Here is a 72,089-nt window from a genome sequence, read left to right on the forward strand (position 1 = left end):
ATGGTGGTGAATGGTGATCATTGAAAGAAGGTGATGACAGGTTGTGACAGTGGTACCTTTGGGGAGATGAAAAAAGATGAAGAAATCTGAAGATATATTTTGGCAATCTAGGATTATAATTTTATGTATTTTTTAGATTAATGACGTGTCATGCTTTTATCGATGCGTAACGTATATTTACTAGGAAAAACGGTTAAATACCGAAGAGGTGTACAAATGCTGCTTTTTGAACAATAATGAGATGTGTCAAAGAAATTTTGGTACAATGTTAGACCATACATGTATTCAAGCTTACTAATATTACCTTGCCTCCCAACTCCCACTAATTACCTCCCTCACATAAAAAATAGCAGCACGTAGGAAAAGGAGTCTCACATCTTGAATATTATCCCATCATAGAATGCTGTGAGCTACAATGCGCAAAAGTAATTGACACCATGCTCAATAATAAGGTAATAAATCTCAAAAGTTGGTCATGAGGACTTTTGTCTTGAGTTGAGTGTGATAGGTTAGTATCAAAAGCCAACAATACCCTCAAAAGTGAAGGAAGCAAGCAGCCACGTTCACAAACCACAGTTACAGACGCACCCTAACCCCACCAATGTGGCCACTTTAAATTTTGCAATTTCTTTCTCCTGTATGAAAACCAAAAAAATTAATTCCCCCAAGGGCGTTGGAAATCGAGTTAGTGGAGTTTTTTCATCTTCCCCACAAACATGCCCTTACCTCCTTCTTAGACCATGACTACTAGTACTCTACACTACTTTTCTCAAATAGTAGTAGACTGCTAGTAAATGGGAGCAGTATGTTAAAATAATTAAATTATGAATACTGAGAGTGTAATTTATTTTAATACTGTGTGGATTTTAATTATGATAGAAGTAATAAACTAATTACATTATTTTTATTAGGGAGTAGTGATGTTTAATTATCAAGTGATTTATCTAAAATTACCTAATAAGGGATCTGATTGTGAAAATATTTTACTTCCGCTGTCTCAATTTGTGTCACACTTTTTCTTTATTAGTCAGTCAAAAAAAAAAAAAAAAAAAAAAAAAGATATCCCTATATATATTTTAGTAACTATTTAACTTTAAAAAACCTGTTTACCCCAGCCACAAAAATGTCTATAATTTATTTTTACTTTATTTCTTAAACTTGGTTTATAATTTATTTTTACTTTATTTCTTAAACTTGGTTAAACATCAACACATAAATTGATAACTCATAATAATATTCCAATAATAATATTCCAATAAACTAAAAGCTACAATCTCGCCTTTATATACGACCCATTATGCCTCTCTTCCTCTTCATACTCTCACTTCCCTTTCTACTACTTTCACTTTCTTCTTGGCTTAGCATAAAGCTTATCCAAGATTATTGTCCACATATATTTATTTTCTTTCTTCATCATCTTCATACTCTTCTAACTTACTAGCATGATTGGTGGATGCTTATGGACTTTTGGTCACTCTGAAGGTGGCCATGGAGGAACAAGTTTGTCGTGGAAGCGGCGGAGGAGGAAGTTATGTATAATAACTGGACAAAGTTGATGAAACAAGAAAAACAAAATAATGCAATTTCGATCTCTTAAGTTTCTAGCTATATATTTTAGTGGAATTGAGAGATCGACACTATGCATTGTGGGGAATTGAGGGTAATGGTCCGAGTTTACCTAAGTTTATTTAAACTAGCCTAATTTTAGGTCTTTATTTTTTCTTTGACTCTTCATCTTCGTCCCGGTGAAATTCATCACTATCTTCTAAGGGCGTTCAGATCATAGCATGTTACAACAAAGCGTACTGCTTTCATTGTATTATGGTTTGTTTTGGGTATTTATGGTTTTTGCTAATTAATCTCAGAGTATAGCATAGTATAAGATGAGATGTAAGAGATGCATACGAGGCAGCTAGCTAGGAATTGGGGAATTTTTACAATTCCTATAAGTAGTTGGGGTTTGTTTGTAAGGTTTATTAATGCTACCAGGCATGCATCACTTACACCTCTACTATATTTGTATTATTTACTTTTTCATGTGTTAAGAGATAAAAGAACAGTTGGTTTCTGCCTTATTTTACTTTTCTATCTTTTGCTTGAATGATTGATTTGCTTTTCGCAGAAAAGTGTAAACGATTGGATGTTACTGTTTCCCTTTCACTTTTTTCCTTAGGGAAACTATTGAAAGTAGTTTTAGCTAGCAATTATTTTATTCGTCCTTTTCTTATCTTTGCATTAACTAAAAAATAAATATGTCAATTGTGAAAGTTGATCGAACTAGATGATTTTTTTTTCTCGCTCCGTTCAAGGTAATGTCACAACATTAATTTCATTTCCAGTCGTTCCAAAAAGAAGACAGGTTTTTAGTAGGCGATTGGCCATAGAAATCAAATATTTTTTACTTTATTTGGAATTTTTGAAGTTTGAGCTGAAGATGAAGCTGTTTGATTATAGTTTTGTAAAGAATATTTGATTGTTTGAATTTACTGAAAGTAAAAAAAATAAGAAAGTAAAAACAAGATTTCAGGTGTTTTCAAGATTTCAGGTGTTTTCAAAATTTCAAATATAACTTCAAATTGTATTTGATATTTCATGGTCAAACGCTAATTTATCAAATAAAGTGAAATAATTTTCTGAAAAAATATGAATAATCCTCATGGTCAAACGGGTTCTTTGAAAATAATTGAACGTAAGCTTTCTATTTTATCATAATGAACCTTTTTAGCTATACATAAAGGTATGAAATATTTAAGATCACAAGTTTAAAAGTTTACATTTACACAAATATTATGATATTTTTTTTAATAAAATCATTGCATTTTTGAAATTCAGTGCCCATATTTGCCACGTAAAATGAAACAGGCGGAGTGTCATTTTTTCATAATCAGAGTCGAAAGAATGTGTTGTAAATATTAGCAAATTTCACTTTATCACATTATGTACTGATTGCAACTTTAGTAGTTCGTATTTGATTGTTTTTTGTCATGTCAAAATAATTTTAACCATGCAAGTATACCAGGTTAGGCCCACATCAAGGTTGGGACTAGCAATTTGCAAATAATGAAGGATAAGAAAAATCATTGGTCGTGAGCTTCTTTGACCTCATCCTGGTGCTTATATAAAAAAACTAGACAGCGTATGCCCGTGCTGCGCAAAGGTTCAACACTTTGGATTATAGTGTATTATGTGTATATAGTTGTATTTGGGTAATAATAGTATATATATTTTATATTGCTAATAAACATACATAATATATACTATGGTCAAAACACGATTAATATAACATTATAATTTGTACTCTGTATCCAAAACTTTATTATATTAGTGTTTGCTACGAATACAAAGTTAGAAAAAATTTATTAATACTTTTTAAAAGAAAAGACTTGTTTAAAAGGAAACTATTTTCCTCTCTTTTTGATAAAACAATAAGAATATTTAAGATCGCCGATACTTTAAATTTTAATTCGATTAATTTAAAGGTATAAAATATTCTATTGTTAATGTATGTAGATTGGACCTGAACAATACTTATTATTTTTTTATCAAATTTTGATTTGGATAATTCTAATTCAAATTATTAAATTAATTTTATATGTTTAAAACGAAACAAAATAGAAATTTGATTTTCTATTTAAACGAACAACTACTATTTTTTAGTTTTTGGTAAATATGCTTGGTTTAGCTCATTTTACTTGTCATGTTATCTTTTGCATGGTTTTTTTTAGGAAACGTCAATTAAAATTATAATTTGACTAATTTACTTTATTAATTATTTGATCTCTATTTAATTTTTTTTTTTACGACATTAATCTCTTTTCACATTTATTAGAGTAAGGAAAAAAATGAAAAAGTAATTAAATTCTATCTTATTTTAAAATATAAATATTTTAAGTATATTTATTTTAGTAAACATAAGAATGACATGGCGGAATGACAAATACAACAGTTAAATATCTCGATTAGATCTCAAGCTAATATAAAATAAAAAAAAATAAAAAAAAAGAAATTGTATGGTTTGACTACCTAAACTTTTGAAGAAAAGCAATAATATGGGGTCCATATTTTTTGCTGTACAATTATTTATTTACTTTCACTAATGGGTTGATACGCATGTGACAATGAATCCACCATTATTGACTTAATGGGGATACTTTGAGAATTACATGAATATTGTTTGATTTTTTAATATGGGGTGCACGTTTTTTTTTTTTCAACATTGCTTGTTTTTTTAATATGGGGTTTATTTTATTTTTTTATTTTTTTATATTGCTTGATTTTTGTAATATGGGATCCACTTTTTTTTTTTTTTTTTTTTTTTTTTACATGAGTTTGGAGATGGTGGGGTCCATTTTTTTTTTTTATATTGCTTGGTGTTTTTAGTATGAGGCCCACCTTATTATTTTTTTGACCATTTATATTTCATCTTCTTGATGTTATTCCTCATTATTGGTGTGAGATGTATGTGTCTAAACTTATACCCAAAGGTATAAGTTTTAAATATTTTGGTTTTATGACTTTTTTGTGTTCAATTTAAATCGTTATTTCTTTTTTTCCGAACTTCTCTTTTTTACATTTTCTCTAAGCGTACCTTTACCATTTTCTGAACTTATTATCATTATTTAAATATCCTATTTTTTTCTGTTGCAATTGTCTCCTACTTCTTCACGTGGACCCCACCTTAATTTTTTTCCTAGCAATTGTCTCCTACTTCTTCACGTGGATCCGACTTTTTATTTTTATATTTTTGCAATTGTCTCCTAATTCTCCACGCAGACCTCACCTTAATTTTTTTAATCTCTGCTATTATAGAAGAGTGGGCCCCACTTTAAAATTTGTTTTTTTTTTCATTCCTGCTATTATAGAAGATTGGGTCCCACTTTTTTTATTTTATTTTTTATAATTTTTCTACTATCAAAGAAGGTTGGGGCCCACCTTATTTTTTTTAATTTTTTGGTGACTGACGACAAAAAAGTGAGCCAACCGGCTCTTCTATATAGTTAAAAAATGTTATTTTTTTTTCTTTATCCGGTGTTCAGTATAGGTTTGGAATTTTTTAGCTTGGATTCGCAGTAGGAAATTTTTTACTTTTTGGAGGGTAACACATTCCGTGCAAGAACGATACTATTTAAAATGCTCGAATGTCAAACCCTAGTTAAAGATGGAAGGGTATTTGTCATCTCCTTACAACTTTTAATAATTATAATCTTCAATTCAGCTCTACGACAACACAAATCTGTAATTACCTAATTGGTAAAATTCACAATATAGTTGATCAAACAATACCAATTTGCTGGTGTTGTGGTAACAATTTACGACTACTTCCTATATCAAATTTGCAGACGTCCTTTTCAATTCTTTAATTCTCGCAATTGCAAATTAAGGAAAATGCCAGATCAATTTTAGCTGAATAAGTTAAAAAGCCTATCAAAAACCATCTTAATATGAAAACAAAATCCACTTGCGTTATAATGTTGTCACTTCAAACAAGCAGAAGCACTAATTAGCATACCCCATACAGATGCAGGGCTGATTTAATTCTTTCCTTTCTCTCATCCGATCAATGGCTCATAAGTGAGCATACAACATTCGCTTATCTTATTTATAGTTTTCTTAGCAGGTAATTTATGTATGGTCCTTTTCGGGTCGCCTGGTTTGGGTGATTACACTCTTCAATGGCTTATCAGGGGGCCAGTGACTCTCTAAAGCTTCGATTGTACTAGTACCTGCTGCCATGAAACATGCATACGGAGTTTAAAGAAAAGAAAAGGAAGTTTTCTTAAAACTTGTAATTTTATATGTGTGATAAAATTGTGTGGTTATAAGACTTTTGAAACTTATAATCTTAAACAAGTCGTTACATTTGTGTTGGTATAAAAAAAATTCTCACTAAAAGTAGAATAAGAATATTAGGTTAAAGTATATAATTGCAAATTTAGAAAGAAATTATTCTTTTTGAGACTAAAAAAAAAATAAAAAAATAAAGTCACATAAATTAAAATAGACCAAGTATGATTTTCTTTTGGGGGAGCTTGATTTGTCCTATTCACATAAGAAAACCCTACTTCAAAAGGTAGAAAGGGGATTCAGTTTTCATGACTCAATCCCAATACACATGATTAAGGATGCAAGCTAACGTACTCTTACCATCCTACTACAATTTTTGCTGGTGAACAAATTCAGTTCGTTACACTGGCTAATACTCTAGGAGTGAATTACTACATATTGAATGAACTGGCTCTTTCTGCCATTTGGAAATTAAAATTGGGGTCTAGTTTTAGACTATTTGCGGCTGGAAACAGTTAGCTAGGCTGGATTAATGCTGTTAATTCTCTTATATTTTGGGTAGAAGTGCATGCAGCACTGGGTACTACTTGAAGTAGTTGTTGCATTGATATTTAGTGATGTGACTATAAGTTCTGATAGATCAGCCAATAGGTAACTGCACCTTCCTGGATTTTTGTATAGCCTTTTCCTACAACGGCAGACAGTCATGTTTAATTTCTGCTGGTTAACTGCACTCTAATTTAGTTAGAGCAACAAATCTGTAAGGTTGAATATATTGATAACCTTTTAAATTTGCCAGTATCTTTTATTTAGATAGTCGAATTAGGGTTTGTTTCGATTAAGCATTTGAACATATGATCAAATGTTCCTATTAGACACTCCCGACTCAACTTTTGGAAAAGCTTATGTGCGTATTCTCAAACGCCCATTATGTAGATAAGTTAACCACTTAAAAAATATTACCTCCTTTAACTATATGCATTAGCCTCAATAAGCCATAAAATTTCAGGCATGTTCTAATTGATGTCGATGTGTGTACTTAGAGGGGAAAACATATGTTATGTAATTAACTTATTTATGTAATAAACGCTTGAGAAATACATACAAAAACTTTTCTAAAATACGAACTAGAAATGTTTAATAGGAACATTTTCATCATACATTCAAGCACTCAATAGGACTGACTCTCGAGTACTTAAATAAAATTTACGGACTAATTTAAAGGATTGTCAATATATTTTATCAACTATTAATGATTGTAAAATTCATGATGGAGTTTGCCCTGTTCAATTAATTAGATTGAAAATGTAAACGCGGTTGAGTTTAAATGGATCTGGCTCAGCTGCGAAAAGGTATGAAAACTAAAATCATTAATAACAAATGGCTCAAATGAACTAAATCATTTGATAATTGTGTTTAAACTAAATAACTTGAGTCAAACGTGAAGTTCTAAATAAATTTTCTTAAAGAGCAGCTTTATTGCAATATTTGACACATCACAAATTTCCAAGTAACAAATCTTGGTTAAATCAAAGAAATGGATTATCTTTTCAGTAATTGTTTGTCATGTGTCGGCAAAATTGGCGTTAATGTGTCCCCAAATCTGAGACATAATTAAGCAGCTCTTGAACTTGATTACCAACATTCTCTCAGAGACTTTACTTGATTGGATTTTGTGTTTCAAAAATATTACTCATTCAATAATAATCCCATTATTTGTCGTCATAGTATCTATAGCACCTAGCTATCTGCAAATCTGCAATTATTTATGATTGAATCTAAGATAGAGATATATAGTATCTTTGCTTGATCTAGGGGTAAAATGGATTGACTTAGTTAATGATGTCACGACCCAACCGGAGGGTCATGATGGGTATCCGGAACCAGCCTATCGAGCACCACCTAGCATGCTTCTTCTAATTTATCTCGGTTGACCATATATCGAACTCTCAATTGACACATCCGGAATGAATATAATTCTCAAGGCAAAACTCATTATAAGACAACGTTCAACTCCACCTCATATATATATATATATATATATATATATATATACACACACACACACACACACGAGCCCATAAGGCTACAAAAATGATATACAAAATATGTACTAGTGAGGTCATGAAACATCTACTACCCACACACTTCTACAAGCCTCTATCTGGAGTACTGGGAATCACAAAGGACGGGACAGGACCTCGCCATGCCCAATATATACACAAAAGAAGTATAACAATTGACTGCGACTCCGAAGTAGTGGAGTGCTCCTGAATCTCCGCTGACAAAGCTCCTAGGGATCAGGTTCGTCTCCCTGTCTACCTGCGGGCATGAACGCAGCGTCCACAAAAGAAAGGATGTCAGTGTGAACAATGTACTGAGTATGTAAGGCATGAACAATAATTATAATCCAATAAAGCACTAAGGAAATATGAGAGAAAGAGATAACATGTATATCAAACTGCCTCGTAATGCGAATACCATGCATGCTTAGCCTTTTAAGAAAACATTTTTCATACATACATAACATAATATCATCACTAGCCCGCGTCTGGGGTAATCATCTCAAGCCGCCCACTAGTGGTGACTGCCCGACCAACTAGGCACGGTGTAACTATCATCATCCGTGAGCCGCCCACCGAAGTGGTGTCTGCCCGGCCAACTAGGCCCGGTATAATCATACATAAAAATAAGCATGCATGAGAGTCCAATTAAAAGCTACAACTCTATCGGAATGATATAAGGTTGGTAACCTCCGATTTATGCTATGGAACAGTCATCGTCGCTACATCTCACCTTGAAGGAACAATTATCATAAAGTGAGATCATCAATAATGAATAAAATTGGTAATCATGTGACAAGCTCAATAATGCCATGAAAACATTGAGAACTTTAAGCTTTGGCCTTTATAGAAGGCCAAAGTCATAGATGGACCCCTGAATTTGTCCTGATTTTTCATTTAGGCCCCTTAACTGAAACGTTGACCATCTGGACCCTCGAACATAAGATAAAATGTGCCGTTTTAACCCCTCGTGCCAGCTGGGCACACGCGTGCAGTGCACTGCTTGAAACAGAGCGTGAGAGACCAAGTTTTTTCTTTTTTAAAAATTTTTAATCATTAAAAATTAATTTTAACAAAAACTCTATTTCAAAATCTATTTAAATAATTAAAAAAATTGAAAAACCCAACCCATCCTCTCCGATAGCCCACTTTGCCGCCGCCATCGCTCCGCCGTCGCACGCCTTTTCCGCATTGCCCGTTGCTCCACTAAAATCTATTTAAACAAATCTCCGATAAAAAATGGCACCATTTTTTTAATTATTTAAATAGATTTTGAAGCGGCAGCACGACGATGGCGGGGCAGTGAGCTGTGACAAGGCGGTAGTGGGCTATCAGAGAGGATGGGTTGGGTTTTTCAGATTTTTTTAAATTATTTAAATAGATTTTAAAATTAATTTTTCTTAAAATTAATTTTTTTTTGTTGACATGGCTTATTTTTATTGGTCTATTTTTCCATTCACTGCAAATGTACTGCATGCGTGTGCCCAGCTGGCACGACGGGTTCAAATGGCACATTTTATCTTATGTTCAAGGGTCCAGATGGTCAACGTTTCAGTTAAGGGGTCTAAATGAAAAATCAAGATAAGTTCAGGGGTCCATCTATGACTTTGACTTTTACAGAATGAAAATCATCATCATAATCATCATCAATATCTTGTCTCACTTTGAGGGAATAACAACATAAGATGAGACCAACTATCATGAATGTAATCAAGAATTATATAGTAAGCTCAATCATATCATGAGAACATCTAGAACTTTAGGCTTTGGTACCACTAAACATGGAGTCATAATAAGAGTCTTGAGAATTAAGGACCTCTAGCGTTTCTAGGAGTAAGGTAACATGAATGGCATATATAGGATCATAACATAGGAATCATGCCTTTTGAAAGGAAAGGGGTGGAATTACATACCTTGTCTCCTTAGTTTACGGATCCCACGAGTCCTCGTACACTCTACGAATGATTATCTACAGCATACGAAGTATCCGTATCAATGATGGATTCATAATTTATAAGAGAACTCATTTAGACATTTTGTCGAACATTTCATGTGCATGAGATTCATGTAGCTTGTTTCCTCAATCCTATACTAGTGCCCTTCCATCTTCACAACTCACTTAACAATCCAACAACTTCATATTACAACTTTAATTATACCAACCAGGCTAACAACATCACAACCATAGCAAGTCTAGAACAATTCATACTCAAGCATAGCTAGAAACAAGTTCTAGCACAACTTAAACCTTACTTCCACAATTTCTCCTTCCCATAAGTTATGTAAACGCCAAATAATACTATAAACATGAAGATGGAGTGATAATCTTACCTTCAATCACAAGGATCACTCTAAGTTCGAAATTCCTTCACCTCCAAGAAGTCTCAAAATTCAACACCACAAGAGGAAGATCAATCTAATGATGATCATGGAATTCTTCATGTTAGAATCACTTGGTTTGCCCTTGATTTTGGTCTTAGATCATAAGAAGACTGGTTGGGAGAGTTTTTAGAAGTTTCTAGGTCCAAAAATGGTGAAATAATGATTTAGGGTCCAATTTGGTCTATTTATAGTAGTCCAGAAAATTCTGGACCGACACAACATGCTACGAAGTTGTGGGGTCGCAAAGCGCGCTTTGCGAGCCACATGTTGTGTCGCAGACCTCGTAACATCACAAAAAATTCACTGTCACACTTTGTTGCGCAACTGCGTCTCCGCAAAGTGTGCTTTGTTGCTCGCATGTTGCGCTCTGAGAGCCACATATTGCGACATAATATGACACTTTGTCAAATTTTCGTTAAAACTTAACTCCCATCATCCAATAAGTCTTAAACCTTCCCGAGGCTTACTAAACATGGTTTAACTCTCTTATATACCCAAGATGGACATATCTATTCTCATGACCTCGAAAAATTTGTCCTACTTCCCAAGACTAGGACAACTAGCACTCGGCGAAACTCAACGTACAACAATGCGAGGTGTAACAAATGAACGGATCACTAATCCACCGAAAGGTTATTTGGGTTAAAATTGGTTAGGTCAAAATAGGCTAAATAATGGGTCATAGACCAACTTGTTCAATTCTTACAAAGTTTTAGTGTTTTTTGATTGTTTTCTTATAATTTGTTTAAGTACCTAATAATTTTGTTTTATTATGGTTATATATATAATATATCAAACAACAAAAAAAATCTTTTAAAAATATTTTGACAAGGTTTCTCATGGCTTAATTTGGGCTACATACCAACTTTTAAATGAGTTGAATTGAGTGGTCAATAAAAGTTGAGTTAATAAATAATCAAGTTGCTTTAGCCATGTTTTCATGGCTAATTTTGACACCCTTAGCTCTATCCTTGTGTTCCTTGCACAAGAAATGTGTTTTGAATAATAAAAGAAGGCTTTAGTACGATGGTTGCACTTTCAAACATTACTCAAGAGTCGAGACATTTAGCTACGGCCTACGGATAGTGTAATTATCTTGTCAAAATAGCTAATACTGGAAAAAAGAAATTAAGAATGTAAATAAAATAGCTAATTCTCTTTTCAGAAATCAAACCCATTTTAGTTTGATCACTCCTTCCATTCCACAATATATTCCCAAATTTCAGTTTCAGAAGGCCAAATTGGGCATTGTCAAAACCACTTTTAGGACTACATTTATTATACAATTAACATTACTAGAACTATTTTATTGGTTCTAACGAGTCCAAGTTTCAATCAGTTAACATTTCCACGATGACTTAACACCTTCATGATAGCAAATATTTTCTGATTCAGGTGCAAATATTGTCGACTACAATTGTTTCTTGCAAAAGATATTCCTAATGAAGACTCTAGTTGTGAGCCAAAATCATGATTAAAACTCAATTTTTTGCAGTCATACCAATAATGTCAAATTTTATGTTGAAAATATCCTGAAGCTAAGACTACTTATTTCCTTTGGATTTCCAGTTGAGCAACAATATATCACTCAATTACACATTCGTGTAAGTGATCTGCTAGCTAAGTATTGTGAAACAGATTAAATACGTGCATGGCTTGATAATAGGGTCCCAAAACGGATAAAATAAATGCCATTAAAACCTCTGCTAGAGGGTGTTAACAAGGCAATAATAAGCATAACACTGTTCAAGATCTGGTTGCAGAAGTCTTTCATAAGGCATACCAGCTATAGTATATAGTTGACTCTTGTGTAATTCAAGATGTTCCTCTTAGTTACTTATCTTATAATGTGGCTTTCGGACATCACAGTGGAGATTAAGGTCATTAAGACAGTTGAGCAAACCCAGTGGAAAATAACGAGAATTGCTTCCCATACTCTTGTGTCGCCTCAATTGGGTAATATTACTAGGTCCGGTGAAGAACCGGTGGGTTTTGAGGATGTTAGGAAAACTATAAGAGGTTAAATAGTTGGTGGCACAGCCGAGCTAGATGTTGTTACCAATGCTGGAATGCCTGGATTAGACAAAACGACTTTAGCCCGAAGTTTTCACAAGGATGATCTGTCAATGTCTCGTCATTTGGATTTCCTAGCAGAGTGTTGTGTGTTTGTCAGGTATACACAAGCAGAGATTTGCTATTTTCCATTTTTAAGGAACATGAGGATGATTTAGTTGAGAGAATATGAAAAACTTTATTGGCAAGAAGATATTTTTTAATCATCGACGATGCGTGGGAAGCAAATGCATGGAATGGTTTATGTTTTCCTGATGCTAGAGACAGTAGTAGAATCAATCTAACTGCCAGACTTCAGGAAGTTGCTGACTACGCTAAACATGTTATTGATCCCCATGAGCTACGTTCGTTTATTTATTAAGAAAGTAGGTTGTTAGTTACAGAAAAAAGGTATTCAGGAAAGAAATCTGCCCTGCTAAGGCAAGTTGGTCAAGAAATAACACAAAAGTGTAAAGGGATACACTTTCCATTGTTTTGGTTGCTGGTACTCTTGGCGGGATAGAGAAGAAAGAACAATGCTGGAAACAAACGGAAGTTTAGTTGCACAAATCCATGGTGGCACAAAGGATATAGTACAACTAAGTTGTAGCAACGTGGCCGGTAAGCTTAAAGCATGCCTTTTTTATACTAGTTTGGAGCATTTCTAGAGTGCAGAGAGAATTTAGTCTCAAAGTTAACCAGGTTATGGATAGCCTGGGGATTCATAAAAATGGTAATAAGAAGGCTTTAGAGGATACTTCTGAAGACTACTTGAAGAACCTTATTGGAAGAAACCTAGTCCTGGACACTAAAAAACAGATCCACTGGGGAGATTAAAGCATGTCGTGTACACCACCTATTGCTTGAAACAGACGAATTGGAAGTGAGATGCGGAGTTTTCTCAACTCAAATTCTTAAAACTAGAAGATCTCAGACTCGCAGAATGGAGAGCATCCAATGAAGCCCTTCCTTACTTAGAGCAATTATTTTTGTGACCGCACATAATTAATACCTAAATTGATATGAGGTGCGTAAGTGTGCAATTTGATTGGATTGTCTAGACTTTCAATACATTCAAACAAAAAAACCTCTCTTCTCTCTCCTCCTATTTTCATACAGAACCCTAATACGTAGATCCTATCCTATCAACCATGGCCCTGACGGCTGTTGGTCAGCCCATCGAAAGGACTAGCCAGCATCTGATTTCTACACAGCAACAGGTAGGAGAGACTATTGAACCACCTTCTAACAAAATCCAATATGCATCATTGTTCAAACCTGAAACCATGAACCAACAAAAGCAACCTAATATGATAGAGCCAATTGCTATTAAATAGATTACCATGTTACAAGGAAAACTATATGTGAAGTGGACTGAGAATGAAGTGGCAAGAATGGAGGTTATTGAAGAATTACAACTCGCAGTTGTGGGCAAATTTTCGTATGGGTGGCCAGATTTGGAGCAACTTCGAATAATGATCCCTAAACAGTGTGGAATTAAGGGGGATTACAGAGTGGGATTCTTTAGAAACAGACATGTGCTGATTAGATTGGGCTTGAATGAAGATTTTATAAATCTAAACCAAAGATATTGGTTGACTGACAAGGAGGGGTATCCCTACCAAATGAGACCTTTCATATATAACTCAAAATTCAAGGTTGATAAGGAGACACCAAAAGCTATGGCATGGATATCTTTCCCAAATTTGTTACCTACTTATTTTGTGAAAGAAGCACACTTTACACTTGCCTCAGTTGTTGGTAAACCACTACATTTAGACCTGGCCACAATCAATAAAACTAGACCTAGTTGTGCTAGGGTTAAGGTTTTAGTTGATTTACTTTCAAATTTACCAAAGGAGGTAAGGATGGACATTGAGAATGAACAAACACAAGGCATTAGAACTATTGATGTGAAGATACATTATGATCACTTACCAAAGTATTGTAAGGAGTGTAGGCTGCAGGGTCATAATGAAGAAGAATGTAGGATCATTCATCCTGAACTTGCTTATAGAGAAGAGGAGAATGAGGAACAGGTAAAGGAACATAACACCACATCTCAAAACCCAACACAATTACAAACACAAGTAGAGAAAGGGAAAGACAAAGAGCAAGATGCTTCAACAACACAAAAGACAGTAAGTTTTGAGGACAAATAGAAGGGGAAGGTGAACAAGAACAAAAGGTATTCAAATCCTTTGAAATCTTCTGCTGGAATGATGACAAGTGGAAAATGGGTTGGAAATCCTAGAGTATGGAATCCTAAGAAGGATAACAGAGTAGGTGGCACAGGACAAAATAATAATGCACCATAGAAACAGAAGGACACGACTCAAAAAGCCGGGGAAGCTACTACTAGTGCAGTACAAACCAAAAATCAATATAAAGTCCTGTCAGAGGTAGAAGAAGCTGGAGAGAAGGAAGCAGATAAGGCAATTTCTGTGGATACAAAGCAGGTATCAAACAGCAAAAAGGGGGAAAGTTGTGAACAAAAGGGACAAGCTGATGTGGTGCAGAAGAATGAGGACTCTACCAGGTCAGCATAGGACAAGGTGAAGTATGGGCAAATCATGAACCAAGGAAAAATATTCTCTACTTTGGAAGGAACTAAGGATAATGATTGAAGGAACAACATATTGGAATGGGCAAATCATGAACCAAGGAAAAGTAGTCTCTACTTTGGAAGGAACTAGGGATAATGATTGAAGGAATAACATATTGGAACTACATTATGTGAGGAAGTAAAGGAAGATATATTGCTTGTTCACATAATTTATGTGTGTCACAAGGAAAAGATAAGGAAAAAGAGGAGGATAACAGTAGTTCAAATATGCCTTTGATCAGTAAAGTTTCAACCGCCAAGGCGGTGATCATTCCAAATCACAAGAGATTGAAGCAAAGGGTAAGTGGGGAGACAGGATGGAAGCAATAGAAGACTTTAAAGAGGTGCCAGTTGCTGCAAAAGAAGATAATATTGGGAAGGATGATTCTCAAGATTCTATAGGGAACTTGGTAGAATCTTATGATACTACTAAGACACATTATGGGGGCCATGGGGAGAAGTGATATGATCCTAAACGGAATAAATGTCTCAAGGATGCTAAGAAGGACATGGAGCCTCTTGTGGATCCACATAAAATAGCATATGGCATTTGGAAGATAGCTTGGGAAGAGATGGAGAAGGCTACTACACAAAGTGGCTAGATGTGCAAGAGGGGTAGAAGTGCAAATTAGGGCTAAAGGTTGAAACTCTTGGCTAAGGATTCAATTCAAGGCTAAGGATGCAATTTGGGCCTATAATTGCAAGTCAATTGGACATGTCGAATGAAGGCCTCATGTGGGGGTTATTTGTGCAAAGTTTCACTTTTGGGCCTTTGTTGTAATAAGACTTGGTATAAATAGACCCCTTAGTCTTCATTTACACTTAGCTTGAATATTGATGAAAAACTCATTTTGAGAGATTGTGTAGTTATCTTAATATAGATTGTTTGATTGCTTCTAAGTGTGATTTCTTAGTTGCTAATTAAATTGCATTTCCACTGGGTTCATAGTGTGTTGCTTTTTTGTGGATTTCATTTGGGTAATTCATTGAATTCAAATAGTTTAAATTCCTTAGTTGAATTCCAATTAGGAGGGTTTAGGTATAGAATACCTAAGTTTGCCTATAGAGTTCATTACTAAGTGAGTCTAACTTCTAATTTTTCATCCCTAATTCTTCATCTATCCTTTTGTTATTTTTGAATTTCTTAGAGTTTTAATTAGGTTTCTATCATTTGATATCAGAGCATAGGCTAAGGATTGTTCTAACAATTCTAATCCTAGGTTCTTCATAGTATACAAAAAAAGAAAAAAAGGTCAAATTCGAAAATCCCAAAAAAAATGTTGTTGTAGTTTGATTTGAGTGTTTTTGAAGTTAGATTTGAGTTTGTTAAGGTAGAAAATATCTAAATCCGAAGTTTGAAGTCATTTGGGTGAGTTTTGAAGTTTTCACCATTGGAGCTTCATCAAAGCTTGAAGAACTCAAATTGGGTTTAGTTGATTTAGGGTAAATTGAAGCTAGATTGCTATTGGGATTTATTCTCCAAGTGAAAAGGAGCTTAGATCTGAAAATTGGGATAAAAATGAGTTGATTTGGTCTTAGATTGGATTTTGGGTGTTCTTCAATGTTCATCCTTGTTCTTGGTGAAGAAGAAGATAAAAGGAAAGTTTGATGCAAGTTTCCCAAGTCAAAGTTGTGGAAAATTGTTATTCTACCTTTTGGGTAAATACAAGGTTGAGTGATCCCAAGAGATCAGCAAAATTTAGAAAATCTAGCAAAAATCCTGAGCCAACAAGATACAAGAAAATTTCACTGAAGCTTACCGTTTTTAGAGTACATCACAAAATACGGTTCGTATAATACAACACATCCAGGACCGTATCTAGTGAGAAAATTATTGGACATTCTGTTTTGTGACATCCCTATATATGGTCATAAAATACGGACTGTATATAAAGATACTGGTCGTATATTGTGGTCGTATAAAGTGAAGAAGTTAAGCGAGTTTCTGTTTTGGTAATCCTTAAATATGGACCTTATACGAGCCGTATTCACAAACACGGTCGGTATAACTCAAGGCCTCAATCGTATAATTCCAAGACCTCAGCCATATAATTGAAGTCAGTTGTATAATTTGGCCGTAAAAGTCATATACAATCGGTATAAATCAATTTCCAACCGTATAATTCAAGGCCAACAATACATTTTCCAAGGTAACTCGTATTGATCCAACTCCGATTTCTTTCACTTCTAATTCACTTCTTTAATGATCTTAACTACTTAACAACTCGTAATCGATCTTACTTGTTGTTGATTAGTTTTTTTTTTGAGTCTATAATTCGTTCATGCTAATTCTTCTTAAGGTTTTTCATTTATTTCGTTGAAAACTTCTTTGACTCTCGTCCGATTGCTTTGAGTCGTCCATTATTCATCTAAACAAGAATCCATCCTACCACAAAGGATAAGCAACTGTGTGAATTTGATTGGTCAAGCGATTCATTAACAACTTCGAAAGAGCACGGGAGTGTGATAAGGATTGAGAGTTCAATACGAGTAAAGTGAGGCTTTTACTACTAACATCGTTTGCTAGTTTTGCAGGTTATAATGTCCAATCAAGGAGAGCGTACTCAAGATGTAGGGGAACCATCATACATGGTGTGTTCAATAAACATGATCATTAGTCAATTGGCGACATTAACTTCGAATGTTGGAGGATTGACGGAGCAGATAGAAAGTTTGGAGACGAAGGTAGTGCAAGTTGAGAGTGCGAGTAGAGTGGCCACTCTCTAATATTGAGTTGAAGGGGATATAATTAAGAATCAGGAGACGAATCCAACCCTTACCCCCGGGCAAGCACGTGCTCTACACTTGAACCCCACCAACACCTCACCTACCCAAAAGGCTTCACGACCCCAACCACCCACCTTCCAAGACACCAATCGACAAACCTATCCCTAAATATACCAAACACCTCAAGATGAGCCAATACCACAAAGAACCCCACAAAACTTTCCCCAAACACCTCAACAAAACTAACAACATCATCCTTTCAAAAACCAATTCCAAAACCCGTTGTTTGATTAGGAGGTTGAGAAGATTCAACGAGAAAGTTGGTGGGATGAACCCCGTAATGGAAGAAGGTGTGGTCCAATGGCTAACCAAGGTAGAGGAAGATATGGTGGCTTTGGGAGATTTTCAGGCCACGATGCAAGATTCCAAGGTCATGAAGGCCGAAGAAGATGGTAAGGACATGAGGAGCGTGGAGATAATGATCGAAACTTGAATACCATCAAGGTAACACTTCGCAAGTTCAAGAGGAGTAGTGATCCGGAAGAGTTTCTTAAATGGAAGTTGCAAACTGAGAGGATATTCCTCCCCAATAATATGTTGGAGGCATTGAAAGCATGGCATGCCCTCACCCAATTTTTGAGGGATATGCATCAACTTGGTGGGAATCCAAGAAGCGAGATAGAGCTCAACAACATATATTTGATCTCCCTACTTGGAACGAACTGATTGAGCTCACGGAAACGAGGTATTTGCCTCCTACATACTATCAAGAAGTAGTCAAGAAGGTGTACATGTTAAAACAAGGCTCCAAGAGTGTTGAAGAGTACTTTCATGAATTTGAAAATTTGAGGATGAAATCCAGGATAGAGTAGCACTTGAATACTCTCATAAGATTTGTGGCCAACTTATAGGATTCTAAAGGAAGCTTTTCATGACGCTTCCAAGGTTGAAGTCGACTTAAAAGAAAAGAGATCGTATAAGGCAAAGAACACTACAACGTCACCATGGAGCAACGGTAAAGAGAAATGGAGGTCTTCCACCTGGGAGAAGCCCAAGACTGCCACTCAAACTCCTCAAGCCAAGTTTGACTATAAGGCCAAAGGAGATGACCAAGACAAAGGAGGTAACAATACTCAACCTAACTTCCCTCGTCCATCTACCGTTCAATGTTTCAAACGCCAAGGTAGAGGACATATTGCAAGTGATTGTCCGAATAGGAGGACAACTGTGGTCTTACGAGATGGGTACCAAACCGATGAGAAAAATGAGGGCGGGGTTGGTAGTGATGATGAGGAGGAAAAGAGTGAGCATGAGGGAGATTCCGATGGTGGTAAGAAAAAAAAGTTAGACGAAAAATTGAACTTTGCTATTGTGGTGCGACGAGCCATGGGTGCTATAGCTAGAGAGGGGTTTGATCAAAGAGAAGATCTATTTTATGCTAGATGTAAGATAGTGGACAACGTGTGTTCATTGATAATTGATGGTGGGAGTTGTACCAATGTGGTGAGCCAATTCTTGGTTGAGAATATGAAATTCCCCACAAGGAAACACCATAGTCCCTACAAGCTCTAATGGTTCAATGAATGTGGTGAAATGAAGGTAACAAAGCAAGCTATTATCAAGTTTAACATTGGTAGGTATCGAGATAAAATCTTATGTGATGTGGTACCAATGCAAGCGTGTCATTTGTTGCTTGGGAGACCTTGGCAATTTGAAAGAGATGCTCAACATAGTGGAAGCTCCAATAAGGAATCGTTTGTGTTGGATGGTAAGAAATTCATCCTTGCTCCATTGACTCCCTACGAAGTGAGTGAAGACTATAGAATCATGAAGGAACTCCATGAGAGGGTTCAAAAGGGGGGCACAGAGGTGAGTGAAAAGGAGACCTTGGTTGCTCAAGGAGGACAAGGTTCAACTCAAGAAAAGAGAAAAAAGTGTATGGTTGTAAAACCAAAATTTTCTTCGAAGGGCATGTTGGGTCGAAAGGTTATGTGTAGTGATGTGGGAGTACTCACCAACTCATGCTAACCCTTCTAACCTTACTACTTCTTCTAATTGTCTTGTTTCTTTTATAAGTACTCATGAGGCTGATCATCCAAAGAAAACCTCCTCCGAAGGTTACCAAATTCCTTTGGAAAGTGGAGTATTTCAAACCTCTTCCGAATAGGAAAGTCAATGCGAGGGACTTGACCAAGGTGACAAAGTTTATGAACATGAGCTACAAGGTAACAAAGCTAATTCTTACACTCTAATGAGCTTGGGAGAACATATTGTGACTAATGACCAATTGAGTAAGGATAAAGTTTTGTATTTTTTGGAACATAGTGGTACGTTTCTAATTAATGATGATGTCCTTGTTGAGTGCTTACACACTAGTTCATCCTTATGATGACCGAATTGAGTCTTCTTGCAAGATCAATTTGTGTCCACCTAGTGTTGGCCCTTGTGCTTCTATTGTTCCGTTTGAGAGTGGATTTGCTTGCCTTAATTCCCATCTTTTAGTTGCATATTCTCTCTTTAAGGATAATTTTTTGTTTGATAGTGTCATGATTGTTGATAGTGAGGTGCATAATTATATGTTTTGGGTGGGGGAGAATGTAGTTGCATTTGGACATCTCAAATTCTATGGGAACACGCCATAGGAAGATGACCTTTTTCATTGTGATAGAAACCTCCTACTGAGGGATTATAACATTATGGATGAGGAAGTCGTTTTATATGGTACATTTCTTTACCACCTTCGTGCATGTGAGTCTTGCTTTGTGCCACTACTTGAATTCATGATAGATAGTGAGTGCATGCTAAATGACTTGGGAAATGTTTTAGTCTTTAATCCCAGTATTGCCTTCCCTTGTCATGACTTGGTATTGAAAACATGTGATTGAGGATACTTTATCCTCATTTCATGATCTTTGGAGGGACCAACTTCTTGGTACCCCATATGTGGAAATTTTATTGGTGATCCTTATTGATACTTGGTTGTACCACAAGCTTGTGTGTCCTTGGCATGAAAGTGTGATTATTGCTCTGTGTTCTAACCCTCATGCCTTGAGGAATATGTTTTCGTCTATCTTCCTTTGGTTTTTGCAAGGATTGGATTCGAGGACCAATCCTTTTCAAGAAGGGGAGGATGATATGATCCTCAAGGGCATAAATGGCACAAATGACTCAAGGATACTAAGAAGGACGTTGGAGCCTCTTGTGGACCCACATAAGAGATCATATGTCACTTAGAAGATAGCTTGGAAAGAGATGGAGAAAGCTACTACACAAAGTGGCTAGGAGTGCAAGAGGAATAGAAGTGCAAATTGTGGCTAAAGGTTGCAACTCTTGGATAAAGATGCAATTTAAGGCTAAGGATGAAATTTAGGGCTATAATTGCAAGTCAATTGGACATGTGGAATGAAGGCCTTATGTAGGGGTTATTTGCGCAAAGTGCCACTTTTGGGCCTTTGTTGTAATAAGCCTTAGTATAAATAGACCCCTTAGTCTTCATTTATACTTAGCTTGAATATTGATGAAAAACTCATATGAGAGATTGTTTAGTTGATAATATAGATTGTTTGGTTACTTAACTAAGTGTGATTTCTTAGTTGCAAATTGAATTGCATTTCTATTGGGTTTACATAGGATTGCTCATTTGAGGATTCAAATTAAAGTCTTCCTTTGAAATTCAAATAGTTTAGGTTCTTAGGGTTGAATCCAATTCGAAGAATTTGGGTTTCATATACCCAAGTTTGTCCATAGATTTACTAGGGAAAACGGTCAAAAATATCCCTCTACTTTAAGAAAAGGGCTAAAAATATCCTCCGAACTTATTTTGGGTTAAAAATGCCCTTCCCATTACGAAACTTTTCACCTATGCCCCTACGTTATGCATCCGTCCAATGCCCCAAAAGAACCCAAAACTTTGACCCGACCCGAATTGTACCCGACCCAAATAAAATAAAACCCCTTAGCTACCAAACACGACTCAAACCTTCATCAACATCGAGAGAGAGAGAGAACACTTTGTAGAGAGAGAAAAAGTGGCGGTTCCATCTAGGGTTCCGCCGATTTGCTCTATTACAACACCATAAAGGTATGATTCTTTAACTACCCACCTTCTATTAAGTGTATTTCTCTTCATTTGCTGTAAGTTTTTGAAGTTTTGATGAGTTAGGGTTTTTTTTAAATGGGTTCATTTCTAATTTTTGTTAAATCTTGTAAATATGAGCTGAAAACACTAATAGGGTATAAGGTTGATGATTTAGGGTTTTAATTTCTTGATAAATATGATCATTATTTGTTAGTACTTCCATATATTAGTTGAATATTGTCTTTTGTTGTTAAAAATTATCCATGAATATGTAGAGTTCTATTGTTTTTCTGGTGTGTAGTAGATTCTAAGCTAGTTAGGGTTCGTATTAGGTAGTTTAGGGTCTGATGAGGTGGTTTAGAGTTTGAGGATGGAATAGTTTGTGATTTTAGGTTTAACTTCATTTATTGAGGTGTAGATTCCATTTATTGATTCCTATTTCGAAAAATCTGATTGGAATTGTGAATGTGCCCTAAAAAAATTTGGAATGTGGTCCCAATATTTCACTCTTGTCTCCAAAGTTATTGAGAAGTGGGACTTTATTGTTTTTTAGTCATACTTTATTGAATGTGGTCCCAAACTCATATTTGTTTGTTGGCTTCCCTTCTTTGTTTAGTGTTAACCTTAAACTTTTGTTTCCCCTGTTTTTGCTCACATTTTTGGCTTTGTGTGTTCTTTTTGTTTTTTATTCTTTCCACTTATTTGGAAACCATGGATGGTATTTGATGGATGAATAATCATCTCTCTGTCTTCAATCAATTTACGGGAAATGTTTGAAACAGTAGCTAACTTTGAGAGTCTAGACTTGGAAGATTTTGCTGGCACAGTGAGTGGACATTTTAATTAATCTTTTTTTTTTTGTTTATTCGTTTATATTGATTTCAGATTATTTAAGATGGTTTTGGTTGATTTGGTGTTTCACCATGGTGGTGTGTGGATAAGAGATCCAAAACTGCTATATTCTATGAAGAATGTTCACAAATGGGAAGGTTATGATCCTGATCTCTTATCTTATATAGATATCGTTAATGAATACAAAAATAGTTTAGGGTTTGTGGGTGTTCAACAACTGATTGTGTCTGTCCCTTCTGGAAAATATTATGAAATAGAAGGTGATGATGGGATTACGACATTATTGTCTTTTGTTAATGGTGAGTTTGATGTGATAAACCTATTTGCTGTTGAGGATAATGAATTGTCTATTGATGTTGAGAACATAAAGGTTAATGATGCAGCTACAGACTGTAGCTCTCATGGTACTGATAATGGTAGTAATGATGGGTCTGATGAATCTGATTATGATAGTGCACAGATGGAGGCTTTTGCAAAAGAAAGAAATAGAACAATCAATGAAAAGTTGTCTAATTATAAGGACTTACACAAATTTATGACATTCAAAGGTATAGATGAAGCTAGGAGATACATGAGCTTATATGCATTGTGCCATGGTTATAATTTTACTTTGAAAAAAAGTGATCCATTAAGGGTTAGGTATACCTGTAAAAAAGAATGCAACTTTGTGTGTCTAATTTCTGGTGAAAAAAATGTTGCTGGTGTTAGTGTGAAAACACTAAAAGGAGAACATAAGTGTGAACCTTCCTTTGAAAACCATAGTGTTAAGGCAACTACAATTGCATACTACTTCAAGGAAAAGGTACAAGGTAACCCCAAATATAAGATTAAAGATATGAGAGCTGATCTTAAAACAGCTTTTAACATTAATGCTTCCTTTGGTAAGGCTAAGAGAGCCAAAAGAATGATTTTGGAAGATTTGGAAGGTAGTTTCGTTGATGATTATAAAAATCTTGTTGGATATGTAAATGCCTTGAAGGAGAGTAATCCAGGAAGTGATATTGTCCTCAAGGTTTCAAAAGCTGCACTTGCTGAAGGCAAACGAAGATTTTTGAGGATGTACATTTGTTTTGATGCTCTGAAGAAGGGGTTTAGAGCAGGACTGAGACCCTTTATTGGCTTGGATGGGACCTTTTTGAAAGGTAAAGCCAAAGGTCAAATATTAACTGCTGTTGCTCAAGACTCAATGAACCACTTTTATCCCATTGCTTGGGCTGTTGTGGACAAAGAAACCAAAGCTACTTGGCTGTGGTTCTTGGAATTGCTTGGGAAGTCTCTAAACCTCAACAATGGAGAAGGGATCACATTAGTCTCAGACATGCAAAAGGTAAATATATATTTTTTCATATTAATGACCAAACAATAAACTCATTTCTTTGAGAAGTGGCTTGCTAACCGGCCAACTGTTTTGGCCGAATAAGCAACCGTTTTTCGGTTCAGCACTGTTTTAAGTTTATATATGGCTTAATTTTTTTTAATTGTGATTCTTAATCAGGGACTAATTGAGGCAGTCCAACAAGCTCTACCTGCTGCTTTGCATAGGTTTTGTGTGAAACACATAGAAGCTAATTGGAGAAAGAAAGGGAAGAAAACCAAAGAAATGACTAAGGTTCTTTGGTGGTGTGCATGGAGCACCTATAGAGAGGAGTTGGATGATCATCTGAAGACATTGGGTGATTTGTCAGAAGAAGCCAAAGACCACTTGTTGGACTACCCAATAGAAACTTGGTGTAGGACTTTCTTTGACACAGTTTGCAAGAACCAGAAGGTAGAAAACAACTTGGTTGAATCATTCAACTCCTGGATATTGGTACCTAGACACAAAGCTATCATTGGGATGCTTGAGGAAATAAGAATAAAGGTGATGGAGATGGTGAGCAACAATGAAGAAGAGGTGTTGACTTGGGCTACTGAATGGAGTCCAGAATCTATACAAATGTACAATGAATTTCAGAAGATTGCTAATAGGTGTACTTTACATTTCAATGGTGATTATGGGTTTGAGGTGAGTGAAGGGAATGACAAGCACATTGTCAATTTGTCTATTAAGAAGTGCACTTGCAGGGTGTGGGACCTCACTGGAATCCCATGTCCCCATGCAATCAAGGCACTTCATTACAAGAACCTTGATCCCTTGAAAGAGATCCACTGGTGGTACTCAAAAGAAGCATATCTCTTGACTTATCATCATAAGTTACAACCAGTTCCAGGACCAAAGTTCTGGAAAATAGATCCAGCAGAAGCAATGGAACCACCACCTTTGGTAAACATGGCTGGCAGACCTAGAGAGAAAAGAAAAAGAGACAAAGATGAAGCACTTAAGAGGCAAACTGGGTGGGTTGCCCCAAGGAAAGGAAGAGTTATGACATGTTCAACTTGTGGACTTATTGGACATAATTCTAGGGGTTGTGGAAAGGTAATCTTTCTATTTAAATTAGTAGTCAATTGTTTTAGAATGTGATGTGATTTTTTAACACTTTAATTTTCTTCTTCTTTTATCAGTTGGACAAAATGAATGGTGAAGGCACTTCTAAGAGTGGCCAGTTGAAGGGTAAGAAGGACAAGCAGCCAATGAAGAGACCAAGCAAGAACAAACAACCAATGAAGCGGCCAAGCAAGAACAAGCAACCAATGAACATGCAAATGAGACTAGTCGATGAAGAAGTTGTGGATGAAGCACCTCTTATATTCCCTGATATTGCAACAGTGGATGACTTGCCCTTGTCAGCTCCACAACCTAGTCAGTCCATAGTTGATCCATCCCCTAGTGATCATGATTTTGAATATCCTGGACTTGAACTTGAAGAAGATCTACCTTTAAGGCCAAGAGGTGTGTCAGAGTTGAAGTCTAGACTCCAACAAAGACAGAAGCAACCCATACTAACTGGATCAAGACAAATCAGCTTCATTGGTGATGCTAGAGGTTTAAGTAAACCAAGTGAGTTGTATGCACCAAAAGGTCTCTCATCGAATGGTAATATATATCTTATTGGAAGACAGTTAGAGCAGATGAGAGTGGAGAAAATTAAGGCAAGAAAGGGTAATGGGAAGGCACAACAGTGAAGGAGTGATGTACCAACTGAAACTTGGTGTATTTTTGTGAAAACTTTAAGACTTTCATTGATGTAATTAGTGTTGTTGATGGCACAAACTTAGCGATCATGGTTCAGTAGTTGATTGTGGCAATGGGATGTCCTTTTATCACTTTTTGTTGCATCTTTCTGGGGTTATAACATGACATCCCTCATGTAATGAACAAACTTTTAGATTTCTTTGTGCCCAATTAATATATGAAGTTGTTAGTATAATGCTTTTTCCTTCTATTTTGGTTCAGTTGGTTGTTGATCTGGTTCAAGTATACTACTGATTTGTTTTGGTTTAGTGTCTTATTTTGGTTCAGTTGGTGATCAGCACATTGTCAAGCTAATGTGATATTGATGTGTGTGAGAAAGCTCAAGCTAATGTGATATTGATGAGGCAGCTTTGTCACAAAATGTTCTTGTTCTTCTTGTTTATGTATTACTACAGTTGAGTCATTAGAGAAATTGGTTATCACGTGAACTTAGCTGTAATTTGGAATTGGTTTGCAGACATTGTAGAGTATTTAGTAAGGATATTGCAAGAATTGTTGTGAAGAGGTGGATAATGGTGGTTCTGTTTTGTGTACAGTTACCAATTTTAAAAAAAAATGATGGTTCTGTTTTGTGGAGTAGTGGTAAATAAGTATTTTGATGACAAAAATCTGATCTTGATGAATATGTAGGAATGAGGTATTATTATGAAGATCCTTGTAGAGAATATAGTGGCAGCTTTCTTTTTCTGGTTGTTTGCTGTTTACAAGCGAAGGAAGTTTTAGTTGAATCTGGCTTGACAAGTAACTTGTTCTTTGTTTTGGTTTATGAGAGAAAATTGAATCTTGTGCTTTGTTCATTACTACAAACACTATTATTTGATCGCCTATAGCAAAAAAACGAGAAGAGGTTCATAGTGTAGTATAGGACTTAGGCCATCGAAGCCAAAAAAATCTCTTAATCACGTGTAATTCTCTTGGATACTCATTAGTGTTCATGAATGAGAAAATATTCATTAGTGTTCATGTATACCATTGAAATGGCACTTTATCAGTAACCTTTGTCCGGAAAGATGAAACAATAGACCTTTGTAGGTTCCACATCCATACATTACAAACAAGGACCTTACAAACATTACATCCAAATTACTACATTCACTACATCTCCAAGATAAAACAAGAGAAAACAACAACCATCGGTTCTTCTCAACTACTACACATACATATTAGCTTCATAAAAAAACTAACAACTAACACTACATCTCGAAATTCACTTTGTCATCAATGCGACCAAAATCCCAACAAAATCAGCCCATGAAATCATAAGGTTGAATTTCACCTTAGAATACTTCTCCTCAAATGTCTTAGCTTTGTTTGTTTCCAACTCATTAGTAGCCTCCAAGGTAGCAACCACTTCCGACAAATAATCCCTTTCATTCTTCAAATTGTCACTTTCATGCTTCAAATTGACCATTTCAATCTTCAAAATGTCCCGTTCAATCTTGACGTCTTTCAACAACTCCTCTAAATTTCGTATGTAAGCTTTCTCCGGGAAAGCTTGGTCTTCCCATTCCCAATATCCGCATGAGGAATGCTGTCGACAACAATCAAAATTAGATTAGCAACAATATAAAAACATAAAAAGAGATTAATTGATTAATCGATATAAAATTAGTTCACCGAAACTGTAAAAAAAAAAAAAAAAAAAAACTTTTAAATAGACACACATCTGGGCGAAGACATCTGAAAAATCTTCTTCCCGGATTAGCAGGAGTGGTGGATGTCAAATTTTTGCAACCAAACCAAGATTGCACATCCTTTGCGACGAACAACTATTTTGCGACATTTTGCAGAGTTGCGGGGTAGCTTTAATGCCGAAATTACATTGTCTATTCGTAAAACTAGTGCCCCTGCTAAAGGTTCTCTTAGATGATGATGGAATAGTGGAGTGATAGCGGAATTAATAGAAGAACAAGTAAAGGAACACAAAATAGAAATAGATGAAGGTGTAGAAATAGAAGTTTGACACAATTGAATTCAATAGACGATAAATTGCAAATAAATCGAATAACTCCTACTGGGAAATTAACAAAAATTAGAAACCATTAATCAAAAATTAGAAATGAACCCATTTAAAAAAACCCTAACTCATCAAAACTTCAAAAACTTACAGCAAATGAAGAGAAATACACTTAATAGAAGGTGGGTAGTTAAAGAATCATACCTTTATGGTGTTGTAATAGAGCAAATCGGCGGAACCCTAGATGGAACCGCCACTTTTCTCTCTCTACAGTGTTCTCTCTCCCTCTCTGATGTTGATGAAGGTTTGAGTCGTGTTTGGTAGCTAAGGGGTTTTATTTTATTTGGGTCGGGTACAATTCGGGTCGGGTCAAAGTTTTGGGTTCTTTTGGGGCATTGGACGGATCTGTTAACAGAGGGGCATAGGTGAAAAGTTTCGTAATGGGAAGGGCATTTTTAACCCAAAATAAGTTCGGAGGATATTTTTAGCCCTTTTCTTAAAGTAGAGGGATATTTTTGACCCTTTTCCCGATTTACTATTCTTTGGGTCTTGCTTCTATCCTTCTAATTTCTCATCCCCAATTCTTCATCTATCCTTTTTATTGCCTTTTGTTGTTGTTTCAATTAGGTTTCTATCAAGGAGTCAATAATATCAAATGGGATCATGATAACGCATGTTGGGGAGATAGAGAAGGATGAAGATAAACCACCTGACAAGCCTTCAGTGGGTACAAATGCAAGTGTTCCAGATGCTGGAGATGAGTCTGTAGATAAAGTTGAAGTAAGGGTACCACCACAAGCTGACAATCAAAGCTCTGAAGGACTAAATTCTGGTGATAAGGTTTCTGCAAGTGTGAGAAATGAAAAGTCAATAGCAAAAGGGAAGTCCTCTCCAAATGCTAAGTTACAAGATATTATATCTCATAAAGTGACACAAAGAGGAAATACATAAGGCAGCAAAAGAATTACAAGCTCAAGAGGAATATAAAGAGAATGGACATAATCAAAATATTGTTCAAAAAGTGACAGTTACAGCAGAGCTATCACTAAAGAAGCAGATTAATAGTGGAAAGAAGTCTAAAATGCAAGATGCTGTGCAATCCAAGAGGACCTCAACAAGGAAGGGTGCAACTACTGAATGATGAAGGCCTTAATATGGAACATTAGATCAGTAAATACCCAAAAGGCTTTTCAAAGATTAGTCATGTTACAAAGGCAGCATAAATGCTTTATTGTTGCTTTAATGGGACCATTTTAGAACTGTAAACATACAAAAGTATAGGAGGAGATTGGGGATGGAAGAGGCCATTTCTAATTATAATGGAAAGATATGGATTTTCATTGATTCTGAAATTCAATGGGAAATCCTTATGAATACTGATCAACAAATAACTCTTAAAGTACATTATCCAAACCTGGGCACAAGCATTATCTCTACTTTTGTCTATGCTACGTGTGATGCAGGTGAAAGGTCAGAGTTGTGGGATAATTTGTATCATCTAGCAAGCGCTATGGTTCTTCCCTGGATGGTTGGAGGGGATTGTAATGTCATTTTGTCTGATGAAGAGAAATTGGGTGGTCTTCCAGTTACTCTTAATGAATGTGAGGACTTTGCCTTTTATATTAACTCTTATGAGTTGTTTGGTATGGGATTTAAAGGGAGTCCTTTTACTTGGTAGAATGGAAGGGCAGCTGCAGATTGCATTTTAAAGATATTTGATAGGGTAGTGGTGAATCAGCAGTTCCAGAGTAGTTTTTTTCAAACATTGAGGTGAAGCATTTGCCTAAAGGAGGGTCTGATCACACCCCTTTATTGATGTCCTGTGGGGATGGAGATTTAGTTACTTGTAAACCTTTTAGGTTTATAAATTTCTGGGTTAAACATGATTCTTTTAAGGAGTTGATTCAACAGAATTGGAGTGTTTAAGATACTGGTTCTCCTTATCTAAATTTTATGCTGAAACTTAAGAAGCTTAAAATGGTGCTATCTCAATGGAGCAAAGAAACATTTGGTGACATTTTCCAACAGCTTGCTATTAGAGAGGAGATAGTGAAAGTGAAAGAAGCTTTATTTGAAGAGGACCCTAGTGTTGTGAATAGCGTTGTTCTACAAAAGGCTCAAGCTGAAATGAAGCAGTACCTTAATTTGGAGGAACAATATTGGAAACAGAAGGCACAGTTTTCATGGTATACTGAAGGTGATAGAAATACAGCCTTTTTTCATAACTATGTTACTGGGAAAAGGAGGAACCTATTGATCAAAGGGATTCACGATGGCTGTAGGCTTTGGGTGGATTCTATGAAGCAAATTTCACAGGAAGCTATCAAATTTTTTCAAAAACAATTCACCTAAGAGGATGATCATTCAGATTTTGAGATGCTCAAACGTGTTCCATCTTTTATTTCTCATGCAAAAAAACATGAAGTTATGCTCTTATCCATCTTATGAGGAAGTCAAACAGACTATTTTTGCTCTTAGTGGGGATAGTGCTAGTGGACCTGATGGTTTTACTGGGCTGTTTTATCAGCAGTTTTGGGAGATTATAGGTAATGATGTGCATGCAATGATATTATCTTTCTTTGATGGGGTTGAACTTCCAAAATCTGCCACTCATACTGATCTTGTGCTTATCCCCAAGAAACATCCTGTCAATTCATTCTCTGATTTGAGGCCAATCGGCCTATCCAATTTCATTAATAAGGTGATATCTAGTGTGGTTCTTGGAAGAATGGAAAAATTGATACCAGATTTGATCTCTTCAAATCAATCTGGCTTTGTGAAGGCAGAAGCATTTTTGAAAACATTCTTCTTACTCAACAGATTATTTCTGATATTAGAATTAGGGGGAAGCCTGCTAATGTGGTGATAAAGCTATAGATGGCAAAGGCATATGATAGAGTATCTTGGAAATACCTCCTGCATGTTCCAAGGAGAATGGGCTTTGTAGAGCACTTCCTTAATCTTATTTGGGGGCTGATTTCTAATAATTGGTATTCTATTTTACTGAATGGGTAAGCTACTGGTTTCTTCAAGTCCTCAAGAGGGGTTAAACAGGGAGATCCTTTGTCTTCTACCTTATTCCTTCTTGGTAAAATTTCGAGGTATTAGCTACAACCCTAAATTCATTATTTGATGATAGTGGGTTCATTGGGTAGTGCATGCCAAAGTGGTCTAATTCTCTTAATCACTTGGCATATGCTGATGACACAATCATCTTTGTATCAGCTCATTTAGAGTCCCTTCAGAGAATTATGACAGTACTGAGAGATTATGAGAAAACTTCAGGCCAGCTCTGTTACAACTCGTAGTTTCGTTCGTTGAGATTCGTTAGGCGTTAGTTGTCCAAATCGTGGAAACGGGAGTTACCTTAGGATATATGAGATTACATGTTCCCATATTATGGTTATGGGGGTTTAAGCCCATGAAATGAGCTATGGAAGGATTTAAGAACAAACAAATAAAGGAATGGAGTTTGAGGGAACTTTGGTAAAACTTGGCAAAATTTTCGGACAGGATTTTGGTCCATATTGGGGGAGGCATAACTCCTAGAATATGAAGAGTTTTTGTGTGTTTCTTTTGTCCAAATTGAATTTCATCGAGTCTAGTTTTCAGCGCAATAAACCGTTCCTCAATGTGACATCTGAGTAAAAAGTTATGCATGTTTTACGACAGACTGTCTGAGCAGAAAATTTCTGCGGACCATTTCACGGCCCGCAGGAATATTGACGCCCTTCAAAAAATTCTGCGGTCCGTCAAACTGCACCAGCCCAGCGTCAAATGGTCACAGTGAACCGTATTTGACTGGGCAGTTCTACGGACCATTTTGACGGTCCGTAGGAATTTTTACGGCCCGTCAAAATGGGTGCAGAATTGCCTAACGGGATTTTAAGTTCCGCTTTATATAATTCGCTCCACTTCATTTGGACATTTTATTTCACCAAATCAAATCCAAAAGCTCTCCAAAAACCCTCTCTTCAACTCTATAAACTAATTCAAGCCAAATCCAAGGGAGATTAAATATCAAGAGGCAAAAATCAAGCTATCCATGTGCTAGAGGTCTTGCTAGGGTTAATAAACTCCAAGAATTCTTTGGATATTGAAGCTAGGGTTTTCATATAAGTTGATAGCTTACTCCAAAGCTCATTCTTATGAGATAAAAAGGTTAGTTTTCATGCTTATTACATATTATCAAGAATGTTTAGTTGTTGAACAACTTGGGTGGAAGGAGAAAGTAGAAAATGAGTTCCAAAATGTAGTTTTTATGATGTTTTTGAGTAGTAAGCAAACTTGAGTTATGATTCTTAGTATGATATGGATATAATCTTGCTATGGGAAGTAATAATGGTGATAAAGAAGCCTTATATAAAAATGTGCTAAAATGGGTATGAAGTTGCTAGCACAAGTTGAACACAAGGATGAATTTTGAAGGCTAAATCGAATGTGAATACTTGATTATGATATTGTGGATATTATTGTGGTTGTTTGGGAGTTGTTTTGTGATATAGTGGAACTTGACGAAATAGGGGAAATGCTGCCCAATTTTCATTAGAACGTGAATTATCCTAGTTTGAATTGAAGAGTATCATTAAGGCTTAACCATGGTATGAATCCTTCTAAATGTAGATTATTCAAGCTTTAACGGTGAACGATAAATAGTTAAGAAGTCGAAGAGGTATGTAAGGCTAACCTTTCTTTCATTAAGGCATGGTTCCCTTGCTATATATGTATATATATCCTTTCATGAGTTCCATAATGTCTTCCAAATGACTCTATCTCTAAGATTATCGAAGCGTACGGTTCTCGATACGTTCACGATTCTATTGTCTCTTTTATATGATAGTTGATCCTCTAAGGATAGATATAACGAAAATGATAATGTCACTGATAACGATGATACTCATGAACTCCTACGTATACAGATTTAAGTATGTATGACCATTATGTAACACCGAGCTTATATGGCCGGGTATGATACCTATTGCGCGCACACCACTGCAGTTGGGTACGGATAACACTGAGCCTTGGTAGGGCCAGGTATGTATAACACCGAGCCTTGTTATGGCCGGGTATGTGAAACCACCGAACCTTTATGGTTGGGTATGCTATGGTTATGAATATGTATATGAATACGGATATGGACATAGGTATATGTATATATATATATATATGTACACGAGCACGCATTAGAAATGGAAGATCCCCATCCCCTAATTTTCCCATCTTATGCTATTTCTTATACTGTCTCTTATGCTCCTATTATGATGTTGATTATGCTTTACATACTTAGTACATTATTCTTACTGACGTTCTTTTGTTTGTGGACGCTGCGTCATGCCCGCAGGTGGACAGGGAGACAGGCTTGATCTATAGATATCTTGTTCAGGGACTGCATAGAGGAGCTTCATTTCATCCGGAGCTACAACTTTTGGTATTTATTCTTTTGTGTACATACCTATGGGCATGGCGGGGTCCTGTCCCGTCTATATGATGTGACATACTCTTCTTAGAGGCTCGTAGACAGTTGTATATGATTAGATGTCTTTAGCCTTGTCGGCTCACATTTTGTATATCATTTTGATAGCCTCGTCGGCTTGTATATATGGATATGGGCATTGTTATTGATGATGATATAAATGTGTTGTTGCCCAACGAGATTAGCACTATTGATGCATATAAATTATGAGTAAGCCATGTGGCTCATCTAGATGTGAATATGAGAGTACGATAAGAAGTACCCGGGTGGGTTAGTACCGGGTGCCCGCATGCCCCCTCCGGTTGGGTTGTGACAAAAGTGGTATCGAAGCAGTGCATAGGGTGTGTCTACGAGCCGTGTCCTGTAGAGTTTTGTTTATGGGTGTGTTGCGTGCCACACTTATAAATAGGAGGCTGCAGGCATTTTAGGAATGAATGACCTTCTTTCGTCATAAGATCCTGCGATAGAGCCATGCTATAAGGATTTTTTCCCCCTAACCACGTATTATGTATTTCAGAAATGCCTGTAAAGAGAAAAGCTACGCCAGCCCAAAAGGGCAAGACGATGCGGTGAAAGCGGGGCGAAAGAGCACCACCAACGTTGTAGAGGAAAGTGAGTCCCCCGAGAATGCGGCTCAATCTCGGTCCTCTCACTCGCACCTATATTCGAGGAGCATGAGAAAGCCTCGCCCCGGCCTCCGAAGCCCCTCCGGCTCCTCCACCGGCGCGTCGGGCCAAGATGTAAAAGAGGTCATTCATTTACTTACTCGGTTGGTTGCGCCCGGACTCGGCGCCGGCAAGGTACAAAAAAGGTGATAGGGCCCCATCGCAAGGTCCCGTGACTTTATTAGCTTCGAACCCTCCGAAATTCTTCGGGTCGAAGCCGGATGAGGACCCCCAGAATTTTATTGATGGGATGTTGAGGACACTTCGGTTAATGCATGCTTCGAACATTGAATCGGTGGAGTTAGCATCCTATAGATTGAGGGATGTCGCGGTACATTGGTACACAGTTTGGATGGCTTCACAGGGAGTCAATGCACCTCTCCCGATATGGCAAGAATTCGTGGTTGCCTTCATCCGACACTACTTGCCTCTAGAGGTTCGGCGAGCTAGAGCCGATAAGTTCTTAAATCTTAGGCGAGGAAGTATGAGTGCTTTAGAGTATAGTCTCTGCTTCAACTCTTTGGCTAGGTATGCTCCGACTATGGTAACGGATATGGGTGACCGAGTGCACCGATTTCTGAGAGGCCCAGGGCCACATTTGATGGATAGGTGCTTGACTGCGTCCCTTCAGGACAACATGGATATTTCACGCATTCAAGCCCATGCCCAGAATTTGGAAGAAAGCCAACAACAGCAAAGAAGTGAGCGTGAGCATGATAGAGGGTATAACAAGAAGGCTAGATCTTCGGGTCCAACAAGTGAGTTTAGAGGCGGGCCAAGATAGTATTTTTCTAAGCATTCAGGCCATTCTATGACTAGTGTGCCTCCACGGTTTACGGAAAGCCGTAGATTTGATAGATCTACTCGTTCGAGCCGATTCGAGTTTCGGCCGGATTCTCAGTTCAGGGGTGATTCGGGTCAGGCTAGGCCACCCGTGCCACGGTGTTCCCAGTGTGGGAAGTTACATTGGAGCCAGTGTTGACTAGATTCAGAGGTTTGCTATACATGCGGTCGGCCAGGCCATATCATGCGTGATTGCCCCTCGGTTGGTGGTAGGAGTAGAGTCCAGCCTTCAGGATCGGCAGCCGGGTCTTCATCATCGATACGCCCTATGAGGTAAGGTTCACAGGCGCCAGTCAGCCATGGTAGAGGTAGAGGGAGAGCTCCTAGTTCTAGTAGTCCTCAGCACCGTATTTATGCTTTGGCTAGACGCCAAGATCTTGAGTCTTCCCCCGATGTCGTCACAAGTATATTATCGGTATTTTCTCATGATGTATATGCTTTGATAGATCCGGGCTTCACGTTGTCATATGTTACTCCATATATTACGGGTCGGTTTGGGGTCAAATCAAAATCGATCAAACCTTTTAAGGTATCTACACCCGTTGGTGAATCGGTAATAGCTAGCCCAAAGATATAGAAATTGTGTAGTTGTGATTTATGACCATCGTACTATGGTTGATTTACATGAGTTAAAAGTGGTGGACTTTGATGTTATCATGGGCATGGATTGGTTGGTTTCTTGCTATGCCAATGTTGATTCTAGAATGAAAATGGTTCACTTCAAGTTTCCAGGAGAACCAATTTTAGAATGAAAAGGAAATACTGCGTCCCCAAAAGGTAGGTTTATTTCCTATCTCAAGGCAAGGAAAATGATCGCCAAAGGTTGTATTTACCATCTAGTTCGGGTTCATGATGTGGAAGCTGAATCGCCAACTCTTCAATCTGTCTTCGTGGTGAATGAGTTTCCCGATGTATTCCCGAAAGAGCTTCCAGGTCTCCCTCCTGAACGGGAGATTGATTTTGCTATAGATGTGCCACCGAATACAAAGCCTATATATATTCCACCTTACAGAATGGCTCCCGCAGAGTTGAAAGAATTGAAGAAGCAATTGAAGGACTTGCTTGAAAAAGGTTTTATTAGGCCTAGTTCTTCCCCGTGGGGAGCACCCGTGTTGTTTGTGCCAAAGAAAGATGGCTCCTTGCGAATGTGCATTGACTATCGGCAGCTAAATCAGGTGACGATCAAGAATAAATATCCGCTTCCGAGGATTGATGATTTATTTGACCAATTGCAAGGCGCCAAATGATTTTCAAAGATAGATTTGAGATCCGGGTATCATCAAGTGCGAGTTAGAGAGAAAGATATTCCTAAGACAACCTTCAGAACCAGATACGACCATTTTGAGTTCCGGGTAATATCATTCGGGCTAACTAATGCACCGGTAGTATTTATGGATTTGATGAACAATGTGTTCAGGCCCTTCTTAGATTTATTTGTGATTGTGTTCATTGACGATATCCTGGTATATTATAGGTCCGAGGCAGAACATGCAGATCATTTACGTACCGTTCTTGGAGTTCTTCAAACTCGAGAGTTATTTGCCAAATTTTCTAAGTGTGAATTTTAGTTGAACTCAGTGACCTTTTTGGGGCATATTATTTCAGCCGATGGTATTCGGGTAGATGCCCAAAAGATTGAAGCGGTGAAGACTTGGCCAATGCCAACAACACCTACGGAGGTCCATAGTTTTCTGGGCTTAGCAGTTTATTACAGAAGATTTGTAGAAGGCTTTTCTTCTATTTTTGCACCACTCACGAAGCTGACCCAGAAGTCAGCTAAGTTCCAATGGACAGATGCTTGTGAACGTAGTTTCCAAGAGCTAAAGGATAGATTAACTTTTGCCCCAGTCCTGACACTTCCAGAGGGATCGGAAGGTTATGTTGTCTATTGTGATACTTCAGGCGTTGGGTTAGGCTGTGTTTTGATGCAACATGGTAAGGTGATTACGTATGCTTCAAGACAGTTGCGGAAACATGAGAAAAATTATCCAACCCATGATCTTGAATTGGTTGCGATAATCGTACATTGAAGATGTGGAGACATTATTTGTATGGCGTCCACGTTGATATTTATACGGATCATCAAAGAGCCTTCGATATCTTCGGAAGGAATTGAATTTACGGCAACGGCGGTGGTTGGAATTGTTGAAGGACTATGATGTTGACATCCGGTATCATCCCGGAAAAGCGAATATTGTGGCTGATGCTCTTAGTCGTAGATCCATGGGAAGTTTATGTGATGTTCAGCCAGGGAAAAGGGAGCTAACTCGTGAGCTCCAGCAGTTAGCTAGCCTAGGAGTTCGAGTAGTGGACTTAGGTATTATGGGAGCTATCATTCAAAATGCAGCGGTCTCGTCACTAGTAGTGGAAGTGAAAGAGCGTCAATACGAAGATCCCATGCTGATTCATTACAGAAATACACTCCCTCAGAGGGAGAAGTCATCATTTGAGATTTTTGGAGATGGAGTTCTCCGATGCCGAGGCAGGTTATGTGCTCCTGATGTGGCAGGATTACGCCACCAAATATTGAGAGAAGCCCATCGTTCCCGTTATTATGTTCACCCAGGAGCAACGAAAATGTATCATGATCTTAAATCTATATATTGGTGGAATGGTATGAAGAAAGATATAGCGGAATTCGTAGCTCAATGTCCTAGCCGTCATTAGTGAAAATTGAGCACCAAAAGCCGTGTGATTTGTAAGCTATAGAAATTCCAACTTGGAAATGGGAAGTAATTAATATGGATTTCATTACAGGCTTACCCCGTTCTCGACGTAAGTATTGACTCTGTATGGGTGATTGTGGATAGACTCACGAAGTCAGCTCACTTCTTACTGGTCAGAACTACATATGTAGCAGAAGATTATGCAAAGCTTTATGTTAAAGAGATAGTGCGACTTCATGGTGTTCCAGTATCTATTATCTCCGATAGAGGGACTCGGTTTGACCTTGACTTTTGGAAATCATTCCAAGAAGGTTTTGGGGACTCGAGTGAGCCTTAGCACGGCATTTCACCCACAGACAGATGGGCAAGCTGAACGTACCATTCAAACTCTTAAGGATATGTTACGAGCATGTGTATTGGATTTTGGAGGTGGTTAGGATGATCACTTACCACTTATTGAATTTGCATATAATAATAGTTATCATTCTAGCATCCAAATTGTTATACCTCGCATTTTCATACGTTGAGTTTCGCCAAATGCTAATTGTCCTAGCCTTGGGAAGTAGGATAAATTTTTTGAGGTCATGGGGATAGATATGTCCATCTTGGGTATATAATGGAGAAAAACCATGTTTAGTAAGCCTCGGGAAGGTTTAAGACCCGTCGGATCATCGGAGTTAAGTTTCGGTGGAAGTTTGGTAAAATGTCACATTCCGGCGCACTTTGTCGCGCAACATGCGAGCAGCAAAGCCCGCTTTGTGGCCACGCAGTTGCGCAGCAAAGTGTGACAGTGAAATTTTATGATTTTGCGAGGTTTGCGACACAACATGCGTTTAGCAAAGCATGCTTTTGCGTCTGTAAAGCATCTTTGCGTCTCAACAAACTCGCAATCGCATGTTGTCCGGTCCACACGGACCACTACAAATAGCCCAAATTCGACCCTAACTCATTATTTTACCATTTTGGACCTAGAAATCTCTAGAAACTCTCTCAACAAGTTCTCTTATGATCTAACACCAAAATCAAGGGCAAACCAGTGATTAACATGAAGAATTCTATGATCATCATTAGATTGTTCTTCCTCTTGTGGTGTTGAATTTGGAGAATTCTTGGAGATGGAGGAATTTCGAGTTTAGAGTGATCCTTATGATTGAAGGTAAGATTATCACTCCATCTTCATGTTTATAGTATTATTTGGCATTTATATAACTTGGGTGAAGGAGAAATTGTGAAAGTAAGGTTTAAGTTGTGCTAGAACTTGTTCTTATCTATACTTGAGTATGAATTGTTCTAGACTTGGTATGGTTGTGACGTTGTTGGGCTGGTTTGCACAAATAAGTTGTAATATGAAGTTGTTGGATTGCTAAGTAAGTTGTGAAGATGGAAATGGAACTAGTATAGAATTGAGGGAAACAAGCTACGTAAGATCTCGTACACGTGAAATGTTCGACAAAATGTCTAAATGAGTTCTCTTATAAGTTATGAACCCGTCGTTGATACGGATACTTCGTTTAACGTAGATAATCATTTATAGAGTGCACAAGGACTCGAGGGATCCGTATACTAAGGAGACAAGGTATGTAAGGCTTACCTCCTTCTTTCAAAGGCATGATTCTGATATCGAAATTCTTCGTAAATTTCCATAACCCTCTCATGTCCCAACGTGTCGGAAGCTAATAAGTCTTAGTAGTTTTTACAAGAAAAAGATGATATATGTTTATGATGATGATGATCCCATTGTATGATCTCATTGACGTTATTCATTGTTTGTTATCTCGCCTATGATGACTGGTTCCTTTGGTGAGACTTAGTGATGGAAAGTGTCCCATAACATAATCGGAGGATACGACCTTATGTCACTCCGATGTAACTATAACAATTGTTTAAGTTCTTCTATATGTTTCTATGGTATATGATAAATATATTAATGAATATATGGATACGCATGTATGGGATATGGGGAAAAGGAAGAGGCATTATATACGCATAACCACCTGTTCAGTTGGCACATTATGATATCGTCCCGGACGCGGGATGCCCGGACACGGGATAGATGGATAAATGGATCGGGCCGTTCGTTCCGCGACAATGTATACATGTATATATATATGATGTTGATATGACATATGGAGCGGGCCGTACGTTCCACGGCAACATATATACGTATATGGAGACAAATAAGTATAATGAGAACATGATATCTATGGATCGGGGTGCACGTTCCAAAGAATAGTATAAAAGCATATATGTATGTATGAAGGTGTTAAAGGAAATTGCATGCGTGTTTCTTCTAAAGAGGCATCTATCTACTTTCTATTTCCTTACTTCTTATTCCTATCATTGGTATTATAAGCGTACCTTACATACTCGATGCGCACAGATCGCGTCTGCTTTTTTATGGGCGAGCATGTTCATGCCCACGGTGACAGGAGAGGCAACGCAGATCCATGTGCCTATCGGCGACACATGAGCACTCCACTACTCCGGAGGTGCTATTTTTGTTATATTCTTTTTGTACATACATGTGGGTATAATCTGTCCCGTCCGTCCTTATGTCTCGGCATTCTAGTGCAGTAACTCGTAAATACATACGTGTGGGTAGTAGATGTCTTATGGTCCCTCGGTGTATATTTGTATATCATTTCGCTAGCCTCGCGGGCTCATGTTTTTGTATATATGTGTACATGTATGGAAGCGATGACGACCATCCTAGGATGAGTGGTGTGTTGAGCATGATGTATACATAGGATGAGTTCGATGTTAAGTATGATAGGTGGTGCTCGGGGTAGCTCTGGATACCCATCATGGCCCTAGCTGGGTCGTGACACAAATGGCCCCATACGAGGCTTTATATGGGCGAAAGTGTAGATCTCTAATTGGGCGGTTCGAAGTAGGAGAGACCAAATTGATACGGCCAGACTTGGTCCAGCAAACTATAGAGAAAGTCAAGCTTATACAGGATCGATTATTAACAGCTCAAAGTCGTCAGAAATCCTACGCAGATAATCGTCGAAGAGACTTAGAATTCCAAGTGAAAGACTGGGTATTCTTGAAGGTGTCGCCAATGAAGGGCGTCAAGAGATTTGGCAAAAAGGGCAAGCTTAGTCCCCGGTACATTGGACATTATGAGATTGTATGCAAGGTAGGCCAAGTGGCTTATGAAGTAGACCTGTCTGCGGATTTGGAGTCAGTCCATCCAGTTTTTCATGTATCGATGCTTCGTAAGTGCATTGGAGATCTTTCTAGAATCAGTGCCAATACGATGTCCAAGTTACTAAACAATTGTCTTATGAAGTTAAGTCCCCATTGTTATTTTAGATAGTGCAAGAAAGCTCGTAACCAAAGAGGTAGCTTCAATTAAAGTTTTATGGAAGAATAATAATAGAGAGGAAAATGACTTGGGAAGCCGAAGAGGACATGAAGTCCGTGTACCCGCATTTATTTTCACCTTTCGTAACAGATTCAAAAGAGACGCCATTAACCTCAAGTATGTAATGCTTTTCTTGATGTTTTCTTATTCTTGTGTGGCCATGGTTATTGTCATGTTGTTATAGCCCTGTGAAGCGTGTATTTTGGGCTGCTGTGCAGGATGGTAATGCCATATTATAGGGGAAACTCTAGCGAAATTTTTGTAGAATCCCCAAGAGTCTATCATTCCCGAGACGAATGTTTCTGGTGAGGAGAATGTTACACCTTCGTCCGTTGAGATTCGTTCAGCGTTAGTTGTCCAAATCGTGGAAACGGGAGTTACCTTAGGATATATGAGATTACATGTTCCCATATTATGGTTATGGGAGTTTAAGCCCATGAAATGAGCTATGGAAGGATTTAAGAACAAACAAATAAAGGAATGGAGTGTGTGGGAACTTTGGTAAAACTTGGCAAAATTTTTGACCGATTTTGGTCCGTTGGGGGAGGTATATCTCCTAGAATATGAGAAGTTTTGGTGTGTTTCTTTTGTCCAAATTGAAGTTCATCGAGTCTAGTTTCCAACGCAACAAACCGTTCCTCAATGGTCCGTCAAATTGTACCAGCCCGGCCACAAATGGTCACAACCATATTTGATCGCGGTTCTACGACCGTTTTACGGCCACAAAATGGGCGCATTGCCCGACGGGATTTTAAGTTCCGCTTTATATAATTCACTCCACTTCATTTGGACATTTTATTTCACCAAATCAGATCCAAAAGCTCTCCAAAAACCCTCTCTTCAACTCTATAAACTAATCCAAGCCAAATCCAAGGGAGATTAAATATCAAGAGGCAAGAAACAAGATACCCATGTGCTAGAGGTCTTGCTAGGGTTAATAAACGCCAAGAATTCTTTGGATATTGAAGCTAGGGTTTTTATATAAGTTGATAGCTTGCTCCAAAGCTCATTCTTATGAGATAAAAGGTTAGTTTTCATGCTTATTACATATTATCAAGAATGTTTAGTTGTTGAACAACTTGGGTGGAAGGAGAAAGTAGAAAATGAGTTCCAAATGTAGTTTTTATGATGTTTTTGAGTAGTAAACAAACTTGAGTTATGATTCTTAGTATGATATGGATATAATCTTGCTATGGGAAGTAATAATGGTGATAAAAAGCCTTATATAAAAATGTGCTAAAATGGGTATGAAGTTGCTAGCACAAGTTGAACACGAGGATGAATTTTGAAGGCTAAATCGAATGTGAATACTTGATTATGATATTGTGGATATTATTGTGGTTGTTTTTGAGAGTTGTTTTGTGATATAGTGGAACTTGACGAAATAGGGGAAATGTCGCCCAATTTTCATTAGAACATGAATTATCCTAGTTTGAATTAAAGAGTATCATTAAGGCTTAACCATGGTATGAATCCTTCTAAATGTAGATTATTCAAACTTTAACGGTGAACGCTAAATAGTTAAGAAGTGAAGAAATGTAAGGCTAACCCTTCTTTCATTAAGGCATGGTTCTCTTGCTATATGTATCCTTTCATGAGCTCCATAATGTCTTCCAGATGACTCTATCTCTAAGATTACCGAAGCGTACGATTCTCGATACGTTCACGATTCTATTGTCTCTTTTATATGATAGTTGATCCTCTAAGGATAGATATAACGAAAATGATGATGTCGCTGATAACGATGATACTCATAAACTTTTGCGTATACGGATTTAAGTATGTATGACCATTATGTAACACCGAGCTTATATGGCCGGGTATGATACCTATTGCGCGCACACCACTGCAGTTGGGTACGGATAACACTGAGCCTTGGTAGGGCCAGGTATGTATAACACCGAGCCTTGTTATGGCCGGGTATGTGAAACCACTGAACCTTTATGGTATATGAATACGGATATGGACATAGGTATATGTATATATATATGTACACGAGCATGCATTAGAAATGGAAGATCCCCATGAAAGACAAGTAAGTAATTACGATGATGGCTACTATCCCCTGATTTTCCCATCTTATGCTATTTCTTATGCTGTCTCTTATGCTCCTATTATGAGGTTGATTATGTTTTACATACCCGGTACATTACCGACGTCCTTTTGTTTTTGGACGCCGCGTCATGCCCTGCAGAGTGGATAGGGAGACAGTTTGATCCATAGATATCTTGTTCGGTGACCGCATGTAGAGTTTCATTTCATCCGAGACTACTGACTTTTGGTATTTATTCTTGTACATACTTATGGGCATGGCGGGGTCCTATCCCATCTATATGATGTGACATATTCTTCTTAGAGGCTCGTAGACAGTTGTATATGATTAGATGTCGTTAGCCTTGTCGGCTCACATTTTGTATATCATTTTGATAGCCTCGTCGGCTTGTATGTATCGATATGGGCATTGTTATTGATGATGATATAAATGTGTTGTTGCCCAACGAGATTAGCACTATTGATGCATATAAATTATGAGTAAGCCATATGGCTCACCTAGATATGAATATGAGAGTACGATAAGAGGTACCCGAGTGGGTTAGCACCGGGTGCCCGTCATGGCCCTCCGGTTGGGTCGTGACAAGCTTATTAATAAAGATAAGAGTTTCTATTACATGTATGCTAAAGTGGGCAATGATATTATTCGGTCAGTGGGAAATATTACTGGTTTTACAAGAGGCCAGTTTCCTTTCACATACCTTGGTTGTCCTTTTTTCATGCTTGGAAAAGGAAGGAATATTACTCAGACCTGATCATGAAGGTTAAAGGAAGACTGCATTTACGGAAAGGGAAACTTCTATCTTTTGGGGGTAAGGCAGTTCTGATTAAAAGTGTACTATAGACCATGCCAGTTCACTTGCTTTCAGTCCTAGCACCCCCTAAATGTGTATTACATGAGCTACATAAGATCTTTGCTAGATATTTTTGGAGTAACAAATCTGAAGGTAGAAGTAGGCATTGGATAACTTGGAAGGAAGTATGTTTGCCAATTCAAGAAGGAGGATTGGGGTTTAAATCATCATTTGATGTTTCCAATGCTTTATTTGCTAAACTTTGGTGGAGATTCAGAACTACATACTCTTTGAGGGCTAATTACATGTGGAACAACTATTGCAAGAAAGAGATGCCTAATTTGGTACAGTGAAAAGGAGGTACTCAAGTTTGGAAGAAGATGCTTGCAGTTAGGGAAGAAGTGGAACAGGAAATATAGTGGCAAATAAAAGCAGGAACTACTAATGTGTGGCATGAGAATTGGAAAAAATTGGGTGCTTTATACCATGTGGGTCCATCTGATTTCTATATTAATGAGGAGTTGGTGGAGGTTGTTGAACTGATAGAGGATGGGAAATGGAAGGACAATATACTACAACAATCTTTTCCAAATGAGATTGTGGAGCATGTTAGAGAGGAGATCCATATTGAACATTTGCAAGGGAATTGGGACAAACCATGGTGGATGCCAACTAATTCAAGCAAATTTACTGTAAACAGTGCTTGGGACATGATGAAACATAAAAGGGAACAACATGAAGAATTTAAGTATCTGTGGATTAAGGGAGTTCCTTTTAAGAATTCATTTTTCATATGGAGGTTGTGGAAGCACATTATTCCTACAAATGAAAACTTAAGAAGGATAAGGATCCCTATTATGTCTAGATGTTATTTCGCGTGACTATCCCGACAACGAAAAACAATGCAAAGATTTCTAGCGAGGTTTTCATGCGAATAGGGTATACGGATAGAACTTGGTTAAATGTGAAAGTGATAAGACATTTCTGGAACATAAAATGTGGAGAAAAGCTTAAGCCAATTATACAAGCTATTCCTGCTATGGTTTCTTGGGAAGTATGGAAGAGGAGAAATAAGATTAAGCATGGAGAAAGGTTTAGTTTTAAAAGAGTAGTGCATGAGGTGAATAATCATCTTTTTTATCTTACAAAGATGAGATACCCTTGGTTAGATAATATCCCATTCTTATGGCCTGGGCTTGTAACTTTTCTGGAAAATTATAATCCTAGATATATTACAAAGGTGCTATGCTGGAACTTACCTCCAAGTAGGTGGTTTAAGTGTAACACGGATGGGGCCTCAAGAGGGAATCCTGGCCCTAGCTCCTATGGTTTTTGTATCAGGAACAGTCAAGGGGATCTTATATATGCCCAAAGTGAGGAAATAGGGGAAACCACAAATGTGGTAGCGGAAGCTAGGGATTGGTGGAGGGAATGAAGTATTGCATTGATAATAATCTACACCTCTTATTATGGAAACAAATTCCTTGTTGCTTAAAAATGTCATGGAAGGGTTAGGGGTGACTCCTTGGTGCATTGTATCACATGTTGAAGGAATAAGGAGAATTGGCATGTAGAGCTTCAACATAAGTAAAGAGAAGGCAACTCTTTGGCTGATGTTTTAACTAACACTGCTTTTGATTTTGCAGGTATTCTAAAGTTTTATTCTTTTCCTGAACTGCCTAGTACAGGAAGGAAAATTCTTAACTTGGACAAACTGTAAGTACCTAATCTAAGAGTCAGCAAAGAATGAAGAGGGCAAGTAGGAAATGCAAGACTATTTTGTGATTCTGGTATAGACATCTCTTCAATGTGGTATTAGCTCAGCTCATTCTATTGAAGGAACACCAATACTAAAGAAACAGATAGGATTGCATAATCGAAGCTTTGTGCAATATCCTGAAGTTGCATAATAGATGTTGAAGCCATATGGACACTATTTTCTAGTTATCTACACTAATAGTGAAAGGAAGTTTTGTACTATTTAGTTCAACTAAATCTGGAGGCATACTCCATAGAATTGACTAATAAGTCCCTGGTGAGAGCTTTGAGGGACATATAATTAGCACTAATCAAAGATTCATATGCTACTTACACAAAACAAAAGGGATCTAACGGTGTAGATGGCTTAGAAGCCTGACTAGTCGGTATTACTATCGATGAACTCAGATTGAAGGTAGGGTGTTCAACAACACAAATCATCCAGTAAACAGTTGAGGAAAACACAACAACAATCAGATTTTCATGACAAGCAAGCAAAAACATCTCTTTCACACAGCATAAGTGAAAGTTTACAAGAGGGGAATAGGAAAGATCTAGTCATAGATAGCAACAAGGATGTTACCTGAACTGGTTCTAGTTGCTTGATGGGTGATATAGCCATAGCACGATGTCGTGAGTCTGGTCTCAACTGCTAGACAAGTTGCCGGAGCCTCACCGGAGCTCCTCTGTGAATCGGGGTTGCTTGTTGCTTTGGGAGTTGAGTGGACCTTCTAGATCTATCCGGTCTAATTTATTTTGTTGTCTTTTACTTGGTTTTGATTTTTTGTACAGACTATTGTTTTAATAAAATTAGCCACCAAAGAGGTGGTCATTTAAAGAAAAAAAGTAAGTAAGTGTGCCAAAAACACCACCAAAGGTTGTGGTAGGGTGGTAAGTACTGCTCCATCCTTAACGTCTCATGTTCGAGCCCTGGAAATGGAGTCACCGGAGCCATGACCTGAGCAATTAAAGTGGGACTTCCTTCACCCGAATGCGGATCGGCCCAACGTAGATACTAAGGCCTTTGGGTGGGAAATAAAAAAGGTAGTGTGCCATAAGACATATAAATCATATAAGTACAAAAGAAACCCCTAGATACAAATTAACTACAATCTCATAACAATCCATATTAAAGAGGAAACATAACATCATAATCTGTAAAAGGAAATGTCATACAATATCATGAAGAAATCAACAAAACGTCCCACAAACCATAAACATTAAAAGGAAACAAAGTCATGACTTATTTTAAAAAAATCGTAAGACTAGTAGTGCAACAAGCCACAAAAGTATAACATACAGTAGGGAGACAAAGAAGCAACAACTGCACCAAACAACCATCACATCATCCTCCAACAAGGAGCATGAAGTATGCCTCAACTACAAGTCGCAACAACAAGCAATAGTGGCACTGTCCAAAAAAAGAATCTGTAAGGTCATTGTAACGACCCGTTTGGTCGTTATAGTGTTTTGACCCGTTGACTTTTCCCCAAATCCCGTTAGTATAATCTATGACTTAATGAAGTCATTGGGTTGGTCTCTGCAAGGTATGAGTGTAAATTAAGTCATTGAGGGAGAAGCTAGTTAAGTTAGCGAGTGAGAGTTGACCACGGTTAACTTTGGGTTAGGATGATCCCGTGTCAATGATTTGAAAGTTCCAACATGCTATTATGATGATTTTGAACTTGTCCACAAGTTTTGGTGAGGTTCTAAAGAGTGTTAGATGGGTTTGGGTTTTGTCGTGCTTGTATTCAGTGTTTTCGCCGGAGGTTTGTGAAAATAAATGACTCCAGATTGATAATCCGACCTTTGTTTTGAGTGAGGTCTGAACCATTAGATCTGTATCGAAATTACGAAGCTATAGGAAAAAGAATCGACACGTTTAGCCTCCGGATGAGGGAGTTATGACCATTTTAAGTACGGACCTTCCCGAAAGGGGCCGCTATAAAGACCAAGAGGCCGTTATGGCTGGACCATTTGCAGGCCCAGTCCAGACCGCCACAGCGGCCAACGGGGGGTAGAAACCCTCTTTTTAATACTCCAACTTCCACCCATTATTCTCAAGATCCCAAAGTCAACTTTTAAGAGAGAGAGAGGCAAAATTCATCCCATTCTTTGATGGAAGCATCTTGGAGGGTAAGTCTCCATCTTTATTTATTCCTTTTCCCTTCTTCAAGCTCCATGATTATTCTAAGAGGTCCATCAATGGTGGGTGAAAATTCTAGAATTAGTAAACCCTTAAATAATTGGTGGGTTGTTTATTTTATTGTTGATTATTCATCTAGGAGTATATATTATCACTTTCTAGGAAAGGAATTTGATTTCTTGTGGTTGAAATTGCATGTTGAGACTAAAGGTTCTAATAAAAATGAAAGTTTTGTCCTAAAATCTATTTTAAGGGTAAAATTAATTAGAAACCCACGAATTGAAGGTTAATGATTGTAGAGATATAGGTTATGATTAATTCACCATTGAATGATGGTTTCACCCAATTGAAAAAGGTAGAAGTAAGTGGGTCTTCTTCCCCAAATTGTTGTGCTTGTTTAAATACATGATTTATTTCTTACTTAGCATCATATTATTAGACTTTGACCGTTATGAGGCACTTCGAAAATAGAAGGCTCATGTGGAGTAGTTCGTGGCTCCTGTTCTGCATTCGAGGTAAGTTATGGCTTACTTTAGTTAGATTTTGATTAGCGAAATGTATATATTGTATAGAATTGACGGGAGAAAGAATGATTAGGTCTTCGGACATGGTGCTTTGGTTGGGTATTAGCTAGGTTGGTATGACTTCTAATTTTGTGGGCTCGTCGCCGTTACTTTATGTACTGAAACATGAGGTGTAGTTGTATTCATACTGTGGCGATTCGGGATGGATTTCTATTCAGTTGATTGTTGTTGATGGTGGCTTGTTGCCCTATTATTGTGATTAGACTTATTGCCTAAATTGTCGTGTTGTACCCAGTTCTCTCTTATTGTGACATATATTATCAGAGAAAGGAAGGATAATGAGTTTAGGCTTGAATTGTGATGTAAACTTATGACAGTTGTAGATGAAAACTTGATGTATGATTGTTGTTGATGATAATATATAAAAAAGTGGAGCTTCTTGCTGATACAAGACTTAGGTGCGAAGCGTACTTGCTACATGTGGAAGTAAAGAGGGACATAGACTATTATGTTGGTTGAGATGATTGTATGATTCATTTCATGGCTGAGTTGATTCCAAGTCTTAATATGACTTGTGGCTTTGTGACGTGTACCTTTTCTGTTTCTTTATTGGCTTGTATTGATTTACCACGTTTACACTCATTTATGCATTCATACACTCATCCATGATGGAAATGGTTTGGAAGACTTGTGGCATGATGCCTTGTGTTTGACATTGATATTGCCGATTGTTCATAGTCCATACATACTAATGAACTTGAAATACGATTGAGACATACATTGTGATGTGAAATTGTGCGAGAAGTTAATGTAATCTTCTTGATGAACTTGTGATACAAATTGATGACAATTGTCTTTGAGAAGCTAATATGATCTTCTCGATGAAAATAATATACTACTTGATAATTGCTCATTAAGAGGGATGTAACAGTGTTTCTTGTATAATCGAGTGGCTCTGGGTCCGAGGCTCTTTCCGGGATGGAAGGTGTATAAGCTCGAGTCCGAGCTAAATTTCGAGCGGAGCATAAGTGACTCGCGTCCAGGAGTGTTTCGAACGAGTGATACATGATGTGGATCCGTGATCGAGGTTCTTTCCGGGGCGGAGGATTTATGGCTCGGGTCCGAGGAGTGTTCCGAACGAGTGGTACATGGACACCATGGGTCCCTGCAGGTCATGACTGCGAGCTACGACATCGGTAGCATGTGTGTACAGTGTGTATTTGGCCAGGGCATTGCATTACATTACATTGCACATCATCATATCTTGCATTGCACATCATTACATTTTATTCTGCATTATTATATGGCTCGTTATTTCTGATTTTGGTGTGTTTGCTGAAACGGTTGTTGTGGTATTAATATGATCATTGGCTGGGTTAAATTGTGGATTGGTGACTCTACCTAGGGAAGGAACTTGGGCTTGTGATTATCAGGTGAGATTATTGAAACTTGACAGACTTGTGGGTTAGAAGCTTCAACTTAGGTTGTGACTTTGTTATGGGATATATTTATTTATTCCTTGGTAGACTATATATTCATTCAAATGTTCATTGATTTGTGTTAGTATAAATGATTCCTAGCCACACATCTCAAATTCCTCCGATTAAAGAAAACTCCCTTGATAATATTTTGCCATAAATAGAAAATTTCATAGGAACACTAAAGAAATTTTATATGGAGAAGTTTTTAAGGACAGCTAAAGTTTTGAACAAGATACGTATAAGCATGTCAATACGAAAACATATTCAAGGGAGCATAAATGAGTGATTAAAATAGCAGTATCTGCTTAAGATTGTACCTGCAATCAGAATGGAAATGAACTGAAGGCTGCAGACTTGCAGCCTCATTTTTCTAATGCTAAGTAAAGACTTTAACATCACAATTGTGCCCGTTATCATCTCGTGTTTCTCTGATACTTCTGGTTGAGTGGGCAACATCTTCACTGCATGATTGCACCTCAATGTATTGCAGATAATCCAATTCCTCGAAACAAGAAGGGATTGCTTTGAGATGTAAACAACCATGCAATACCAATTTCTCCCAATTTCTCAAGGCAAATAAACGCTTCATCAGACACTTCCCATTTTGAGAGAGTGAGATTTTCTAGTTTCAAGAATTTGAGCCGAAGGAACTCGTTGTCTATCACTTCCCATTTGTCCATTTCAAAGGCAACTTGCTGCAGCTTTAGTACCTCAAGGTTGAGCAGGTTGCCAATGGTTGAAACTTCAGCAGATGGCAAAGGAAGCTTGCATAATGTTAATTTCTTGAGATTCATTGGAAATTTTAATCTTGAAGGACCTATCTCTGATATACCAATGAAAATCAATTTTAGTGTTTCAAGTCGATATAATGAGTCTAATACAGGAAACCGATTTTCATTCTTCTTAACTTTGGAAGATTGGATGTTCTTCTTACCATGCTCTCTCTATTGCTCACCCTGGAAACATATATTGAGGAAAGTGTTTCCAAATTGTCCAGTTTCAAGGGGCTTCCATCACAGGATTCTTGTGCACCACACAATCAAACAAAGCGCTATCACTAATGCTAACATATCTCAACTTAGCTCCTAAAAAGTATCTGGCAACCATACTTGTCCTCCATTTCTTTTGACTATGAACGTTTGAAGATTCCAGAGGTTTTCTGTAGATGATGGAATAGAACTCTTAGTAGTTTGAATAGCAAGGTACCTTAGATGATTAAGTTCAGTGGGAAAAGATTCCACAACAACGACCTCCAAATCCAACACCCTGAGAAATTTGAAGTTGCCAAAAATGATAGAGGCATGTCCCACTGAAGAACATATATTATCACTAAGCTCCCTGCATAATATACAATGAGTGTGTGAGCATGATGGCCTCCATCCAGCAAGATCATCCCGATTAGAATAAAATGATAAGCGGCGGTGCATAGGTCTTTCAGAATAAAAATGTGGAGGATTGGAATTGTGATTCCTGGAATGAAGAAAGAAAGTAGGATAAGGAACAAGACAAAAAGTCTGAATTAATCACAACTTAGAGAAACATATAGAGAGGTAAATACCTTTTTAGCCACAAAAGAAAATTAACTTCCTTAGCTTTCTCCTTGCAGAAGTCGAGCATTATATCGTGCACATGACATGCTTTGATCTTCCCCGTTGATCTCCTTTTAGTTACCAGGATGAGGTTTCTTCCAATAAGATCCTCCAAGTAATCTTCTGACATATGCTCCAAACACTTCTCTTCATCATTTTTTATGAATGCCTCAGCGATCCATAAGTTTGTTAATTTTGACACTGAAATTTCTCGATCCTCTAAAAATGCTCCAAAATATAAAAAGCATGGTTTCAGTTTGTAAGGTAAATCATCATAACTTAATTTTACTAAATCCTTTGCGCCATCCTGCACTGTTTCCCCAAAACTTAATTCCATCCACATCCAGCATCTTTCAGTCTTATCCATCTTCGCGAGAAAACCAGCCACTAAAGCAATGGAAAGTGGTAGCCCATTACACTTCTTTGCTATGTTTTGCCCAACTTCTTTTAGCTCTTCTGGGCAGATTTCTTCCCCAAATACCCTTTTCTGTAATAACAACCAACTTTCTGAATCGTCCAGACTATGCAAGTAATGGGGTTCAGTGACACATTTAGCAAACAAAGCAACTTCTTTATGTCTAGTGGTCAAAATGATTCTACTACCATTTCCAGTATCAGGAAAGCACAATTTCAAGTCCTCCCATGCTATTACTTCCCACACATCGTCAATGATTAAGAGATCTCTCTTTGGCAGTAGAGTTTTTCGTAGTCTATCAGCTAATTCATCAGCACCTCTTTTACTAATTTCAATGGGCTTATTATGATTAGCAGAACTCAAAATGGAAAGTAGCAAGTCTTCACGTGCGTATTCTTGTGAAACACGACACTCTTCCCAGAAATCAAAATGGGAAACAGTTACATTATCATTGATAAAACTTTGAGCAAGGGTCGTTCTACCTGATCTGGCCATACCCACAATGGAAATAACGTCCAGGTCTCGTGATCCTCCAACTAGTTGACCTTTTATAGTGATCCAGACATCCCCAAAACCAACCAGTTCTTCATGGGTAGCATGAGAGGCACTTGTCATATTGTTTTCCTGTCTTACTAATCTCAATCTCCCTTATGATTTCTGAGAGCCACATTGTAAGATAAGTAAGAGGTACATCTCTAATTCCAAAACAATCAAGTATGTACTCTACCTCATAAACCTTATCAGCGACTCTTCCAACATTATATTGAAGTTTGTTATGTTTGTTATTGCTTTTGTTCTGCAACGCATATGAGGAAAGGTTCGAAAAAATTAACCTCCTCATGGACTATTTCAAGTTGATTCTTCATAGAAGCAAGTGAAGCAGAATGGGCAGAAAGGAACTCCTTCAAGCTGTCAAGAAGGTAATTCGAAAAGGCCAATTTATCATCCTTAGGCAAATGGGATGTTACCCACTCTCGGATCTTGTGGTAAATCTCTGTTTTGACAGACCGAATCGTGCCATATAGAAGAAGCGACTCTTTGTCCCAAACTTCCTTGGTGCTATCACCCAAGGAGTAAACAACAAGTCCAGCATCAATGACCACCCTCGCAAGCTGTTTGAAGAAACGAATGCCCATCTCATCCTGAACGTCGTTATCAACGTTAACTCATTCAGAAAGATTTTCAACGAGTTAAGCTGTTCTGCAAGGCTTTCTTTTTTATGCGTAGTCAAGGAAGACAACCCTCTTAACTCTCTGGACATGTGCAGAAGACTGTCCATGAATCCATCAATGGCTTCAATTAGGGACAAGTTGTTAATAGTGTTGTCTGATAACTTTGAAGCATATCTCAGGACGTCAGTGTCGATGACTCGGATGTCTCGCTTGATAGGCTTAATCACATCCTCAAGCAAATCGGAAACCAGCTTGTAACGAGTCAAGTAGTAAATAATTGCTGCGAGGGTAGCTGCAAATTTAACATGACGCAAGAAAGTTTCCCATAACTTGATTAAGAGTGCTGAGGTGCATATTTCTCCCAGAAAGAAGACAAAGTTCTTCAGTGCTTTCAACTCCTTTACGACCACTTCCATTTGAGACTCTGCATCCGCAAGCGGCTTGTCAAGGCGAACAATCAGCAGGTCCTCGAGATTCTGTACAACGTTGTCTATGTATTCCACTACATGTACGTGGGTCAGAGGAGTAGTAACTGGAGCTGGAGTTTTTGTATAATTATCATAATTTGTTGGGATAATGTATTTGAACTTCTCAATCTTTTGTACCACATTCGAGGGGTCAGCATCAAAGTTAGAGCGGTACAGATCTTCTGCAAATACCCAGAAACCATAGCTCTGTCTTAATCAATTTGATTTGCTTCTTTTTATCATCCGTCAAGTCGTCATGCTCATTTTTTATCCTTTGCAGAATGCTTACCGGATCAGGAACCTCTTCAACGTGTTCCACTGACATATTTCTTTTGCTTTTTGAGATTGTCTCTTAACTGAAAATCCAGACGAAAGAAAGGGTTTTAGTTTCAGAACTTGACTATAATTGGGTTTGGGAGGTGTTTTTATGAAGAGATTAAAGTGATTCTTGGTAGGAAGTGTTTCCCCCTAAATGGGGCCCTACGCGGCTCGAATTAGGATATAGTCGGGCTCCAATGCGGGTACTGGACACCGGGTGGAAAACAAAAAAAATTAGAAGAAGAGATTAAAGTGCCAAAAATTTCGATTTCTTTCTTAAACTCTCCATCAAGTAAAACTCGCATGAATGAAAAGAAGCAAGTGCATGTTAATAGCCATTGGTTATACGTGTATGGCGAACAGGTTTGGAGTTTTTGCCATTTGCCATGCAAATGAAGAATACCTTATTAGAAAACTTTTCATATCCCTAATTTATCATAAAATAACTAGCCAACAAACAACTGACTTCCGTCATAATCAAGCAAGTGCCAGCCCTCGGAGCAACACACAAACATATAATGAGTGGTAGTTAACTAATTTTCTCATGCAAGTGTAAATCACACAACATATATGGATGTCAGAAATGCCAACAGTAGCTACATCAAATGCCCATCAAACAACAAATACTCTCACTAAAGAAACAAAATCTTCATAAGGGACAGATATCCAGATATGTATCTCCTAAACTGGGATTGGCGCACATGATCTGCTTCTCTAAGAACTATATATACACTCTGAGCAAGATAAAAAATCACTAGAACATGCAGTTAATGCTGATAGCAATAAATAAAACCAACAATAACTGCAACCAAAAAAAAAACTAATCAAGTACATGTAATCCAACCGAATTAGATTAAATGTAGAAGTAGATTGATATATAAATATTTCTAGCTGAAATTGACGCTTTCAAGAAGGGAGCTAAGAGTTCTAAGTAATCACAGTACGTAGAAACATAAGAGACTTCTAAATAAAATCTTAATCTCCTTCCTTCTCCCCTGGGCATGCAAAAATGTGCCTGAAAACAGAGGCGGATCTAGGATTTGAAAGTGGCGGTGCCATAATTTTCTTCAATATACATCTTGTTAGGAACGTGTATTTAGGTCGGGTTCATCTCTTTTTGGTTTATTCGGGTCAACTTAATAGGCTTTTTATTTATTTACAAATATGAAAATTACACCTCAAAAATTAAAAAAACGAACATATTTAACATCTTAAACAAGGAATCATACTCATTAACACTCATTAACAACAGAAGTAAAATCAACATTTTCACCAAGGGACTGGCATCTCTTATGTATATTAAAAAATGAATTTGCACAAGTAAAACAACATCTTCAATAAGAGAATTACGTCAATCAAAATAAGAAAAAAAAAACTCTTCAATAGGTAAATACTCCCCATAAGTAAATGTAGAATTAGATAAACTACAAGTTCTCAAAAATAAATCATAAATTTCATGTTTTTTCTAAGTAGTACTTACGAAATTTCCATCACAATTTAAGTAGTAAAGTGATTTAGATTGAATTTAACAATTATAGAATAGCATAAATTTTTATAATACACTCCCTCTGTCCATTTTTATTTGTCCATTATACTAAAAATATATGTCCACTTTTACTTGTAAGTTATATAGTTTGAAAAACCAAGACATAATTTATCATTTTATACCTATTTTACCCTTATTATTAAGTATTCCAATTCATTTCTCATTTTATTTATTGCTTATTAAGAGTGTCCCAAGTCAAATATAGACTAATAAACATGGACGGAGGGAGTAATAAACAAAAGAAATTATAAATAAATAAAAAATTGAATTTTGATCTCAATCCAAAATTCCCATTGAGACCCAAGTTTTTCGATTTAAATACTCACAGATTTGAGATTGAGAGAAATGCTTAATTTAAGGGATTTTGAAGTTTCTATTTGTGTGTTCTTGCTAGAGATCACAGATAAAATAATAGAAAAGAGGAAAGGCAATATAAATAATTAAAAGATAACTAGAAAATTGGGAGGGCCGAAAATGGTACAAAGGAAGTAAAAAAGCGCAAAGAAAAATGGGAGTCGGAAAATGGTCAAGATAGATTCAAACTTGTCGACCAGCCGTGACACCTTTGTCTAATTTACGACTAGGGATGGCAGGATAAAAAATTTAACCTAGTTTAAGTAGATTACAACATAAGTACATAAAAAATTTATTTATCGAGAGGGTGCCATGCCACCCCAACCTATAGGGTGGATCCACCCCTGCCTGAAAATGTTTTAGTGGACGGAGCAAAACCTGATAAGCACAAAAATTAACATCTTTTGCACTATGTTCATATTTTGAAATCAAAGCCAGACACTTTTACACAATATGAGACTAAGACTAACTTTCCATCTAAAAGGAATACATAAAAAGATACACAAATCATATGAAGTTCTCGATATTATAGAGATCCAAAATAGGTTCTAAGAAGGTAAACTGCAAACTACTTACCACATGCAGGAACACCTTAATGCAGGGAACGAAAAAAGAAACGCAAGAACAGTGTACAACATTCCAAAATTATAATTGGCATGTCGAAAGAATATAACTGGCATATAGTACCAATTTCATGAATTACTTAATACTCTACAAATTACCTCACTTCTGAATTCTGATTGAGTTTCGTGTATCCGTTCTCTTTCATATGCTTGTTCGTGATCAGCTTTTGCACACTCTTTAGCTTCTTTGCTTTAGTTATCTCAGAAAGAGCTGTCTCTGCATGACCTCCATCAACTTCGTTTCTTCTCTCATCTCCCTCTTAGCTGTGCTTTTGCTATTCCTTTTGTTTGTTGGTCTAAAGGCTTGAAAACATTCATTGCTTGCAGCCTCCTAAAACAATTTAACCTTTTATTTAAGCAGTCAGTAAAGGCCATAAGGTCTTCATAACACAAGGAGTACATCATATAAGTTGCAGAAACCCACAAACAATATAAGATTGAATCCAATATTTTGAGTTGGTAGGATGTATGAGAGAAAATAATAGATGTACTAGCTTTGGTATTATTAATCACTTATTTGGTAGTGTTTTCAACCTATATATGCCTAATATTCGTACTAGTTATACACACTATTCAGAACTATACATGGCAAACCATGTTAACCATGGTATTAACAATACAAGGGTAATTAGGTGTTGTTTGGTAGCTGATTTGGAGGTGATTTATGTAAGTATTAAGTCCTATATAAGTGAGACCACGTTTGGTAGTTGGTTAGGAGGTAAGTTATTTATGTATAAAATTAATATGGTGTTTGGTGTGCAATTTAGAAACCCGCATAACTAATACATGTATAAATTATAAGAGAATCTATGTATTATTTTATGTAGGGTAGACTGTGGAATAACTAATCTCTACATAAAATAATACATAGATTCCCTCCCTGCATAATTCTAACTAGCTACCAAACGACCCCTTAATACATGGATAAGAGCATGGTTAAAAGACAGAACTACCCTTAATACACCAAACCAAACCGTGGATAAAAAATAATCTTAGCATTACTAATACACCTTATTCAGTACTATTCTTATATACCCTACCAAACAACCCCTTAAAGTATTGCTAATACATTGACAAGTGATTCTAGTTCAACCTTGGGAAATAAAGAAATCATGCTATGTGAGTCAAACAACAAGCCCAATTGCATTCTCAAAAACTTTAAACTAGATAACTCTAAAAGTTCTCAAATGATGATACGTGAATAAATCAAAAAATCTTAAATTCCACTATTTTAAGTTGAATCGAGGTTAATTAAGGAGTGAAAGTAGATAAAAACACTTGCTTGAGATGATTTTGAATGAGGGAAGAGATATTGTGGAACAAGTGTCACACCCCAATTCTGATAGGGCATGATGGGCATCCGACCGAGCGAACCCGCTGGTTCTCGTTATGCTCATAATCTTACTGAACTCTTAATCAAGAAATGATATGCATAATGAAAGCTTCTCAAAACATTCTTTTCGTCTTTCTTAAATCAAGTAAAATCTGTAATAATATGGAATCTGTAAAGTAATGCATAATACTACATCGGCTTATATAGCGGCTTACAAGGCTGATGTACCGTATACATGACTCTGTCTGCAAAAGTCTCTAACGTAAGATATGATATTAAAACCTAAGTTGGGACAGGACCCTAACATACCCATAATGTATGTGCCTCAGCTCATAAGGAAATACTCCGACGCGGCATCACTCCGACCGAATGGAGTTTACCAATCCGGTTGATAGCCTGGAACATCCTATAGTCAAACTCCTAGATAACTTTCCTGTAAAGCAATATGGGGCTGTGTGGCATGAAACACAGCGCCCCCAGGCAAAGAGACGTCAGTACGAATAATGTACTGAGTATGTAAAGCATAATCAATAGCATACTGAAAGCATATGAAATAACATAATATGGACGAGTTATGAAATGAAGGAGCTAGGTATACCTCTAGCAATGTTCGTTATATTTACTTACCCTCTTTCTAATGGGAAACTTCCATTTCATACATTTGTACACATAGTAGTGTCATACTCGACCATAGAGGTTGGGTGTCTTACGTACCCAACCATAATAAAGCTTGGTGTTATACGTACACAGCCTACCAAGGCTCGGTGTTATCATTTACAGCTCTACCAAGGCTCAGTGTTACCCGTACCTGGCCCTACGAAGGCTCAGTGTTATACGTACCCGACTGCAGTGGTGCACGCGCAATAGATATCATACCCGGCCATATAGGTTCGGTGTCACAACATAGCATTCATACATTTATTACATACATATGCATCCGAGAGAAAAATTTCGACACTATCGGGGTGACACAAAGTGTATAAACTCCCGATTTCTATTATTGAATCACCATCGTCTTTATTGTCATCACTGCTATCATCGTCATCATTATCATTATCACTATTATCATTATCATCATTGCTATTATCATTGTCATCATTATCATTATCACTATTATCATTATCATCATCGCTATTATCATCGTCATCATCACCGTTAGGAGTTTTTGCCAAAGTATCTCAAGAATATTGTAAGTTATGGACTTCTAGCCTCTCTATGATTTGGACATTTTGGATATCTTGGATGGCATCTCTAAAATTGAACTCATCATCATAATCGTTATCATTATCATCACAAGAAACATTGTCAACAACATCAAGAGAATCTCGAGTGTCATGAGCTTACAACCTTTATAAGAATAGGAATAGCGCGAATATCTCGTATAGACGCAAAATGAGGGAAACATGCCTTTAGAAAGAAGGGTTAGCCTTACATACCTCTCTGTCTCCTCAACTCTATCGACTAAATGGTTCCTTGACAAACGATTCTACATCCAAGAGAATTCGTGCTAAGATTAGATAATTGATAATATACTCAAGCTTAAGCTAGAGCTAATAAAAATTGGGTAGCATCTCCTTTGTTTATACGACTTCCTCCATATAATATAACAACTCCCAAACATCAATAACAACATTCATAATACTATAATCAATAGCTTCGACAAGTTCGACATTATTCAATTCTCAAAATTTCCTTTCAAGGTCATCCATAGCCATGGCCATAATATAATACCACATTCTTCCTCATATAATGTTTCTCCAATATTCTTAATATCATTTATAACAAAATTATACTCATACTATCTCAAGAATTATGGTTCATGTCACACAACTATTCAAGAACACCATTGTTTCACATATGAGCTCCATATTCTACTTTCTTCCATAATCCAAGTCTCCCAACCATTCAATATTCTAAATAACATGAAATGATCATAAAACTCACCTTTGATTGTGTAGAAATGGGTTTTGGATGGAAATGTCTCACTTGGAGAAAACCCTAAATTCAATTCCAAAGAGATTTCTTGCTACCATCAACCCTAGCTAGCATTCTTGCACTTGATTCTACTAGTTTTTGGTATTTGATCTCTGCTTTTCCTTGGATTGATGTAAATGAAGTGTGTGGAATGTTCTAGAGGTTTAGAGAGAAATGGTGGAAATAAGAAATGAGAAATGAGACTTGGAGTCCTCTTTTTATAAAAATTAAAACTGTCCGTCGGGAGTTATACGGACCATTATACGGCCCGTATAATTGACCGTATAACTCCACCAGTGGAGGACCTTCACTGTAACGGTTATACGACTGTATAATATTACACGGACCGTGTAAATGGTCGTATAATCCATTTTTTTCTCCGAACTTATTCTCGTCGCTTCGTTTGATCTCCAATTCTTATGGAACCTTCTTAATACTTGTTTAACACTTCATTAGCAATCTAAGGGGCGTTATAACTTCTCCCCAAGACATTATTAAATCAACATTAGTTCGGTACTTTGCAAACCCTTTTCCAAGACACAACTTAAGCTTGACATTCTTCACGAATTCTCTTCTCTTGCCTCGAAACGTCATTGGAATCTTAATTAGAACCGTTAAGTACTACTTCTTACTCATAGGAACATTATATACTTCTTACCCCGCGTTAGTATATTTACTATGCAACGACATGAAATTTTCCGAGGTGTAACAACAAGTTTCTTTGGAGGAAAATGCATCAATTTCTTTGGAGGCTTACCACTCTGTTTTTCATACATTTGGTTAGGGAACAAGTTGTCCTGAAGTTAGTTATCCCGCCATTGTTATTCCACCCTCCAAAGGGATAAAAATAACACTACAATTCCGGGATAACTAAGCTCAGAATTAATTATATCGTGATTTCATCCCAACCAAACATGGGATAAACTCATCTCAAATATAATCCCGAAATTAATTATTCTTTATCCCTCGTACCAAACGAGCCCTTGGGTTCCGAAGGAGGAGGAAGGTAGCGGCAGAGATGGGCGGTGAGATGGTGGTTTGCGGTCAGGGGCGGATATAGAGGGGTGGGTAGGGTGTTTACCCGAACACCCTCGGCAAAAAATTCGGTATATATAGGGTAGATTTTCTGTGTTTGTGTACATATATAAGTTTTGAATACCCCAAACAAATGTAAAAGCTTAGCTCAAGCGGTCCAGGGTGTTCAAAATTCTCTTCAGTGTCCAAGATTCAATAGCTAGGGACGACTTTTTTTTTATGTTTAGCTTTTGCTGTTTTTCTTGAACCCTGAGTGAAAATCTTGGATGTTTGCTGCGGAGGAGGAGAGGAACAAGGGTAGAGAGAGAAGAAGAGAAGAAATTATCACTGTTATACCCTATTTTAATCGGGATCAAAATAGTTTACAATATCCGGGTAATTCCGAGGTTATTTAAAGTTAAGAGTCGCCACCTAATTATTTATGGTGAATTAGGACACCTAAGGTTAATTAAAGTAATTATCTAAAGTTGATTTAAAATCTATGAAACCAAAATTCTAGGTAAGGGTTCTACTAATCTAGAGGGAAGGTATTAGGAATCCTCTAAATTTCATTAATAATGGTTAATCTAACCGGACTCAAATTTAATTAGGCCAAGTGTAAATATTATAGAAAAGAAAATAGTTTCGTAAATATTACTAGAGTTTAAAAGAAAATATGCTATTTAAGATAATACTTATAAATATAGTCAAGGTTTTAAATGAAGGTATAGTGATGTTGCTTAAAATAACGCCTGTTAGACAACATAATAATTTGCGTAAAAGAAGATTCTAAATATTAAATGAGATTTAAAGATATTGCTAAGGCCTTGAATGAAAAATATAGTAATGTTAAAAAATGAGATTTGCAGAAAATAGGATAATTTGCCCATGAATAATAGCCTTTAAAAGGTGATTTGACAAATGTGATCTTTACATAAAAAATGATATTATATGAATATGATGAAGTAGAAATGCTTAGACTTATATTCTTAAATATGATAAAAGGCCATGAATTTCTTTCTATTTTTTTATCACTCTTATTTAGCGTTATTTAGACTAAACGTGCATGATTGGAAAATGTGTTCATAAAATATACTTGAATTTATATTTGCGTGTTAGTGATGTTTTGAATTTGCTAATACAGTAAGAATGAAAACCTGATCTTAATTCAAAATATGTGCTTATGGCTTCGTCCTTGAAAATCAATGGCTTTAATATAGATAAATATTACAGACATTATAAATAAATTAATATGGAAGAAGAAGACGAGACTAAGGAATTAATTATTATTTCTTCCTACCCATTTTTTGCTAGAATCAAACCCGCTAATTCCGCTAAGGCTCGCCTAATCTAAGCAAATAAAACAAATAAAGCGTTAGTCATGTAATTTCAAATTAAATGCGCTAAATAAATAAAAAGATAGGACAGTAAAATAATCGAAATGGGCTCGACCCATTGAGGACGGTTGGTGTTGTTGGGTTTCGGCCCAGAAAATTTATTTCGCTGTGGGTGGGTTGAATGAGGGATGACTCGAGAGAAGTTCCGTTGGGCTTTGGCCCAACACCGAATGCGGAAGAGGATGAGTCCCGAATAGGGACTTCATTTTCTCCGATGTGTACATGTAAAAAATAAAAATAAATAAAGGTTAGCAGATTATCCTCATACAAAACCGTATTTTTTGCGAAAGAGCACACAATAATTGAAACCACTATATTTTCAAGGCATTTAACCAAAATTAAGGAATAAAATGATCACTGCATTCCGACAAACAGTCCATTGATCAACTTAATTGTCCGGCCATCCTAATTCTTAAATTAGGAACCCAAATAAAGAGAAAGGGCAATGCTCGAACCTAAGTACCAACTCCAGAAGAGGGTACTTAATTCTAAAGGGCTACTTTTAGCAGAAGCATCAGGTTCTTGTTTTCAAGCTATCGACAATGACCCATTCCTGTTTGCCTAAGTTATCATGTAAGTTGCCTTATTTCATTTTAATCAACACATAAACAGTTATACTAGACAGAAAACTCAGAGCATGACTAATATGAATTTGAAAGTTGAAGAGATATGGTCATACAAGGTTTAAATCCGAATCATTTCCTAGTTCTCTTAGATAGACTTGGATACATATTCATTTCTATAACTCTTGACAAACTGGTTTCTATGTTGAAGGACAGAAGGAAATCACACTCACTCATTCGTGTTCAATAGAAACCAGAAACTGTAGGGCACAGGATACTGCACACACATGAGCCGAAAAATTCAGAAATCACCACATAGCATCAACAAACAAGGTGAAGGCTACACCGAAATTAAATGGAACAGCGTCACATACTGACGGTAGACGCGGGGCTGATCACTACTAAAAATTTCTAGATTAGTTTATCAGATAGAAGAAACTGAGGGAACTTAAATCATTCCATGTTCAGGTAATTAGAAACAAGTTCTTATGAAGAAAACACAATATGAATCAGGCACTGAACCGGTTCGAAAGTAGAAAGACAGAATCAAAACCTTACTTAGAGAAAGGGATAATAACTGAAGGTTCTTAGTAAGAGAACTTGTTACACACTTAAGTTGATTAAGCAGATGGTTAGACTGAATTCAATTTTAGCATATATGGAGTACTAAAAATCATAAGCGATCCATACTTCGCAACTCACATACCAAGAACAAAGTACAGCTAAGACGATTACAAAATCAACTAAGCTATGTTGAACTCCAAATAACACAGAAACGCAGAATTAAGAAATTAACTGGAAATACTAAACAGCAACAGAACATACACAGTTTCACGCCTGGCCATGGTTTCAATATATCATTAAAGAAGTTAAACGGAGACGATATTACCTTTTTGTGGTACAGTGAACGGGGCGTCGCGGCCTCGAATCTATACTCGAACACGACAAATCCCAAACTCGAAAATCTTTTCGAATTAAAATCCCGATAGAACAGAATACTCTTTTTCAAAAAAAAATTTGGTTTGATTTTTTTTTTTTCCGAATAATTTCAAAACGCAAGTAATGACTAAATCCGAAACAGAACAGAATTTGAAACAAATCCAAGATTTAGAGTAGTGGTGAAAAATAGAAAATGTTGGGTGTAGTAAAGTATCAATGGTTCCAAAAAAAACGTCCCCCTCAATATTTCAGAGGCATATCCGAAAAAAATAGAAATTTCAAGGCCGCTAAAAAAAAATCCCCCCTTTTGCTGGAGATATCAGTAATATATATAGGAGGAAAAGACTAGGGTTTTCTAGGTTCGAAAATTGGGCGGGGTTTTGTGCAACGTTCGGATTTTTGTGTTCTTTCCCTTACCCGATCAGAACCAGAGAAATGGACAAAACCCCTTTAAAACTTGTACTTGAGAAAATCAAAGAATCTGATAAAGAAAGATTTTCCTTCATAAATGGACAAAATCATAAAGTAAATGCAGGCCATGGACAGAGGACGATGAAAGAAAACAAACACCCAATCCTTTAATCGTTGAAAATCTGAAGAAAGAAGGACCGGTCATTAAATTCTTTTCCTCAAATGGCCGTGCATGGTCTGTTTTTTGCGAAAGCGATCTGTGATTTTACTAAAATCGTTGGTTGAGAGAGGGAAAGATGAAGGGAAAAGAGAGGGAAAGGATGAGTGGTGTGGCTGTGTTCTTGAGAAAATTAGGGAAGATGAAGTGGATTGAAAAAAGAAAAGATTGGGCCGGGTAATGAATGGTCATTTGGGCTGCTCCGAATCATTGAGGGATGTGGGCTGGTCGGTGTTGGTCCGAAAATGGCCTCTTCTTCTAATTAATTAACTCCTAAGTGATATAACTTGTATAATATGTATTATGTGATTAGTGATTAACATGTAGAAACTAAAGGACTTGATAAAGCCTAATTAATTTAACGAGTACAAAATCTGAAAAATAAAATGATGACGAACCATTTTAAAATTTGTGATAAAGTAATTCTAGTAATGTCGAATGAAAGTGACGATATTAATAGTAGTAGCAATAAAAAAAATAATGGTGAAAATAAAGTGTTTAGCTCGTCAATAAATTTAGAAGCCCAAGGAAATAAATTGGAATAATGGAGGGACGAAATTGGGTGTCAACAGATGCCCTCTTCGGCCCGGAGACGATGTAAGAGTTTTCGGGCGAAGAGTTGGGCAATAGTGTAATTTTGTTCCGACCAATAAATGTGAACTCGGAAGAATTTGAAAAATATGGGCAGGAGAATTGATGGCAAACACTACGGGACGGAAGGAATTATAACCAAACCTCAAATTTTGAATAGCCTATGTATGACGGGTTTTGTGAAAATCAAACTGTATCGAGTTCGAAAGAAGTGGGTTGATACTGACGCTACGCTTTTTGCCCCAGTGTTGAATTATGGTGAGACTGGGATATAGTAAAACTACAAGATTGTGAAAGGAGGTTATTGATTAGGGTTTTAGCGTTGGATACGAAAGAGAAATTAACCTACGTATCACGTGTTTGTGGACGCAGGCGGAGTTGAGTTCGAGAGTAGATCCGTGACCCTTGCTTGTGAGTTTGATATTCCTCTTGACAAGTTTGCCCAGATTCATTGCGTAAGATAAAGTTCCACGTTGTGCTTTATGTCTCTACGTAGATTATATTTTTACAAAAAAACTGAAATTCATGTCAAAATTAGTAATAAAGTCTGGGTAAAGTTGAAACTGTAAAACTTATAAAGAATGTAAAATGATAAAATATAGCGTGAAAGTGAGGGTGAAGCCGTGTGGCTTATAACGAGGCAGTGTGGCCAAATGTTGTCTCTAATTGTCTTCAGGGACTTGCGTGATGTTTATGCTAAAGTTGTATTTGGCGACTTCAATGATAATAATAAAGCCTCCGGCTGTCTTCCGGGACTCGATGATAAACGATGTCTGTGAAATTTTACGGTAAAGTCGTTAAAGTAAGCAAAGTGGATGGTAAAGTAAAGTAATAAAGTAGAGAGTAAAGTAAAAGTGTAGCCATTCGGCTTATGCAGATGAGGCCGTGTAGCCATGTAATGTCTCCGGTTGTCTTCGGGGACTTGATAGTAAATGATACGCCGATGAGGCCGTTTAGCCAAACGATGTCTCCGATTGTTTCGGGGACTCGATGATATCTGTGAAATTAAGGTACAAATTATTATGACAAGGTAATTGATGAAGTAAAAAGTGAGGTAAGAGTGCGGTCGTCTGGCTTATGAAAACGAGGCTGTATAGCCGTATGATATCTCCGGTTGTTTTCGGAGACTTGATAAAGGTTCCCGTAAAGTTCGGGGTAAAGTTGTTAAAATAAAGTGAAGGATGATTCCCGTAAAGTTCGGGATAAAGTATTTAAAGTAGAGTGAATGATGAGAATGTAAATTCCCATAAAGTCCGGGGTAAAGTAGGTAGGGTAGGTAAAGTGAATGATGTTATCTTCGGAGATTTGATGAAAATCCCCGTAAAGTCCGGGTTAAAGTAGGTAAAGTAAATGATGTCTCCGATTGTCTTCGGAGATTTGATGGGAATCCCCGTAAAGTTCGGGTTAAAGTAGGTAAAGTAGGTAAAGTAAATGACGTGAATGTAAACTCCCGGTCCGGGGTGAAGTATTTAAAGTAGGTAAAGTAAATGATGTCTCCGGTTGTCTTCGGAGACTTGATGAAAATTCCCGTAAAGTCCGGGGTAAAGTTGTTAAAGTAATTTAAGTGAATGCTATCTCCGGTTGTTTTCGGAGATTCGATGAAAATTTCCCGTAAAGTCCAGGGTAAAGTAGTTAAAGTAGGTAAAGTAAATAAAGAATGTAAATTCCTGTAAAGTTCAGGGTAAAGTCGTAAAGTTGGTAAAGTAGATGATAAAATAAAATGATAAAATAAAGAGTAAAGTAAGTGTATAGCCGTTTTGGCTAATAACGTTGATGGTGTCGCGACAGGCCAAACGTAATCCTGATTTAATCCGCCTTCGATCTCGCCAACCTACAAGACAGGCGTATCTGTTAATAAAGTCATAAAGTTGTTGTGATAAAATAAAACTGAAGATAAAATTAGAAATAAAGCCGTTTGGCTTTTAAGGCGAGGCCATAATGAGCCAAATGATGCTTTTGGCCATGATTGATAGGCTTGACTGTCGGTCTCGCAGTCTTTGTTCCTGCACTCAAAGAAAAATTCTTAGTTTGGGAGGGAAAGCTAATTCGTGTTGACCCGAAGCTTAACGTTGTTGGCGCTCCATTCATCTTGTTTGTTTGGATCTTGTGATCTCCGTTCAAGCCTCGATAGATGAATAGTAGTGAAACAATTGAAAGAAAGTGTTCCTTTTAAAAAATATATATGTAAGGGTATGTATATAAGGAAAGATATATATGTAAATATATGTATGTAAGTTGTAAAATATTTCCGCCAACCTCAGATTGTGACACAATTGAAAAGTCCTTTGTCTATACTATTTCCTGTCTGGTAGTCTTAGTCTTGTCGATGTCCAGTTCTTCTTTCAAAATATGCCCCAGTTTGGCCTCGTGAGAGTACACTAGACTTATGTTGTGGTGTGACCGAACCTCGTATGGGTTGCCTACGTATCCCACCGAGGGAATCAGGTCAGAACGTAGTTCGTACGGTTCATAAAAATGGTTTGAAATTTGATAAAGGGACCGAACCCGATGTGGATTGCCGACGTATCCCACCAAGGGAATCAGGTCGGTGTAGTTCTGTTATATAAATGGTAAAAGTTTGTTGGCTTTCTACCTAAATATGTTTGACCTGTATGTTAATAGTCTATGAATCCCGCCCAGGGAATCAGGCTAAGCGTAATTCTCCTTGTATAAGGATTTTTGGATTTTCTGTTATAATGCAACCGAACCCTATGTGGGGGCGCCTACGTATCCCACCACTTCACGGGAATCGAGTCGGCGTAGTTCGTACGGCGTATTAAAGGAAAGGTTGCAAACTAGGTTGTCTAATCTAATGTCGTCTTTCAATGTCTTCTTGATTTGAATAACCCTCGTGTTTACGTCGTTGTCTATCGGCTATTTCAGTTTCTTCCGAGTGGAATCTTGTTTCTTAATTTCTTTGTTATTCTCTTGAGACGTATGTTGTCCATTTGTTTATGTCACAGTCATAGAGTTGGCAGATTTTATAAATAAAGTAGAAAATAACAATGATAGATGATTGAGGAAAAATCAGAAATGCATTCATAGTTTTTGCAATTTAAGCTTCCAAAAGATGAGGCGAAACAACAAAAGTTTTAGGGCACAATTCAAGCCTCAATTTTAAAATTGTGCTATCTCAAAAGCTCACTATATATTCAAATCTACCAAGACTCCCGGCGAACCAGGGACGGAGTACAAGTCCAATTCTTTAGAGTTTCTCCTGGTTCGGCACCCCAGATGGTCGGTGTCTCGGTGTTGTAAGTAGTTGTAGTAGCAATCTTCGTTGGTGCTTGTCTTTGGATTGTTCCCACGGGAGCGATAAAGGTTGATGGCATGATGGCTTTCACATCTCCATCTTTCTCAACAGTGATCATGTTCACGTTGGCATTTTCATGAGCAGGTAGAGGGTTGTTTTCCACGTTGGGCCGAGCTCCGGTAAGTTGGATTGCTTCTTCCTTAATCAAGGCTTCGATTTTATTTTTGAACCCATAGCAATCCTCAGTGTCGTGCCCAGCGACTCCAGAATGGTAAGCACAGCACTTGGAACCATCAAACCATCTTGGAATAGGATCGGAAATTTTCCCTTCAATCGGTTGTATCACGCCTGTTGCTTTCAATCTTTTGAACAATTGAGCCAAGGGTTCGGCGAACCGAGTGTAATTACGGGTATTTTTGATGTCGGTGTTTGGACAGATTTTGGGTGTAGTATGTGGTCGATTTTGGTAAGTAGGAGCTTGAACAGGCTGATATGGACGTGGGTTTTGATGTGGAGGTGCTCGGGGTTGGGAGTAGTTTGCTTGGGCGTTATAGACAGGGTAAGGAGATAGTGGAGCTTGGTAGGGTTCAGTGTAGTGGTAAGGGTAGAAAGGTTGTTGTGGATGGTTGAAGTATGTGATGGCTTGGCTTGGCTTATGTCCTTGGACATTCATATTTTATGACGAAAGATCTTCTTTCTTCTTTTTAAGCCGTGATAGAACCAGATTGAATGGCTTTGTTTACAGCTTGCAAAGCCGTAAGATCCTGAATTTTCCCAGATTTGATTCCTTCTTCCAAGGTGTTGACACCCAATTTTGTCCCGCCTTCCATAAATATTTATTTACATTTATAGTATTTTTGGTAATTTAAGAAATGATTATTTATATTTTTACTATAATTATTGGATTTTCTACCGGCGTTTCATTATTCCATTGCAGTCACTAGCTGTCATTATTTTTATTATTCTTATCCTTATTTTTACTATTATTATTATTATTATTATTATTATATTTATTATTATTATGATTGTTATCGTTATTATTATTATTATTATTATTATTATTGTTATTATTATTTTCGTTATTATTATTATTATTACCAGTATTATTATAATTCGCATTATAATCATTTCAGCATTTTTACCATCGTATGCACACGCACTGCATTTATTTCTGTGCAATTAAATAATAGTGTTTATTTACTATTGGATTTCAAATATATTATCGCACGGCTATTACGACGTCATTTTATTTTATCTGAGTACTAATAAATACATACTTTTATATGAGATAATATTTTAACACACGTTAGCATATAATTAATTAAAATGGGTCTTTTATTTAAATTCAGGAACCAAGTTATTCAGCTCATATTTTAATTCATCTAACTCAAATTCGACTCCAATCAATCCATATTATTTTTCAGATCAATCCATATTAATTCGCTCCACAATTAAATCCTAAAGCTATTTGGGCTAGGGCCTAATTAGCGAAACCAGCCCATATTTTTAATTCATCCAGCCCATCATTTAACCCAATACCCAGCCCACTATATGTTCTACCCGACCCGGCCCATACCTCTTTTCCTAAAAAAACCTAATGATCCATCTCCCTTCAGCCGCACACCCCCCCCCCCCTTTCCCTTCTCTCTTCTCTCTCTCCCTCTTCCTCCTTCGTCTCTCTCTCTCTCTCCTCGGCCAAAATGGCGATTCCATAGACCCCTTTCGTTCCCACAGACCGTGCATGGTCGATTTAGGGAAAAGAATTTAATGTTCGGTCCAGGAGGTCAATGGTCGAAATGTTGATTTTTGTCTTCTTTTCCTTTCTTCTCTGCTTCAATCTGAAACCATTTAATGGGTTTCGTCAATCTGTGAGGTAAAAAAATTGTTTCTTTATCAGATGCCTGTCATTTTCGAGTGCAAAATTTAATTGTTTGTTGCCTTCTTCATCTGGGTTCTCTGATCGAGGACAGTATTCTAACGTTCGATTTGAAAAATCCCGCCCAAATTTGGGCCTTGAAAACCCTAGTTCTTGATTATAAATAGAGAGAGGGGAAAAAAAAAGAAAGAAGAAAATCTGGTTTCAAGCCGCCTTGAATCCTCGAAATTAAGTCCTTTTAGTCGCAGAAATTTCCTAGAAATAAAAGTTCTGGAATCGTAAAATACCCTTTAAAGATGCTAGTTTTAATTTTTATTTGATATCGCCTCAAAAAGAAACCACAAAAGAAATACTAAATCTGTTCTGTTTTCTGCCTTGAGTGTTTGTTCTGATCCGAGTGGACACGAACTCGGAGAATTCGAAGTGTTTCGAGGTATATCGGAAGCTCGAGCCTCACTTCGCTGCACCCGAAGAAGGTTAGCATATTTCCCTCCTTTAGTATATTGTAGTTTGTTGCTTATCTGCATTCAAGTTGATTGGTTATGATATGTGTTAAGTGTTAGTCTTGTTTGGTTATGTCATCTTAATTGCTAAGTTTAGTCATGTTTAAAAAGCATTCGAATTCTTGTTTATATGTTATTATCAGTTTAGGTTTTTGAATCAAGCATGCCAAATAATTAGTTTAATCAGCATTATGCCTGTTTTAGCTCCTGTTCAGCATGTTAATTAGTTTAAAGTCTTGTTTAGCCGCACCTCTCTACTATTTTCTTAATGAATCCACCCCTATCATGCTAAGAATATGATATCAGTAGTTCTTGGACCATGTTTAGATAGTATCTATCCTGTATAGCTCAATCTGTGCTATAAAAATTCATTAATACAGAGTGTGATGCATGCCTAATGGTCATTAATGGTTTATACATTACTGGTAATTTACATAGGTTGGATTAATGATATTTTAAGGGGGTTTTGAGCCATCATGTGGCTAGTTAAGATCTGTTTTGCAAAGGGGTTTGCTAGTTAGATGAAATGTGCTGGTTTCCTGTCTCAATTTTTCAGTTTATATTAATGCTCCAGTGTTCGTGTCCATTTTATCTTTGGCTTAGTTTTATTTGTGTAACTTATTTGCATACTATCTAGGTGGTTCATGGCTAGTGCCCTTGATAAGAGTTTAGACTAGCCTTAAAATGTAGTTTGATGTATGCCTCTCCGCTTGTTTGCCTCAGTCCATGTTGTTCTGTTCATATGATTCGGTTTATATCTATTTTGGTCTGATGTGCTTAGGTTATTACAGCCCAGCCTTGACTTGTTACAATTAGGATCAATATTTTGTCTGAACAATACTGTGGGAGTCGCTGATCAGTTTTGCACTAGCTTAAAATATTGGTTGCAAATTATATAGGTTGGATTTATAGTCTACAAAATTTAAAGGAGTCAAGTATGTTTATTATGGGTTTGGTATATGGTTGATTTCGAGTTTGGTTTTAAGTACATGTCAGCTCAGCCCCGTTTGTTTTATGCCTAAATGTCCAAATGCTGTCTAATAGCTTAAGCATAAATTTCACATGTCAGGAAACTAGTCTGATTCACAATGTGGTTGGTCTGTTTCGGGTTCTGGTCTAGTCAGTATTGTTTTCGCTATACAGAGTCAAGTTAGTGGCAGGCCTTATTTATGTGTTTTTGTTTGATTATGCGGCTGGTTGTATGTGCAATATAAATAAATAGATCAACCATGTTTACGTGCTTAAGTCTTGTATGGATCAGTTTAATCCTGTGGCACCTTAAAAGTGTTCGTAAATTGTTGCCCCCAGAAATTGGTTGCTGCCTCATTTTCTATACTCTTTTATTTTCTTATATGACAGTCCATTGCAAGTGTATTGTGCGATCATGTATATATTATATATGACCCGTATATCTTAATTAATACGTTGATAGGGAGGTTAGTGAGGGCATTATGGATCAAGCTTAAACCCTCCCCGGTGTTAGCCATGCCTGGGATTCATGAAATCCCTTGGAACTTGTGCAACCTCGGGAAAACGGGGGCAAAAGCTTTCCGATATTGACCTTCTATACATCTTTATGGATGTATATACATGAGATGTACTTAAATATACATAGTATATACATAATTTATTGATTTGATTTGAACTTATATTTTACATGTTTAATCTTATTCATTGAGTAGATACTAATCCTTTTCTTTCGTTCCTTTGCATGATTATCGCATACGAGTCCGAGGACTCGCTTTCCTCCGCATTTGGCGTTGGGCTAAAAGCCCAACATGACTCCGCTATACGTCCAGCTCTGTCCGAGCAGCAAAAAAAAAAAACGGAATAAAAAATATTGGGCCGTGGCCCATCAACAGCCCACGACAATTCGCATCAGTGGCCTTAGAAATGGGCCAATCCATTTTTCCTTCTCTACCTTATTTCATTGTTGTGTATTTTGATTTGCCTTGTATGACTAACCTTTATCTTATTTCTTATTCCTACTTAGCTTAGATAAATTATAATGGGATTAGCATGGAACTTAGTTTAGTATAATGGATAGGAAAATCAGCAATTCCATAGGACCCATTTTCATTTTTTATTGATGGCACCTATAATATTTATTTTTACAATTTCCAAAATGG

General features: G+C 37.1%; 2 protein-coding genes, 1 long non-coding RNA gene and 1 pseudogene across 3 annotated transcripts; 2 read left to right on the top strand and 2 right to left on the bottom strand.

Annotated features, from left to right (window-relative positions):
• The first annotated feature begins 21,615 nt into the window (after window positions 1-21,615).
• Window positions 21,616-25,808, top strand: LOC132059935 (uncharacterized). The gene is made up of 4 exons (XM_059452778.1): window positions 21,616-21,694; window positions 22,577-23,870; window positions 24,039-24,959; window positions 25,046-25,808. The coding sequence occupies exons 2-4, from the start codon at window positions 22,587-22,589 to the stop codon at window positions 25,604-25,606; spliced, it is 2,766 nt and encodes a 921-aa protein (XP_059308761.1). The 5' UTR covers window positions 21,616-21,694; window positions 22,577-22,586; the 3' UTR covers window positions 25,607-25,808.
• An 879-nt stretch (window positions 25,809-26,687) lies between these two features.
• LOC132060866 (uncharacterized) lies at window positions 26,688-28,156 on the bottom strand. Its single transcript, XR_009416047.1, has 2 exons — window positions 27,341-28,156; window positions 26,688-27,176 (listed from the first exon to the last, which is right to left on the bottom strand). It is a non-coding gene; the product is annotated as an uncharacterized LOC132060866 (long non-coding RNA).
• A 771-nt stretch (window positions 28,157-28,927) lies between these two features.
• On the top strand, window positions 28,928-29,985 carry LOC132061469 (uncharacterized). The gene is made up of 2 exons (XM_059454283.1): window positions 28,928-29,276; window positions 29,561-29,985. The coding sequence occupies exons 1-2, from the start codon at window positions 28,928-28,930 to the stop codon at window positions 29,983-29,985; spliced, it is 774 nt and encodes a 257-aa protein (XP_059310266.1).
• Window positions 29,986-49,578: 19,593 nt separating this feature from the next.
• LOC132061470 (putative late blight resistance protein homolog R1A-3) lies at window positions 49,579-53,373 on the bottom strand (annotated as a pseudogene).
• Window positions 53,374-72,089: the final 18,716 nt, after the last annotated feature.

The sequence above is a fragment of the Lycium ferocissimum genome, chromosome 6, assembly GCF_029784015.1.
Source record: "Lycium ferocissimum isolate CSIRO_LF1 chromosome 6, AGI_CSIRO_Lferr_CH_V1, whole genome shotgun sequence".
NCBI classification, from domain to species: domain Eukaryota; kingdom Viridiplantae; phylum Streptophyta; class Magnoliopsida; order Solanales; family Solanaceae; genus Lycium; species Lycium ferocissimum.

Bases quoted from the DNA above. Each gene is read 5' to 3' on its own strand.
- LOC132059935 (XM_059452778.1), top strand. From the start codon at position 22,587: ATGGTTTTGGTTGATTTGGTGTTTCACCATGGTGGTGTGTGGATAAGA. The intron at 23,871-24,038 runs GTAAATATATAT...ATTCTTAATCAG, and splicing joins TAGTCTCAGACATGCAAAAG to GGACTAATTGAGGCAGTCCA. The intron at 24,960-25,045 runs GTAATCTTTCTA...TTCTTTTATCAG, and splicing joins ATTCTAGGGGTTGTGGAAAG to TTGGACAAAATGAATGGTGA.
- LOC132061469 (XM_059454283.1), top strand. From the start codon at position 28,928: ATGGAAGAGGCCATTTCTAATTATAATGGAAAGATATGGATTTTCATT. The intron at 29,277-29,560 runs GTATGGGATTTA...GGAGTGTTTAAG, and splicing joins TAACTCTTATGAGTTGTTTG to ATACTGGTTCTCCTTATCTA.